Below are 67459 nucleotides of genomic sequence, written 5' to 3' on the forward strand. Positions count from 1 at the left end.
TTCAATCGTGTTAATGGCGGTACTGATTAGGATTACAAGACTACAGGTAGTTCATTGCTTGCTGCGCATTGGGCGCATTCCTTAAAGACATTATACTGGTGCAAAACAAAAACCTCTGAAAAAGCATTCAGAGGGCTCAAACACAACACCCTTCCATACCTTTTGCCCCAAAGCACATTTCTTTTCATCTCTCCACACTTCTCCATCCTTCTGTCTTCAGCGTTTTAAGAGATTCATATATTGTAAACAGTTTTTATTGCCTCTGCTTATTACGTTTTTAAATCCTATAGAAAAAAACATAAAATGCATAAAGGCCAAGATACAAAATTTTCAGCTATCCGAAAATTCAGCCTTCAGTGGTGCCCAGCCTATGGGAGTAAAATCTCATAGTTTTGGTAGCTTTTGTAATGTTTGCACCTTTCTGATTGATCTTGGTTGTCGGCTGCTGATTCCAAAGTTGCGGGTTCGTTGCAGGCGTTGACGGCTGCATTTCTGTGGAAGCGAGACACATAGCCACTGGTGTGCAGATCGAAGTCAGAGCACATTACAGAGCCCCCCCATGGTCCATAATAATCCGCAGCCCTTCATTCCAGTGCCCTCCATAGCCCACTGAACGGGTACGTACTTGCGCGAAGAAGACGAGCCATAACAAAGAAACACACACGACATGTACTGAGCGTAACTTCGAACTAGTTTATTTTTCGTAGAAGGCAGATGTATTTATACCCGCGCTGGGCAATCACAAGATTAGCAGGCAAAGACACGCACTGTCAGCATCCCGCCGCCAAGTTTTCCACCAAATAGCAATACGTGTAAAGTTGATATAGAACCCTTCAATTCCATTATCAAAGCGCGAAAATAAACTGACAAAGACAAAAGGAATGATGATGCATGAGGTGAACAATGAACATAGCTTTAAAACATAAGACATTAAAGCGGTCAATGCGTAAAGTTTACTCATTGTAGCAAAAGCAGTGTCTGTAAAGCAAGAAACATGACTAAAACCAAAAGGTAAGTAACAAGGTAAAACGGTGAAAAAAGGCAGATTTAAAGAAACACTAATGGTAAGCTAGGCCAACAGAAAACTTCCATGAAAACCAAGGTAAGGCAAAAAACAAAAGGGAATCACACGTGTCCATTTAAGAATGTTATCCCTTTTTCCAGAACTACAACAGAAGCAGTGCTATTGCATTTGTCCCCAGTGTTAGTAATATGAAAGTCTTCTATTATTTCTCTGATAAGTTTAGTTTTTGCATGTCCCAGGTTCGAGGTACTTTTTAGAAAGGCTTGCATTTATGAGTCGCAGCATGCTTTGGCAGGCGGCGTCTTTCATTGTTCCGTACTGCCATCTAAAGTTCGCGCAGTCTGTCGTTGACACACTTTCCCGTTTGTTCATTAGAGGATATAACAGAAGAGGGCAGTGCAAAACAATGAAAGACTCCGCATGCCAGACAGCACGTTGCGACTCATGCAAGCCTTTGTTCAAAAGTACCTCACTTTTGGCACATGCAATAACTAAATTTATGAGAGAAATAATAGAAGCCTTTGATATTACTAACACTGGTGACAAATGGATTAGCACTGCTTCTGTGGCACTGCTGGACAAAGGATAACAGTCTTAAATGGACACGTGTGATTTTCTTTTCTTCATTTACTTACCTCGGATTTAACGCGGAAGCGTTGAGGAGCTCGTGTCGCAGAAAAGCCGGTGTCGTCGGCCGTGAGAAAAAAACTCCTCCTCATCCTCCTCGCAATGTACGCCACTGCCCCAACAGATAGCGCGCAACGGCAGCGCAAGGAAAGGAAGGGACGTCTGTCGCAAATTTCGGTGGACAACCCTGACCGCGCCGCAAGAGAAGGAAAATGAAATGAAAATTGGTTTTAAGGAAAGGAAGTGAGGCCTGTCTCACATACCCCTGTGGACACACGAACCGCGCCGCAAGGAAAGTAAAATGAAATAAAGATTTATTTTTAGGAACGGAAGTGACGCGTCTGACATCTCTCTCGTTCGGGCCCAGTGGGGCCGCGCGGGCACGCAGGAATCACGCGGTGAGCGGCGAACACCGCAGCGTACATGCAAAGCGCGTTCTCCACGAAGCTTACCGCTTCCTGCCAGTTCGTTCGGCGCGGAAGCTATGCTGGCGTTGGTGGCATCGGGTTTGTCGAGAACGATGTGCCGACGAACTGCGACTGCAACTTGAGTCCCGTGCGTTTCGGCAAGGCGCCTGGCAGCGCTTCTACGTGGTTTGCCGCTCCGCGCGTCCGTTTCACCGTGCATAGCAGCGCGATTTGTCTAACGGGCAAGGCGTCGCGCAGAACGGGCGATGGCGTTCCGTGGATTCCCTGGTAGTGCTGCAACGCGCTGTCTCGTTCCACTCTTAAAGACGAAGCTTAAGCGTCCCCCAATTTTTTCGTGGCAGTTTTCTGTTGGCCAAGCCTTCATTCATGTTTTTTTTTCAAATCAGCCTTTTTCCACCGTTTTACCTTGTTACTGGTCTTTTGGTTTTAGTTATATTCGTTGTTTTCACACTGCTTTTGCTACGAGTAAATTTTACGCATTGACCGCTTTATTGTTTTTATTTACTTTGACACAGATTTTGCTAAGATGTTTTGAAGCTATGTTCATCGTTCACCTCATGCATCATCATTTCTTTTTTCTTTGTATTTTTTCGTTCTTTGATTATGATATTGAAGGGTTCGATATCATTTTTACACGTATTGCTATCTGGTGGCACACTTGCCCGCGGGACGCTGACAGGAACAGTGCGTGTGTATTCCTGTTAATCTTGTGATTGCCAACCGAGGGTATAAACGCGTCTGCCTTCTACGACAAATAAACTAGTTGGAAATTACGCTCTGTACATGCATGTGTGTTCCTTTGTGGTGTCCCGTCTTCTTCGTGCAAGTACGTACCCGTTCAAAGATGAACTAACTCTCCCGAACTAGAGTATTACTTCATAGCCCATGTTTCGCTACGGCACGAAAAATGGCAGGCCTTACTATTTAATTTGCAATTTTAATTTTCGGCGTCCTTTTTGAAGTAAACCACGCTCCTCCTCTCAAATATGACAAAAATCTCAGCCTGGGTTAATGATTAGTAAGCGTGTCACAAGCATAGAGCTACTAACAAATAACCACCGTTCTTTTCTTGCAGTCACCGCAGCTAAGCTATCCGTGCATCGATGCCCGGTCAACATCCACGGAGCCCAGCACGAATAACATGTCCGGCATCGAGGCCTGCCAAGAAAGGGCCTCCGAGCAGAGCTACCTTCGCGACGGCAGCGTCCGCGATTCTGGCGAAGGCACTGTGCAGAGCTGGTAAGAGAGACGACCGACTCAAGGCAGGAATTGCGACTATGCGCACATCATCGCTTTGATTTGGGAACGGGGCAGCTTGATCGGTTCTACACGGGCGGCATATAACAGGAAGCACCGAACGCAGGCTAATGTGCATGACAACAAAGGGTGAGTAGGAGGCACCTAGGCACAGTGGAGGAGTGCTTGCGCCAGAGGGATCTCTAATAGTATTGCACTGCAGTCTTGAAGGTAGTCTAGCGTCATGTTGTGGTAAAAAAAGAAGTGTCCATTACCGTGCAGTGATGCGCGAAGAGGACATCAGCGTGCTGAACGGACCCATTAGCGCTCTCGCGTGATGCCCTTTAACGGACCCTCAAATTATTTCCATGAGCATATTCTAGTGCAACAGATCTGTAGAGGTGTTCTATTCTCAGTATTCGAGTCAAACTTGAAAGCTCTGCTTGGACGCTGTAGTTTAGAAATTTTAAAAATCACTGATCGCCGTAGCTCGCAACCAATTAGGCCGACGCACCTCCCCGCATGTCCCCTACCTCGATGACGTCAGTGGCGAAGCGGGGCCAGCTTAAAGGCCGGCTTTTCTGCCCACTGACGTCACCGACGTGTCGCCCTATTCGGGTGCGACCTACTGCCAGCAGCGATGTTTAAAAATTGTTTCTAAATTATTGATTCCATGCAGAGCTTTCAAATTTTAATCGAATACCCACAAAGACCACTTCTACAGATCTGCTGCTCTAAAATACGCCCATTAAAAAAATTGCAGGGCCCTTAAAGGCGCAATAAGTGCCCCCTCTGGCGAGATGCTATTTACCGCGCTCTGTGCTTCACATATAATAAATTGCACATCTCCAACCAAAAACTGATTTTTTCTCACACAACACAGAACCTCTCCGAGTCTCTGAATAAAAGTATGTCGGTTTTCACACAGCTAATGATCTGCGTTTAGTACCGTTATATTACCCACAGTGCCTATAAAGTCGTGACAAAATTGCCTTTGAAGCGATATCTCGCAAACTTTTTAAAGCATGTTAAATATCTCGTTTTGCCTCTTCAAAAATATAGTAATAGAGGATCCATTTACTTCTGCCAGTATCAGCAAAATAAAAAGGGTGCTTAAGAAAGCCGTCATGTTTATCTTTACTCTGTATGGCATGAGGTACTTGGTATTCAGATGGTTTAAGGGCATTATTTGACAGATATGATTGCATGCCTGTGCCTTTTCTTTAAGGTTGCGAAAGGCAAATTAAAAAGCAACACTCATCAATATATAACCTTTTCTTCTGGTTATGCTGCGAGACGAACAAATCATTTAACATTGCTGCCTTTTCCAACAACAAAATAAAAAGGTTTCCAAGAATTTTTTTCATGCTCGGTAGTCATGTGGAACGGCCTTGACATGTGGGTTGAAGTGCATGACGTGGATAAATTTCAGGTGCTAATTGAAATTAGTATTTGGGGTCTGTGCTTGATCGTTTAATGCTTTTGAATGCCTGGTTCGTCCCTTCATATGATTTATATTTAATATATATTATTCTTTTCAAGAAGTTCTGGTTATTTTTGTCGTGAACTTTCTGGATGTCTACTGATGTATATCCCACCATGCCATGGCCTCTGCTTTGGGTTGCGCAGTATTGTAAAAAAATTTAAATTATTAGTTACGAATGCGAACTGAAATAAAGAACATTAGCTAAGTTGTTTTCTCCTATGCTTTTAACAAATTTGAAAAGCAAGGTGTACATCACGAAATGACGATTCATTCGTTCGTTCGTTCGTTCGGTACCACCCGCATCCCTATGCGACAACTGGTTCGCCCTCCACGATCTTCCGAATGTCACACCCATTACGGTTTCGGGGGCAAAAAGTCGTCGGTAAGAATCCCTCACACATCAGGCTTCAACTCGAATAACAACTTTTTGCGCCGCACTGTGCCGGTTCGTTTACCGCCACTGCGAATTCTCGGTGCGCCAAATGGCTTGGTCACAATTTTGTCACCAATGGCGACACTAAGTGGCTCCAGTCACAGCACACGCTCAGACGGTGCAGGTGCTATGTGTTGTGGTTTCATTATTGCTTTTCACAGCACAAACATGCGCCCAAATTGTCTCTGAAGAGTGTAGTCATCAGCTTCACGTCTCCTGTGGAACGACAGCATTCCCTATCCTTTGTCACATCATTTACCACTAATCTCCATGTTATTGTCATCTGCAGGCGGCTGCTACTGTGTCCAGCCAGGTTCACTATCCCTCGCTACACAAGGCACGCGTTTAATCACAACCAGCACAGATAAATGTGTTAGTATCGAAAATGGCTGGTTTCGCTCTGGTCCTTTCCAGAACCAACATTTGCCAATAGTACATTGTCAACAATAGGCCGATTACCTGTGGTGCTTGGGATAGTCCAAGAAATACCCGCGCCATTCCGTTTACAGAAACCACAATCCACGCACTAATTAGAGAACCACCGTCTTTATTATCTGCGCCTATAATGCGCCATTCGCATCAGTGTAATACACAATTCGCATGAAGCACTTGGCGCCTTGGATGTGGAACGTAAGCACAACCTGAGAGTTACAGTCGTCGCCTCGTCCGCTCTGACCTTCAGCAGCTGTCGCGCTTCCTCCGGTTGCCAGCGAATCGGTGAGATGACTTTTTATCAAGAGAAAATCTTCACTACGCTAGGTAAAGCAGTCGTCGCATTGGCCGGAGAATGAACTTGAACGACCTTCAGCCCAACCACGTTAGCCGCGTATGACCTGCAGTGGTACAGTTATGATGTCGAACCCTTGACTCCGGACCGTGGCCCATGACCTTTAGTTTTTTTTCAGAAACATGGAGTAATAGCTGACGCTCAGTATGGCTTTCAAGAAACAAAATCTACAGAACAGGCTCTTCTGCATATAAAAGATAAAATTATTAAAAACAGAAAAAAGCTCCTAACACTGGGTCTATTTATAGATATTAGGAAAGCATTTGATACTGTACAACACGATATATTATTAATGAAGCTAGTGATCTGTGGAATTAGGGGTGTAGCACTCAGACTACTTGAAACATATCTGAAGGGTAGGTCCCAGTGTGTAATTATAAACAACTGTATGTCTAGTGAAATGGAGTTACAGTACGGCGTCCCTCAAGAATCCATTCTGGGGCCTTTACTATTTCTTATATACGTGAACGATATAATTATGATACCAGGATCTCCTCAATTAATCATGTATGCAGATGATACTAATATATTCTTTACGGAAGCAACAAAAGCATGCTTAGAAAAATCTGTAAATGAATGCTTACTAAAAATATCTACGTGGCTGCAAGCCAATCGTATAAGCCTAAATAGAGCAAAACCTAAATACGTAATTTTCAAACCCACAAGCAAGCGAGATGACAATCCCATCAACATCAGGTATGACGGCAACCCGCTGGCGGAGGTCACGGAGCAAAAGTTCTTGGGGGTATGGTTCAGTGGTGATCTCTCATGGAACACCCACGTAGATAGCCTTAAGTCCGAATTATCACGGTTTACAGGCTACCTCTACCGAATTCAACACTTAATTCCATCTTGGTTGAAGCTGACATTATAGTATTCTCTGTTCTACTCTAGAATAAGCTATAGTATACTAGTTTGGGGCACAACAACTTACTCAAATTACAACAAATTAATTACTTTGCAGAAGGAAGTGCTACGCATATGCGAAACTTACTATGAGGATAAACGGAAACCAAGAACTCACCCACTTTTTAGTAAGTACAATATTCTGAGGCAGACCAGGTATACTACTTCAAGCTGCTACAATGGATACATAAGAACAGACTGCATAACGTACCTACGGAGAGTGTAAGCCCGTGCATCAGAGTTCCGAAAATAAGAATGCCAATAGTTAGAACAAACTATAGCCGGCAAACACTACCCTTTCAGGTTACCAAAATGCTCAATAGAAGAGACATTCCCGTTAATTACAATAAATCGTTCCCTGCCTTCAAAAAGGATTGTAAGAGAGCTCTTTTGTTCAGTGATGTCTACTCTTCTCACTGATATCTTTCAGTGGAAGTGTAGTGTATAGATGTTTTGTCTCTTTTGCAATTGATCATGTTCCCTTTGCCATCTCCCATTTTCTTACTTGCGATGCCTGTACTGATTCGTATATGTGCGGATTTTTTTTCATGGACAAATTTTCTTTCTGTGCTTGAAGGGGAAGAGGAAAGGGGAAAAATCTCTGATTTAGTGTATTATGTTGCATAGGTATCATAACACTTATCATTTTTATGTTTTACCCATTCTACATTTATAGGGCAGTTTTCTCGTTGAGTGCCCTTTCCTTTTACAGATATATATTTGTGTATCTTGTATGCAGTGTATGCGTTTGTGTTTTGACCAATGATATTGTTTTTGTGCCGCCCAGCCGCACTGTTATATGTATGTATATATGTATACATTTTTTGCCTCTGTCATGCCCAGGGGGCTGACGCCTCGTCAGGCGATACCAAGCCTTTATTCTCAGCCCTCTCTTAGGCAAATGTCTAAGAAAAAAACATAAAGAAACAAAGAAAGATCACTTTGACATTGGGTGACATTTGGATTGACCTTTGACCCTGAGACCATCCGATGGGGTGATGTGAAGCCACGTATGACTAAGCATCCGATGGGGTGGTCGTAAGACCATGTGATACCACGTCATAGCCACGTGATCATGTGGGTATATATAGAACGGCTGCCACGAGTGTGAAGTGGAACTACCACGGACAAGCCTCAGACGCTTAGCAAGCGTCTTTGCTTTTCGCTGAATTTCAGGGTTAGCCAAGTTAAGCCACAGCATATTTTCTAGTACAGCTGAACTTTCTTACAACCCGATGCAACACAGCGGATGAGATAGAAAGTAACTTTGCCTACACGAGACGTGCCCCCTGAAATTTGTTGGAAACGTGTTTGTATGCGTCTTTGAAACGAGTGTCGACAGGGCGGTGATTTTCGATAGCAGTAAGGCCTGCTACAAGGACCATTTAAAACGATTTTCATCCTGATGTTGCATTGGGTGAATGGCGAATGTCGAATGCAGATTGCCCGATATATTAGCGTTAGTTATCTTTGTAAGTAAGTGGGACATATTTCAATTCAGAGGTAACGAGCTGGACAGGTATTTATGTTTTCAAGGGCGGAAGAAAGGTTGGTGGAAAAATACTTGCGTTCAGCTGAAATACGTATTCGTGAAAACCGAATGCGTGGATTGCTCGATGTCCAAATGGGAGAAGACAGTGCCTTCTTTGATCAGCAGGACACTGAGACCAAGTATGAGTGGGACAATCTTTTTAAAATTAATATTACTTTTATCCATTTGGTACATATAGATAAACTAGACCTTGATAAATGTGAGGATAAGCGTTTCCTGTAAAATGTGCAAGAACAGTGTCTCCAATTTTTACTGAAATACGTAAAACTATTTCCCCTGCCCTCAATGTTTCTCTTCTGGCTGTTCAAGGCTTTGTGTTTGATTAATTTCTCTCAAAAATGCTTCCGCAAAGAAAAAACCGCTCCGTAATATTTGCCTGTGTCAATGGATTGAGCGCAATACTCTCAAGAAACTGAAACCGTGAGCGTGAAATGTTTGCAACAATCTTCGCGGGACTATGACACTTTCACTATAGCACAAGACATCCTAATGAGACACTTCTGCCATCGAGAGAACTATATTTGAGCGGCATGTCCTTAGCAAAAAATGTCTAATGCAAAACAGCACCAATCAGAAAAAAATTATTAGCCATGCAACGTTATCGGCTTAGAGAATTCGGTCATATATTGCCACTTCGCCTTTGAAGTCATGATTTCTTTCATGGTTTTCCTTAGTGGCTTCTTTAAAGGTTTGATGTGCATAATTTAAAGATTGTTTTATGGCTTCGTATGTGTAATTTAGAATTCGTGTAGTGTGATGTGGAGGAACAGATGTGGCGATCATGTGAAAAACACCAGCAGAGCACAAGAGTTTTGTATCCTTCCCCATATCATATGCCGTCCCTACTGGTGTAATTTCATTCTAGAGGCACGTTCTGGTGCGATGTAAGTGCCGTTAAACAACCCCAGGTGGTCGAAATTTCTGAAGCCCTTCACTACGGCTTCCCCCATAGCCTGAGTCGATTTCCGACGTTAAACCGCCATAAATGAAATCAATCAAATCATACGCACTGCTGATATTGAGCCTACAGTACATTGTTCATTACTGCTTGTATATAACCAGACAACAAACTTAGCTGGCGCGTTAACACAGAGATATCTCCTCCCTTTCAGCTACTCAGCTTAGAAAGGAGCGTATGTACTACTTTCACACTTAGCAAACCTTCCGCGCTGACTTCCCTTGACGCTGTGAGAAGGCCTTTATCTGATTAGAGCAAATGCCTTTAGAGAATCCCTACATCACCACGTTGGAAACAAATACATTGTGAGCTTGGAAATTCAATAAATGCCTCTTTTCATATTTGTGCGCTCTTGAATTCTGCATGATGCGCGTGATAGGCATGACAAGCCTCGCGAATGATTGGATAAGAGAGCCGTGTAATGCACCTTGGGCTCACTGTTGCAGGCAATTTTCGGTACTGATGTAGGATGCTGCTCAAGAACGACGCGGCCAACGCCCCTATGAGGACGCCCTCAAGCCAATGGCATCGATCAATTTTCATGACGCCGCATTTATATCCGACAAGCCGTGATTATTCTAAAGTCGTCTGTCGCAACAAGCGATTTAACGGTAGCTGGTTCATTGTTATCGCTCAATGGGGAGAACCGCCCACCACAATTGGCTCGAAGGCCTACTTTGAGGGGAGTTTAATGCCTCGTTCGTGAGTTCTACCAAACTATAGAGATATTTCCAGAATGCTCTGCAGAGTGTTGCGGTGATCAACACACCGAAATATCACAGCTCAAAGTGTTTTGAGGCCCGCTGAAGGTAGCGTTATCATACACAAATCCACTACGAAAGTGCTCCTGCTGAGAGTCGTGCTGTTCAGTGTTTTGAAGGGCGGCGTTAGTGAGGGCCATTACACGTCCCAGCGTGCCAATAGCGGGTGCATGGTGCAGGATATCTAGTCCCAAGCTGAATTGTTTAAGCGATACATGCTTCAGGAGAATTTCCGGCATTGCGGTTACTTGAGGTTAACAAAGCACAAAAACCCCTAACAAGGTATGGCGAGTGCACGTAATGGGCAATGACTTTTCAATGGCTATGATAATGAAAGAGGGGCATGCTTCTTATACCGTCGAGGGAACGCTAATCAAGGACAGGCACTATTATTCGTGAAAGCAGGAATACAAAAAACAGATTTAACCAACTCAGTCATTTTTGTTAGCTCCAAAGAACTAGCCAGGCAACCTGGCTATTTTGATAGCCTCAATTATTTCGCAGAACAAACAGCTCGCTGTGCATATCGAGCATTGTGCTTCATATTAATCTTGATGCGCAGTTCTTCAAGAGGCATTTCCTGCCCTGAAATCCCAGATGTGCAAAGAGCTTCGTGAAATTTATTAAGGCAATTCTGGTGTTTGATTGGAGCGTCGACCTGGCATACCAGCAAAAAAGGTGCTGGAAACTCTTCTAACGATTTACACCTGGAACAACTCCAGGCACTTCTGCGTGGTACATATTGCAATCCTTATACGTACCTTAGGCTTCTTGTATGCCTAAATTTTATATTGTAGTTTGTTACGTGCTCACTCAAACTGCCGTTACGAAAATTGCGATCGGGCTTAACTTTTATTCGTGATCATATTGATTGATGAGCGACAAATTGAGCACAGTCGTTTTCCTCTTGCAGTCATCGTTTCAACGCCATCGGTGCAACGATGCCCAGTCGATGCCCACGGAGCCCAGCACGAGTATCATGTCCAGCATCGGTGCCTGCCTCTACGATAGTGGCGAGGCAGCGGTGCGAGGTAATGAGAACAGAGGGGGCGACTCCAGGCAAAAAAATACGTTGGTGCTTCTGTTTTGGGCGAACAACTTGAACCATTCGACATAGCCAACGTACAGAGGGCAGCGCAGCACATTTTACGATGTCGCCGAAGTTCGCGTGACATGAATGGCCCAACTAGTTTGTTTTTCTGGGCATTTTTCGCTGACAGTCTGCGACGACTACAAAGCCATATCTAGTTCATAACGGGAGCGTGAACACTATCGCGGTAAAATCTGCTTTTCTTGTGCAAGTCTTTGTAATTGTCAATCATAACATGCACGATCAATGCGAAATCTAGTGGTGTGTTTTTCTGAGGGCATTTAAGTCATAAATGTAAATCACTATATCATCATCGGCCTTAATGTGCCCATTTCAAGATAAGAGCTCTCCCACGTCTACCTAACTAACCCTGTCCTGTGCCAGTTGCGGCCACCTTACCCATCAACCAACCCCCCCCCCCCCCCAATAAAAAAAAACTTATTAAAATCATCCGTGCACCTAACTTACTGCCGCCCCTTGCTATGCTTGCATTCTCATGGTGCTCAGTCCATTACCTTTAACGAATATCGGTTATCCTGACTAATTACATGCCCTTCACACGCCGATTTCTTTTTGATTTCGAATAGGATTCGCTAACCAGTGTTTGTTCCTCGAGACACTCTGCCCTCTTCCTCTCGCTTAACAATACGTCTATTTCTTTTTCCATGCCTGACAGGGTTGCACCTAACTTAAGCTGAACCCTTTTCGTTAGCCACCGCGTTTTGTACCACACAGCTAGTACCGGTAAGGTGCAGTTAATACTTTTCTCAAGCTGGATAACGCTGAACTGTCATTTATAGTATGGACGATCCTGCCAAATGCGCTCCACTACATTCTTATTCTTCTATATGATTCACTCGCGTGTTCCGGATCACCTGTCACTACCTGCCCTAAGAAGGTGTATATACCTTGCCACTTCCAGCACCTTGCTGCGTATTGTAAACTATTGTTCACTTCCAAAACTGCTGATTATTTTTGCATACGAATTTTTAGACCCACCGTTTTGCTCTGCCTCTCTGTGTCAGTGATCATGTTTGGAATTCATCACTTGAGTGTTGCTATTTTCATCAGTGAATCGGAGATTACTATAGTATTTTCCAAAACGTCTTGCATCCCAAACTGCTCCCAATCCAGGCTTCTGAATACCTCGTGTAAACATGCGGCGAATAGCATTGGCGATATTGTGTCCCTGCCTGACACCCTTCGTTATTGGGATCGTTTTGCTAACGCCATGAGAAGGCCTTTATCGCTGCAGTGCAATTGCTTTTAGAGAATCCCTACATCACCATGTTGCAAACAAATGCACAGTGAATCTGGAAATTCAATATCCGCCTCTTCTCGTATTTGTGCGCTTTTGCATTATGCATGATGCGTGTGATGCGCATGACAAGCTTGGCGAATGCATGGATAACAGAGCCGCCTAATGCACCTTAGGCTGACTGTACCAGGCAATTTTTGGTACAAATGTAGCATGCTGCTCAAGGACGACGCGGCCGACAGCCATAAGAGGAGACCCTCTAGCTTGTGGCGTCGACCAATTTTCATGACGCCGCATCAAATCAGATAAATTCTTGGTTTTTTTCAATGTTATCGGACCTCCCTAACGATTTAACTGTAGCAGCTAGGTTCGTAGGAATCGGTCAACGGGGATATTCGGCCAACACCATTGGCTGGAAGGCCTCCTTTCATGAGAGTTGCATCCAATTATAAACTCATTTTCAGAATGCTCTACTGAATATTGTGCTGATGAGCTCACCAAAATTTCAGAGATCAAAGCGTTGCGAAGCCTGCTGAAAGTAGAGGTATCATACACAAAGCCACCATAAAAGAGCTCCTACCGAGAGGCGTGCTGCTCGGTGTTTGGAAGGGCAAGGTTAGTGGGGGGCCATTACATATCCCAGCGTGCCAATCAGGAGTGCAAGATGCGGGAATTCAAGTGCTAAGCGGAATTGTTTAACTCATCCTTCTCTCTGAAGATTTTCGCCTTTCCTGTTATTTGAGGTTAACAAAGCACAGAAACTCCACAAGAGGTGTGGGGGTGTACATGCTATGAGCGATGAGTGCTGAATTGAAAGAGACACAGGCTTCTTTACGCCATCGCGGGAACGCAAATTGCGGACATCCGACAGGATTTGTGAAAGCAGGAATACAATAATAGATTTAACGGGCTGGATTCTTTCTTTGTTAGCGACAGCGAAAGAGCTATACTGAACTAGCCATGCAACCTGACAATTTTTATAGCCCCGATTATTGCGCTGAACAAGCAGCTCGTTGTGCATATAAAGCATTGCGCACCATATTAATCTCGATGCGCAGTTCTTTAACAGGTAATTCAGGCGCTGAGCCCATAGTTGTGTGAAGAGGTTTGTGAAACTTATTGAGGAAATTCTAGTGTTTCATTGCTGCGTCGACTTGGTTTGCCAGCAAAAGGGCTGCTGAAAACATTTCTAACGATTTATACATGTAACATCTCCAGGCACTTGTATGTGGTAAATATTTCAATCCTTATACATGAAGCTTCTTGTATACCCTTTTTTCTGCTGTAGTGTGCTATCTGGTCACTCAAATTGCTGTTAGGTAAATTGCGCTCGGGCTTAACTCATATTCGTAATCTTATTGGTCGGTGACCGACTGAGTGGGCACAATTGTTTTCCTCTTGCAGACATCGCTGCAATGCCATCGGTGCAAAGATGCCCTGTCGATGTCCACGGAGCCCAGCACGAGTGACATGTCCAGCATCTGTGCCGGCCTCTACGATTGTGGCGAGGCAACGGTACGAGGTAATGAGAAGAGAGAAGCGACTCCAGGCAAAAAATACGTTGGTGCTTCTGTTTTGGGCGAAAAACTTGAACCATTCGACAAAGCCGACGTACAGAGGGCAGCACAACACAATTTGCGATTTTGACAAATGTAACCTTACCTAAATGGCCCAGCTAGGTTGTTTTTCTGGAAATGTTTCGCTCACAATGGCCAACGACGACTACGGAGCTGTATTTTGTGCATGAGGGGAGCCTGAACACAGACGCGTTAAAACGTACTTTTTTACGCGCCTTCGTAATTGTCAATCATAACCCAAGCAGCACAGGTAATTGGCCCAACATTGGAACCGTACTGCAAAGGCCGGCCCTACAAAGGACCAGGATGGGACCATCCTGTCGCAATATTGGTCCGATTACCTGTGCTGCTTGGGAATGTGCACGAATAAACGCGAAATCGGGCAGTGTGTTTTTCTGGGGGCAGTTATTTAAGCCATAAACGATAAATTCCATATCATCAGCCTAAATAAGACCAGGCTCTCTTGCACTTATCTAATCAACCCTGTCCTGTGCCACCTGTGCCCACCTTCCCCCCCCCCCCTCCCAAAAAAAATAAATCTTATTAAACTCATCCGCCTACCTAGGTTTCTGCCGGCCCATGCTACGGTCACCTTCTCGTGGTACCCAATCCGTTACCTTTAACGAGCACCGGTTATCCTGCCTTCATTTACATGCCTGCCCAAGCTCATTTCTTCTTGATTTCGAATAAGATATCACTAACCAGCGTTTGTTCGCTGATTCATTCTGCCCTCTTCCTGTCTCTTAACTCTGCATCTATCATATCCTTTTCCACGCCTCACTGGGTTTTCGCCAATTTAAGCTGAACCCTCTTCGTTAGCCTCCGCGTTTTGTTGCTCACAGATAGTACCGGTAAGATTCAGCTGTTATATACTTTTCCCGTGCTGGATAATTTTTAATTCCCGTTCATGATATGATCTACCCTGCAAAATGCACTACACCCTATTCTTATCCTTCTACCTGTCCTATGTAGGTGTACACATTGCCATTTCCAGCACCTTGCTACCAATTATAAACTGCTGTTACCATCCGGAACTGCTGAACATTTTTGCATACGAATTTTTAGACCCACCGTTATTCTCTGCCTCTCAATGTCACTGATTACGCCCTGTAGTTTATCGCTTGAGTGAATTAGCAAGGCAACGTCATCAGGGAAACAGAGCTTACAATTATAACAAGGTGAAGTTTGTGTCACTGATCAAGCCACAAATGAAAATGACGTTTTGGGTCCCGTACGGGACCCTTCACAATAAAAATGTCAAGGAAGAAGGTGGGATTATACAGTCTTCAGGATTGTTCTTAATATTTTTGTGTAGATATGAGGAAGAGAGCCTTGAATCCTGGTCAAGGTGTCTTTCTTCATCTGGATGACTAATGATTCTAGATGCAGTCTTTTCAAATTATTCCTTTCTGTGGCTACAATCTCCATATCTACATATCTACATCAACATATCTACATATCTACATATATCTATATATCTACATATCTACGCAAAATGATTAGGAACAATCCTGAAGACTATATAATCCCGCCTTCTTTCTTGACAGCCTTATTGTTAACAAGGATCCCGTACGGGACCCAAAACATCATTTTCGTTTATTTGTGACTTGGTCAGGGACCGAAACTTCACCTTGTTATTATGCTTCATTCTGACCAGACGGTATTCCGTCGAACGTTAGACTAAAAGATTACTATGGTATTTTTTTTTCATAGCTTATCCTAAATTGTTCCCAATCTCGACATCGGAATACGTCGTGTAAGCTGGCGGAATAGCATTAGAGAGATCGTCTCCCTGGCTTGCACCCTTTCTTTTTTTAATTGTTTTGCTTACCTTCTGGAGGAACATAACATTACATGGTGACATTACACACTCAGTCTCATCCGAATCCTCGCTCTGTAATGTCTTCATGACTGCAGAGGTTTTGACTGAGTCAGATGCTTTCTACATATGCTTTCTAAAGTCTGTATATGGTAGTCGGTTGACCTGATTGACTGTGACCTGATTGACTGTGTGAATATAGTGTACTGTCCAGTAGCACTTACAAAAGCTTGCCTGATCGTTTGGTTGACTGAAGTCTTATGGTTGCCCTGATTCTAATAGCAATTACCTCATTAAGTAACTTATAGGTCAGTTTATAGATCTGTAACTTTTAAATTCCTTGACGTCCCTTTTCTTCTGGGCTAAGAACCTAACGTTCATCCAAGCTTTTGTATTCTCGAGGTCATAACGTTGCTTTGGTTTGTAGGGTTTAATGCCCCAAAGCGACCAGGCTATGAGGGACGCCGTAATAGAGGGCTCCAGAAATTTCCCTCTCTTTAGGTAAGAAAAATAACGGATAAAAATATAGAAACGATGAGACAAACAGGACAGAGGACCGCTTTCGCATTCCCACTCTTAAGCAGACTTAAGTGTAATCGTGTACTTTTTCTAGCATAATTTTTCTTCTCCCTAACAGATCTGCAATATAGCATCACGCAGGAATGACACAACAAGAAGGAACGATTTATTCAGGCAGCCCCTTTTATAGCCCGCCGGTGAGGTGACGTTGTGATCACGTGGTCAAGCCAAGGTTTGCCGACGACGCATCATCTCTCCCCCCTTAAAGAGGAAAGCGTACAGGTGGCCGTCGCTGTCTGGTTGATCTTCGCAAACCAGGCGGGCCAGTTTCCGTCCCGGATGCTTCTGGGCTATCTTGCGACGTGGTCGGAGCGTCGTCCGCAGGTTCCCGCTTGCCAACTTCTCCAGGGGCTCTGTCTTCTGATTCAGTCCGACGTCTCAGTTGGTCCAAGTGCCGCCGCTGAAGACCTTGTTCCGAGTCAACGGAGACCATCCTGGAGCCCTGTTGACCATGCACTACTCCTGGAATCCACCTGCGACCTGCTCCGAGACTGCGCATCCAGACCGGTTCTCCCACATCCAATTTAGTCGCACCTACTCTTCGCTGGCTTTCTGCCGACTTCTCACCGGGCATGATGCAATCCATCTTTGTTCTTATCTGGTAGCCGAATAAGTGTTCCGCGGGCGACTTGCCATGCTTAACAGGCGTTCGGCGATATCGGAACAAAAACCAAGCTATACGCATTTCCAGGTCTTTTCCAGGGTTTTTCTTTAGCCCTTCCTTGAGCGTGCGCACAGCTCTTTCGGCTAAACCATTCGATTGTGGGTGATAAGGGGCTGTTGTGAGTTGCTTTACGTTGTTTCGTGCCAGAAACTCGCGAAAAACGGCGCCCACAAATTGTGGACCGTTATCTGAAACGAAGGTTTTTGGAAGGCCGAAGCGTGCAAATATTGACCGTAGTGCGTCCACCGTTGTTTGCGATGTGGCAATTTTCATTGGAATTGCTTCTATCCATTTTGTTTCAGAGTCTACGACGACCAATACCTTATGTCCGTCCATTGGGCCTGCGAAATCTGCGTGTAGTCTGCTCCATCTTTCCCCGGTTGCTGGCCACGCCAAAGGTATCTGTGCCGGTGGCATCGCAGCGGCCTGTGCACAAATAGAGCATGATTTCACCAGTCGCTCTATGTCAGAATCCAGACCCGGGTACCAAAACAGCGTTCTCGCCGTGCTTTTCATGGACGTCATACCAGAGTGCGTCTCATGGAGCAGCCCCAACAAACGCTTTGCCGCCGCCATAGGTAGAACAATGCGATGTACCCAGTACACCAAATTGTGGCTAACGGTTAGCTCTGTTCTTCTGTTGAAGTACGCCCGGAGATGCTCAAGATCCTGCGGTAGATACGGAGGCCATCCGTCGGCAATCCACCTTTTGACCTGTTGAAGAGTGGCGTCTCGGTTTGTCATTTGTTCAACCTCCCGGGCGCCGACCGCCGTTTCCTCAAGACACTGGGCATACAAAACGTACTCGTCGGGAGCGACATCCCGCGGCTCCGTAACCGGCAATGGCAAGCGACTGAGGGCGTCTGCATTGGAATTCTCGCTGCCCTTGCGGTACTGCAATGTGTAGCTGTAGTTGCCAAGGAACAAGGCCCAGCGCTGGATTCTCGCAGCCGCCATCGGTGGTATTGGTTTGCCTGGATTGAATAAACCAGTAAGAGGCTTGTGGGCGGTTACTAACACGAACCGATGTCCATAAAAGTAGTCCTTGAACCGTGCGACGCCGAACACCAGTGCTAGTGCTTCTTTTTCTAACTGAGAGTAGTTACGCTCTGCCTTTGTGAGTGTCCTGGACCGGAATGCGATGGGGTAGTCAACACCGTTCACACGGTGGGACAAAACGGCCCCAATGCCTACTGATGACGCATCGCACTCAAGCCGCAGTGGCTTATCCGGGTCGTAATGAGCAAGGAACTTGGAAGCCACAATTGCCTGCTTAACTTTCTGAACAGCTTTTTCTTGTTCCTTGTTCCACTCCCACTTGGCCCCTTTAGCTAGGAGGGCGTACAGCGGAGCCAGCACAGTGGCCAGATTGGGCAAGAACTTGCCGTAATAATTTACAAGTCCGAGAAAAGCTATCAGCTCACTCACTGAAGTAGGTTCTGGGGCTTCGATAACAGCCTTGATGTTATCGTCCTTTGGTCGCAGACCCTTAGCGTCGATCCGATGGCCGAGAAAAGTGACTTCGTCTTGCCGGAATTTGCACTTATCCTTGTGCAGTCGGAGACAGTACTCCCGCAGGCGTTGCAGCACCCTCTTCAGCCTTGATACATCGTCCTTTTTTTCAGCGATGATAATATCATCCAGGTACACCTGAACTCCTAGAATATCGCCCAGCAGCGCGTCCATCCGCCTCTGGAATATAGCTGGAGCAGAACTTATGCCAAAAGGTAATCGGTTGAAACAGAAGAGGCCTTTCTAAGTGTTCAGCACTGCTATCTTTTTGGCATCCGCGTCTAAAGGTAGCTGGTTGTAGGCTTGGCGTAAGTCCAACGTCGTAAATACTTCTCCGCCATTCAGCTTAGCAAAAATGTCGTCCACTCGAGGCAACGGGTACTGTTCCATCACTGTGGCTGCATTCACTGTCATACGAAAGTCTCCGCACACTCGGAGAGACCCATCGCCCTTTAAAACGGGTACCACTGGTGTTGCCCATTCGGCGGTTTTCACAGGCGCCAGGACATCTTGCGCAACCAGTTGGTCCAGCGCTTCAGACATCTTGTCCCTCAAAGCGTAGGGAACCGTACGGGCCTTAAAAAACTTTGGACACGCATTCTCTTTCAGCTGCAATGTGACCCGTGGTCCCTTGCATACGCCGAGTCCTGGAGCAAACACGTCAGCATATTCGTTGAGCAGCTCTTGCAGTTCCGTGCTGTCAGCTTTTATCTCGACTGGTTGCACACTCGCGACCACACGCGACAGCATTGCCACCCCAGCCTCGTTGAATGCCTTGATTGTGTCTCTGCCGCACAAAGATGGTCCGACGCTGTCGACCACTACGACCGTACCCGGAATGCCTTTCCCGTCGCATGTAGCCGTCATACTGAGCTGTCCGACAACTGGAAGTTCGCCCAAGAGGCAGGATAGCTTAAGCTGTGATTTGCGCAACGGCGGCCACAGAGCCTCGTACTTCCGGAACGTCACTACGGAGATGACACTCACGGGTGATCCTGTGTCCACCAGCATATTAAGAGGGACGTTATTCCAATTAATGTCCTTGTAAATTGGCCGAACCTTGCGGATGCTGGCTTCTTGGTGGAGAACCGCTGCAATAGTGTACAGGGCTTCGCTGTCGTCCGAGCTCGTGTCCCCTGCTGCTGCCATTGCGTAGGAACCCTGGCGTCGTTGGCCTCCCGGGTGCGATGCGTGCCGAAGGAAACTTGTGCTGGACTGGCACATTCGGCGCAGATGTCCTCGTTTGCCGCACCGGTAGCACACCGCGTGAAGGTGTTTGCATTCCGCCTCGGTGTGCGACTCGCCACCACACCTGCCACATGTATCGCACTTCTCCAGCCTTGGGCGCGGCTTCGATGAACGACTCTTTTGACGGGCAAAATGTACCTCTCCTGGCTCTTAAGAGTGCATGCTTTTGGCGTTCTGGGAGGCTTTCTGTGCCGAGACCACAAAGTCTTCCGCCTCTTCTATATAGTGTAAGCTTCCGTTGAGTCAGTAAGTGTCGCCGGACGTCTTCATCTTGCACACCGCACACAATTCTGTCCCGTAACATGCGCTCCAATGACGTTCCGAAGTTGCACTTCTCCGCTAGCCGCCTAATTTCCGCAATGAAGTCCTGGGCAGACTCCCCGTCTTTTTGCGAGCGCCTGAAGAAAGCATAACTTGCAGCGATCTCGTTAACTTGCGGAGCATAGTGGTCTTCCAAATGCTGGACGACTTCTTGGTAACTCAGCTCATTCACTTGTTTTGGATGACACCGCCCCTGCACCACTCGCACCGCACTGTCTGTGAGCGAAGCTATGAGCAGCGCTCGCTTCTTCGTTGGTTCCGCGATGCTATGGGCTTCGAAGTAAGCCTCCAGCCGAACACGATACGTAGGCCACGTACCTTCTGCATCCGTGAATTCCGGTGGCCGCCCGGCACTCATTCTTGCGCACGTAAGTTCGCCTAGCGCCGGCGCGCTATCTCGTCGCCACTGCAATATAGCATCACGCAGGAATGACACAACAAGAAGGAACGATTTATTCAGGCAGCCCCTTTTATAGCCCGCCGGTGAGGTGACGTTGTGATCACGTGGTCAAGCCAAGGTTTGCCGACGACGCATCAAGATCTACCCTTACCTGACCCTCACCTGCCGCTTTCTCTGTTTGTGTTGCTTGTAAGGCTTTATTTACTGCCTCTTTTGTTACTGGCTCCACGCTACTGCCTTTCTCATTAACGTCCTGATTGCATTGGCTGCAGTATTGTATTGTGTGCAACTCTTTTTCGGCAAGCTTATCCTATCCATATTCTATCCATATTAACTATCCGATGCATATTGCAGCCTCCAGCTTCGGTTGTGCCTTCGTCATGTGGGTGCCACCACGACGTCAACAACCAGTCTCCGCGCCTTCGACATACCGCTGTGAGAGGTCGCGAGAGGGAGGTTTAACAGGTGAGGGGGATTTCCTTATGACTTGTGGTTGCGTTGCTATGCTCATTTTCGTATTTCTTTTTGTGGTGACCCGAGATGCTTTCCAGGACATATGCAGCCAAAGGCTTAATAACAGTCATGGCGTGCGCTATATCGATGCACAACACAAGGACAAATGACAATGTTCTGCTGGATCCCGGAGTCAAAAATGAATAAGGCTCCATGAAGTTTGCTGTTGTGCTCCTCACAAGCTTTCCGAGGCACACTTATGGAAGAACGCATGCGCTAAATGAATTCGTAATATTAGTACATAGAAAATTGAAATATAAACCACAGGCTACACGAGATAAGAAGTACACAACAAATTAAACCTCGTGAAAAGCACTTTAAGGTGACGGCAGTCATGGTGATATCAACCTTTATCGAAACAATTTTGTTCAGCTTTCACATTAGACAATCACGGCTTCATAGCCATAACACAAGAGAAATCCCAGTGGAACATAAGGTGATGAGCCAGGATCTTTCCTTTTCGAGCACAGAAGTTGAGAAACCAAAACAAAAACACATATTTAACTTATTTTTGCGCTGTGTGCCCGTTCTTTCATTCTAGTTCTGAGACAGGAAAGGAATTTTTCTTGAAAGCTGAGCTCTAAAGGCAGTGTGTAGACATTGTATAAAAATCCTTGCTAGAGATTTCGTTTAGTCATCTAGAGCAATAACACCGCTGCTTGAGCTTCGGTAGGAGGCGTTCGTAATTAGATCTGTCGTTATTGAACAGTCAGATGACCACTCTTTCCATGGGACATCCAGTAAAAGGCCCGAGTCTTGCAGAAGGCTAGCAGAGAGTGGCAACGTTAGCCTTGACCTGGCATCTTCATGGTGCATCACCCTTAATTTGTTAAAAGAACTTTCTTCATTGCCCTGCTCCTTGTACTTTTTGTACCAGCGGATAGCACGGCCGCGCACTTGCGTACTCTTCTGCACTCTTAGCACCACCCGTGGTCATCTTACTCCTCCTCTCGCGTGCTGTTGCTTTCCGAAATGGCCAGATACAGCAATGAGGGATGCGTTGCCTTGAGAGGAGAGTTCATGGGCTTTTGCGCAATCTGGTGGGTGAAGCCGCCGTGTTTGCTCCCGACATCTGAACCAATGTAGGTATACTACGGATGCGCAGCTGAAACCTTGAGCATATGGAAAAAATACATAAGATCAGTACAACTTACAAGATCACGACCATTCTGATGAGCTTAGCACAAAGAAAAATGACATTTTAGCTACTCATTCGGGGCACAAATGCCTTAGCTGTTTACGCGCCACTTTAAAATTCAGGTTCACCATGATGCGAAATTGCGTCCACAGAGCCACTGTGCTGTATGGGAAGGGGCAGCTGCACGTGAGCAGTTGGCGCCTCAGAGGGGCAACGCTGCGGCTTGACGTTTGCTACACTTCTTACAACACAAGGTCATTGAACTCGTTAGCTGGTTAGATTGGTTATAAACTGTTCTCTCCAAGCTCGTTACAGCCCTCTCCAGCACTGAAGCATCCGCGATATCCGCCCAATTTTGTGGCTGACGCAGGATAGGCTTGTGCTGGCTCTTTGTAGCCGCCGCGGTTGGTACGGTCTTAGTTTGTGAGACTGCTTAGCCTGTGTAGTAGTAATATAAACCTAATTGCCCAAATGAGCATGCAGGAGTCCAAGACGGGCGGTGTCCTTACTTCAAGGCGCCATGGGCGTTGGCCATTCGCTGCGCCCTGTCCACCAACCTTAGTGGACATCCGGGTCGGGGCTGGTCAGCCGGGTCTCCCACTCCTCTTTGGAAAGTTGTTGCGCAGGTGGTACCCTGGTGCTGTCGAACTCCCACATCATTTGGCGCAGGGCGACAGGCTTTTTGTTTGGCAATTTGCAGTTCTTTCAGCAGAAGTCTAAGCTTATGAAGTACATCCTGTTGGTTGTGAGCCTATGTCTCGCACAAGTGTCATTCCTTTAAGCAATTAGCTCTTTCCTGGTGCAATGCTGATTGGTGCTTTTGAAACATATTCTAATGCAGATTCTTACGCTTTCTATAAGCTTACAGAGAACTACTACTCTTTTTAAAAAGAAACATTGCGCTTAACAGACGAGGATAGAGGGAGAACATACACGACACACGGGGCCAAGAACAAACTAGCTAGGAATACGCCACAGAAGAGTTTCTGTCTCGGTGATGAGTGCTGTATTGAACAAATCCTGGTGTTGTAAGCTGCTAGCTGTAAAACCATGGAGGAATAAGTAGCCTGCGTCACATGTTTGGTTCTATTACCGCCCTCACATTTCTTTTCATACGAGGTCAGCATAACTTGCGAAAAGAAGTGACGCAAAGAAATGTACATGAAAAGCAAACAGGACAGATTGCATAACTTAATTTCAATAAGGAACGCAAGTATTACGTTTCCTTTGTCGTCTGCATCACTAATCTTCATGTCATTGTTCAATGCAGCTAGCCCTGTGCTGTGTCCTGCCAGCCTCACCATTTTTCAGGCCAAAAGATACGCACATGACAGTCTTTGAAATCAACCCTTTCGACCTTGGTTTATGGTTTATGGTTTATGGGGGTTTAACGCAACTAAGGCTATCAGAGACGCCGTTGTGAAGGGCTCCAGAAATTTCCTCACCCTGGCTTTCTTTAACGTGCACTGACATCACACATTACAGGACCCTCTATAATTCGCCTCATCGAAATTCGACTGCCGCGGCCAGGATCGAGCTCCCGTCTTGCCGGTCAGCAGCAGCTAGAGCTGGTTTATTAAAATATAAATTAAGTCCTGCTTCAAAATAGTAACCAGTATTTTCCTGGTCTCTAAGCAGGGTGTGGTCGCGACGTAATGATGCTCTGTGGTGAAAACTATGCTGCCATTGATGTGTTTTTGAATTCGTCTGTATATTAAAGGTGCTCTAAAGAGCTTTGTAGAAAATTTGCTTTAACTTTCTTTTTGTTTTTTTGAGGGGGTTACTGGGAATTAAGTTTTAGTCGCAGACAACGCGGCCGCAAATTAAGTCCATGAAAAATAAAAGGCACGCGGACTGTTTTCTTTCATGAGACTGAACCTCGTCACTCGGCAATGGGCAATGAAAATTCTGTAATCCACAAAAATTCTGAGCATAACCTTATTACTGCGTTAAGACACGACTAAAGTAATAGGTTAATAAAACCGTTACCTATTTTCGGTTCAGAGAACATATCACACGCGCAAAACACGCGGGTTATGTTCTCAACTCTCGTGCTGCCGCAGGGGTGATGCACTCGCGTGTCTGCTCCGGCAACTATAGTCCGACCAAAAACCGGCAAATTTTCGATGATAAGTCCGCGTGTTACTCCGCGAACGACAGAGTGGCAAGGCGTCACATGATTGGCTGAAGCGCACTCCTATTCCTACTCTGAGCGGCGAGTTCAAGAAAAAAGGAAGAGGAGTGGCGGTTAACCCAATTGTATAGAAAAATCGATCACACAGGGTATTAAAGTTTCTGCTAAAGCTCGGATTGTGTATATTTAGTTCCCACGATAAAGATAATTATGCCGCCATAGTCTGGAATACTGAACTAACGAGCGTAGCGATTTGGGAGCGCAATCTATCTTCCATGCGAAGTATTACAACGTGATCAGGCTACTTTTCCATACCTCACGGCAAAAGGGAGCCTACCGCCTTGTGAGCTGCCAACTTCTGACGTCATGGCCGCCTTGTTAAGCCTAACCATAACTAAATATATACCTAATTAGGCGGTATTGGCGTCTAATATGCTCTACTCATCGAGTCTGTTAGGAATATTCCATTAGTTAGGTATTGACATGATCTGTTAACTGTACGTTATATTAAGCCATTCTAAAATTATTATTAACATCAGTAGCTAATATTGGTGTGTAAAGCGTTCTACTCATCTAGGGGGCTCCAAAAATCTAGCTCGTTTATGATGAACTCATTATTACTGAGTTATAAGTGATTAAACGTAGTCGCGTGGATACTTAATTATGAGGTCACAAAGCCTGTGACCTCAACAATCAGTCACCAGGTAGATATGCTAATTTAGTCACCATTAAATTACCAGTTGGGTTGCTATATCGACTTACTATGGGGGCCGCCATCTTGAATTTCTCGGACATGGAAAGTTTCACGCCGAAGGGAGGTGGTAGCAGACCTGAAGAAATCCAGAAACGAGAAGAATAAGAGCTGACGCTCGACATCCGCTTTAATGCACCTTCAGGTCCTACGCGGTACCTGCGATTTTCGCCAGGGGCAAGCTCTCGGGTTTTCGTAGAAGGAGTGTTATCTTCGCAGTGTGGAGCGGGTTTTGTCGTAGGCGGATTACACGTTTTCTCTTTATTTTAACGCAGCATAATTTTGCAGCCGGCGCGGTACATTTGTCACGTGGGTGCGACTTCCTCCGATGGTGGCCGTGACTCCCAGCACAGGAAGCGTCGAAGGTGAGACAGAGAGCCGGCAGCGTTGTGAGGGAACGTGATGGTCGCGTTTCCGGAGGCATCAGCGACAAAAATGTAGGATGTAGTGGCGTTTTAAGGCGCCATCACTACACCTTCATTGTTATCTAAACGGGCTTGGCGAGCTCAGATTGGTATTATGATATGCTTGCACGGAAAAAGTTATTGCGAACGAATGGCTTAATTCTACAACAAGGGCTGCATTGACTGTTTTAGGGAGTCTACTTTTATCTTTACTTCTCAACTCGCTGGTTTTATAAGGGTTCTATAATCCTGCCTGCCCTCATAGTCTCTGCTGAAACTAAGGAGACCTTGATAGATCACTGTGTGCACAGCGCTGTTCCTTGAGTTTGGGTCCTATAGAAGGCTAAAGCGGCCGAAAGGAGTAAGATCTACTGAGAGAGAGAGAGAAACTAATTTAATGAAATGAAAGGTGCACATGGAAAGGTGACCGACGGTATGCATCCTGTGGAGTTGCGATCCGACACTATGGACGTCTGCATGTCTCTTTTGTAATGCTGAGATATAGGTCCAAAAATAGATTCTTATTCCGGTGTAGAATATTAACACTGATTCACTTGTAGCCGAGCACTATGCAATTTGTTCTGCAAATACGCTTTGCTTGACTTAAAGCTTTTAGAACGCTCAAAAAATTGCCGCCATAATCTTGAAGAAACCCAATTTGTGCGGAAATAATTATTTTTTTCATCATCGGCAACTCTCTCCCAAACAAAACTAAAACAATGCCAGTGTCATTTACTTTGGCCTTCCTCAGCATTAGAGACACAAGATGTTCCAGCGTCGTTCAGTGGTTCCCAAGCACACAGTAGGAATTCGCGTAGGATGTCATTAACCCGCGTTATTTCTCTCACTCACTCTGCCCTCGCTTCATAACTGTCGTGTTCTTTTCCGGAGCTTGCTGCGTTGTCCTGCAGTCATTTCACCTACCAATCTGTGGCTACTTCTTCTCAGACCCCCAATCCTACACAGCTTATATATGCGAAGCAATGATTGTATTCTTTGCATTGACAGCACAGAGGAAACTCGACGCGCCTTCATTCTTTAAGACTAGTAATAGTCGTGAGCTACGTTGTTCACGCACTAACCACTGTTCCCAATATAAAGCGTTCTTTACACCCATCTCTGCGGAATTTTGCTCGGCCACACTCAGTGTGCAAGCGACATTAGGCTTGGCTTGCTTCTTTTCGCTCTGAGGATTGTTCTTTTCACACATACCCAACCATTCTGATTAAAAGGAATTTTGAACAGGAAAGTGTTTATCAACACATTATATATATATATATATATATATATATATATATATATATATATATATATATATATATATATATATATATATATATATATATATATATATATATATATATATATATATCACTATAACAATCAATATATCTGCAGATGTCCCATCGGCAGGCTGGAATTGTTTGCTATTAACGTTGCTATCGTCAAAAGCTTTCACCATTGGTTTTCTATGGCAGTCTTAAAATCTCGATGCAAACGGTCCATAAAATTTAAAGGATTTTCCTTAACATCGGAAGAATGGACCATTACCTTCAATATTTCTATAAAAATAACTAACAATTTTTCAGGATTCAAAATTTTTGTCCTAGAATGTTGACATGGTTGCTCGAACGAAGGCTGCTCTTCTTACCAGGCACTATGAACGCGCTAGGCACATTTTTCTTCAAAGTTAACGGCACTTTTTACTTGACATCTGCATATGTGGTTTCCGAGTAAAGAAGGCGATCGACGCCAAGCGGCGCTAAATTTTGAACGTGCAGTGCCACATCGCGTCTGAGTCCAGATATGGTTTAGCTATGTATTCGCTCGCTTATGTGCACAAGAACGTGACCAGAGTAGCACGTAAGACGTTACGAACAATTTATTACTTGCAAGCAATTACATTTTCTTGTGATTAAGCAACTTATCGACAACTTTTGAAAACGGTAATGTTTCGGCTAATGCATTCACGTTTTTCTGTAACTGATTCCTAGAAACCAGTTACTTGCCTTCTAAAGAAAACATGTGACCAAAGACACAGCTATGAGAACCTTAAACTGTAGATAAACATTGGGCATAGCAGAGTCTTTCGTGAACGATCGAAATCTGACATTCTTGTCCGGGCCGCAAAAACGGTTCAAGCCTAGATATGGCTTTAGCTGTGTTGGTGCTGGCTTACGTGTAAAAGAATGCGACCAGAGTTGCACGTAGCACGTTATGAATAAGTGATTGATTGTAATCAATTACATTTTCGTTTGGTTTAGCAACTAGTCGATTACTCTTGAAAATGACAACGTTTCGGCTAATGCACTTGCGTTTTTCTGCAACAGATTTCTGGAAATCAGTTTCTCGTTTTCTAAAAAAAAATTTGACCAACGATGCAGACACGAGAACCTCAACCTGGGGGTAAACACTGGGACTAGCGGGGATATTTCTTTCGAGACCGAGTGGTAGCTAACATTCTTGTCCGGACTACAAAAACGCTTCAACCTCTTCTTCTAGGTATAAGTTCTCATCCCGAGAAATATCATGTGCCTGAAATGTAGGTACCCCACATCGCCTCTCAATGAAGGCGCAACTTTCCTCCCACTGCGCCCAACTTGGCGGCTTCCAATCAAAGCGCAGAGCAACAATGGAGCGTTGCGCTTCAGAGATGAGGTGGATGCTAGCAACGAAGTGTTTCGCAACCATAAGATGTTGCGGAAAGTGTTCATAAGTTATAGTACTACCCCTCCTACCATTATGCATACATTGAGACAGAGATTAGTGTAGCTGCTGGTCTCTTTTGAGGAAACGTGGGAAAATTAGCGGCGAGGAAATTAAAAAATAAACGTATCCTCTTGAAAAGCAATAGCATAGAACAAAATATCAAGCAAGCCGCGAAAGTTCATTGTAGTCTGAGTAAATATGTGTAATATTAGTAAAGTTGGCAGAAAGAATTCAAAAGAGCAACCGATTGGATTTCAATCATACATGGTTCAGTTACTTCGCTGGGGCTCTAATTGTCCAATGTAATTAATTACGTTTCAAGCGGAGTAATTGTAATCGGCTCTACCATTTCTGAACAGGCCAGCACATCTAATAACGAGCGTCTTTGTTGCTTTGTGTAGAAGTGACACTCCGACTGCTTGAATGCAGTTGATGAGAGTATCGATTGGAAAGCCTAAAAGAATTGAAATTAATCGCGTTTAATAATATTCTACTGCATTTTAAACTAAAATGCAGGAATAACCCAAAAGCGGCAAGAAAGGGTTTCGGCATCGCTTAATGCGATATGCACTTGACTGTACGCACCTGTTGTGTTCGCAGGCAGCAGTCGGCGCTTTGGAGGTGCTATGTACGCAGCGTTGGCAGCCTACGTCGCCTTGTCTGACCTGAACTGCGCGAGCTGACTGGCACCACCTCCTCGCAGCGGTGCCGTAAGTAAAAATGGTCGCATTCTTAGCTTTAGTCAAACACTGCCCCTGGGTGCATTGCCACCCACTCCCACACACACCACCCCCACACACGCATGCGTATGACACCACCCGCAGCGCTGTACGACGAACGGTTGTGTCACAATTCTGGACACCTCAACTGCGCCTTAAAGAAAGACATAGAGAGTCTGCGAAAGCAAAACAATCAAAAGTGTATATGTCATCGGTTCGAATCCCTGTCGCAAGCTCGCTTTCAAATTTACTGCCACCTACATGCTATATGCAACGAGAAATCGTATGACACAACCTGGAATGCTGTACGACAAACGGTTGAGTCACAATTTTGAAACTGGCGCCACATTGAGGTCAGCCAGTGCAGAGTATTCGATTGAAGTGGCTGTGCTTGTTTTGCTGTATGCGTCATACGGTCGCTTGATGAGGTCATCCTATTTTCTGCCATCGTTTGGCTTTGCTGTACTAGTAAAACACTCACGCCGCTGGCTTTTCTGGTAATGGGACCATAATATTTTCGCATTATAAAAAGGCAAACAATTATGGGAGGAACTCCATGAATACAAGCGCTTATCGGAATAGCTTGCCTGCTGGATACCATAGAAACGAGTATACAGAGTCTGTAAACTCCTGCCCCCTGGACTAACCGTTACAGTGGGTTTATCGAGTAACAGCTCGATTTCAGCCTCTAATCACTGAAGTCTTTTTACCGCAGATTCCTTCCAGCTTAGCAAATGAATTGGCGTTTGTTTTTACTGTTGCGTTTTTCTTAAAATCAGTAAACCATTCCAGCTCAGTATGCTCTAAATAAACAATATTATAAGGTAATGGCACTGTGTTGTTAGAAAAGTGCTCGATGAGATAATTAGAACGACTTACGAAGATTATGCGAAAGTGTCCGGTCGTTTTGAATGCTACATTCGGCTTGTAGCGTGGTGGTTTGCGAACGAATTTAAGATGGCTGGCGTGCAGTGGAACAAGACACTGCTGTAAGAATTTGACGAGAACGGCATGTGAATGAACAAAAAATGAGTCGCTGCACTTTGACGCGCTGCCATACCGAACGTGTGGTCTCTTAAGCGAGTGACGAAAAATTGTAAAATAAACAACGTGCACTGGAATAGTCATATTGTACTGAGGTCCTAATCATGGCTGCGATGTTGATTTTACCTTCCCGATCCTAACTGAGATAGCGTGCAGGCAACACGTCCCAAGGTCTTCAAAATAGTACCAAATGCTTAGAACATTCGAACGAAGAAAGAAAGTAGGGTGCTTACTTAGTACGTGTTGCTTTTTGTGCCTGTATCCTTCTCTTACTCAGTTTCCTTCTGTCCTTGCAGAGCTGCATTGTCACCTTGCTTGGAAACACTCGACGCCTTCTGCGGCGAGGCTCCTGGTCTCTACAGATGCAGCAGCGACGTATACTAGGCGCTTAAGATGAGGCCTAAATGGCCGGCGTTTGTTCTCTACCATAGACACTGAATATCGTCGACATTGCCTACCTCACCTTCACCACAACCACCCGTGGGACATCCTATGGGCACAGGGTGCCAGGAACAGTGTTTTAATGCCCCAAGACACTGCCACTGTGCAGAAACACTGTTATGTTCCTGCACAATAAAGGAGCAATGTCCAGGTCGGGAGTCAGTGCCCATCGAAATCTCTAGTGTGTTTGCGATTTGCATGGAGGACACCTGCGAAGGAAAAACACAACTATGATCACAAACCCTGGTGGTATAATTAAGATAATATGCCTGTTAAAAATGTTGGCATTGAATAGGATGTGCCACTATTATTTGGTGTTTGTGGACCTCAGTATAATTTTGATGGAGGCAAAATTCTAGAGGCCTGTGTACTGCGCGATGTCAGTACACGTTACAGAACCACCGGTGGTCGAAATTTCCGGAGCCCTTCACTGTGGCGTCCCTCATAGTCTGAGCCGCTTTGGGAGAATAAACCCCCATAAACCAAACTTCCACTCAGGCGATCGTGCGGCTTCGACTCCAGATATGTTAAGCATGGTAAGGGTATGGACCAAAAAATACCCCTATGGTTACACAGAAACGAGCGAGTGTCCTTGCAACTGAACACAATAGGTGCACTCTCATTCCTCGAAAAATTTTTGAGTCTTAAAATCATGTCATTCGCCGGCGCGCGCGACAACGCTTCAGCAACCAAGTTTGTGGCGCCTTATTGATAGCACACTCCGAAATCGAAGCGTTGTAGCATCAGAGCCCAACGCTAAGCCTTCCGCTCGGCTCATGAAGGCGCGTTAGTCAGGTAGTGCCATGTGGTCTGTTTCAAACGTGAACCTGGTTCTTTCTAAGTAGATGTCGAATTTTCGTAGTGCGTAGATGATTGCCAAGCACTCTTTCTCCGTCACTGAGTAGTTGTGTTCGGCTGGTGTCAGCGCACGGCTCGCAAATGCCACGGGTCGCAGTTGTTCGCCGTCCATCTGGTATAACACCGCGCCAACTCTGAAATCGCAGGCATCTGTCTGGATCACGAATGGTCTGTTTAGGTCTGGCGTTTTCAGTGACGCGGTGTCAGCGATAGCCTGAGGCAGCTGACGAAAACGCTTCCTCTCCCCATTCCCACGCGGTTGCTTTCCTTAGCAAATTTGTCAGCGGGGCTTGCAGACATATGCAGTTGTGAATGAACTGGTGGCTGCAGTGCCCGATCATCCTGAGAAAACGGCGCATGGCCTTCACATCGTTCGGCACTGGATATTCCAGGATCGAGCGAAGCTTCTCCGGATTTAGGGACACCTGTCCTCGCCGCACGCGGCATCCGAGTAGGCTGACTTCCGCTCTGCACAGCTGAGCTTTGGCGGGGTTGAGTGTGAGGCTTGCTGCTCTGAGCTTTCTCAATACATCCCCGAGATGACCGAGGTATTCCTCGAAGGTACGGTAGTAGATGACAATGTCGTCCAGGTAGGCGAGGGAGTGATGCCGTTTGGCGTCGCCGAGCACACGGTCAATCAACCGCTTAAAGGTGTTTGGGCTTCCGGACAAACCGACGGGCATCCTAACGAACTCGTAGCGACCCCTGTGGCATGTGATGCCGTTTTGCAGTCGGTGAATGGTCGCATCTCCACTCCGGCAAGCTTTGTGACGATATCGTCAATGCTTGGGAAGGGGTACGCATCCTTCAGATGCAGCGATGGCGTAGAGATGCAGCGATGGCGTAGAGGTAGAACATCCGCCTCGCGTGCAAGAGGGCCGGGGTTCAATTCCTGGTGCCGCGCAATTCTCCACCGGGTTTAACAAAAAAATCCGCGTGTCGATGGAATTGCATAACCAGGCCTGGAGTGCGGCCTTATCTCGGCGACCAGAAGCGACAACGCACTCTCTCACCAGAGCAGGATTTGGCCACCCTAGTGTAATACTTGGCCACAACCTTCTATGATCAAACCAATTAACCCTCGGCCCTCAGTCCCCAGCGGCTGCAGAGCAACTGACCACGGCGGCGGTCAGACCTGTGACGCAGCGGAGGGTGATAAGAATCTCTGGCTCCGGACAGGCCGCCATTGGAATCTGAACCTGGCAACGTTTAACGCTAGAACTTTAGCTAGTGAGGCTAGCCTAGCAGTGCTGTTCGAGGAACTAGTGGGAATTAAATGGGATGTGATAGGGCTTAGCGAAGTTAGGAGGACAGGTGAGGCGTATACAGTACTAAAGGACGGACACATACTGTGCTATCGCGGGTTAGAGGATAGACGAGAACTAGGTGTGGGTTTCCTCATTAATAAAGATATAGCTGGCAACGTAGAGGAGCTCTACAGTATTAACGAGAGGGTAGCAGCTATAGTAATTAGGCTGAATAGGAGGTACAAGCTGAAAGTGGTGCAGACCTACGCACCCACATACAGCCATGATGACCAGACCGTTGAAAGCTTCTATGAGGACGTAGAATCAGCAATGAATAGAGTAAAATCGCAGTACACTGTATTGATGGGCGACTTCAATGCGAAGGTGGGCAAGAAAGAGGCTGACGACCACGCGGTAGGTGACTATGGAATAGGCTCTAGAAATAGCAGGGGAGAGTTATTAGTCGAATTCGCGGATAGAAATAATTTACGGATCATGAATACCTTCTTCCGCAAACGAGAAAACAGGAAGTAGACCTGGAAGAGCCCCAAGGGTGAGATTAAAAATGAAATCGACTTCATACTATGCGCTAAACCTGGCATCATTCAGGATGTGGCCGTCCTCGGAAGGGCGCGTTGCAGCGACCATAGAATGGTAAGGTCTAGAATTAGCTTAGACTTGAAGAGGTAACGGAAGAAGCTAGCGAAGAAGAAGACCATTAACGAGTAAGCATTGACGAAGAAAGGACGCTGACGGCCGTGCCTGACGTGTTCTTGCTGACGTGTTCTTGCTGGTGCTTGGCTTCGAGCTCAACTGTGGTTCCCTGGTGGTGCCTACGTGGTCATCTCTGGTGAGGCCGTTCTCTGTGGGGGATTTGGCCAGGTCTCAGGTTAGGTCTGTAGGCCAGGTTAATGTGCATTTGAGGGTGCGTTTGGCTTAGGTATGTCGCTGACCTCCCCGGGTGGAGGGACGGCAACCTGGTTTGCCAGCTTGCCCACCCAAAGCTTGCCGCTAGAAAATTTTCGTAAAAATGGAATTGACATCATCCCTGTGGCTTTCGTGCCGATCGGTGAGGGAACGATCAAGATGAAAAGCCCCAAGGTCCTTCAGCAGGAGCTAAGATCTCTCACTACCCACTACCTCCAGATCTCTGAGGTGCGACCGTTCGGCCGGAGAGGCATTGTTTGCAGGTCCGCTGACATTGATTGTGTCACAGACCTGCTCCAGTGCAAAATATTTCAGTCCTTAGCGGTTAAAGCCTTCATCCCGGAACAGCTCGCATGTTCCAAAGGTATTGTTCGTGGCGTGGACCCAGCATCTTCCCCGCAGGATATACTGAAGGAGTTTCAGGATGCAGGTGTGGGGGTTCTTTCTGTCTACCGGTGCAGTAGAGAATTCAATGGTGTGCGTGTTGCGACAGAGTCAGTTATCACTACGTTTGCTGGTTCCTCCTGTCCTTCTGAACTCAAGGTTTGGCCGATAGTGTATCGTGTGGACCCTCTGCAGCCCCGTCCTCTTCAGTGCAACAACTGTTGGCGTTTCGGTCACAGTGGTAAAGCGTGTAAGTCGGCGACCCGCTGCCGGGTTTGTGGAGAAGGGCATTCAGATGACAGCTGCGCCTCTGATCAGCCCCAGTGTTGCCTATGCAAGGGCAACCACTCAGCTGATGATGTCAACTGCTCGAAACGAGCCGACGAACAAAGCCTGCTCGATATCATTCAAGCGAAACGATGTTCGAGAGCAGATGCTTATGCACTTCTGGATCGGAGGGGTAATACATATGCCAGCCGTGCGCGAAGCTCTGTTGCTGATATACCGTCAAGTTTGACTACTTCAATAGTGTCCTCAGTAGAACAGGCTCTTTCTGTGGTGGTCGAGCGAATGCTGGGCAGTTTCACCGAGGCTCTATCTCAACTTGTTGCTGGCCAATCTCTGCCTACTGAATCACATGTTTCGGCGGCTACGCCGGCATCACTCCCGAGTGCTGCTAGTAAGAATCATTCCATGTCGCCTCCTACCGTGCCCCAAGTACCGCCTGCCAACAGCGCTCCTGACAGTGTCGCTCACGTAGATCCTTGTAGTATGGACGTTGAAATGCTCACCACTTCCCAGAAGCGTCGAGCTTCTTCCTCACCCTCGAAGTCAGCTGTTCCGCAAGTCAAAGCAAAGAAAGGACCCCCCAAATTAATTCCCCAGACTGATGTGCTGAAGGAGGCTGTTGATGCCTCTTTAACCAGTCGATAATCATGGCGGGTCTAAAAGTTATGCAGTGGAATTGTCGCTCCGTACTTTCTTCTTTACCGGATCTTGAATTACTTCTTCATAAACATAATCCAGATATTGTGATTTTACAAGAAACGTGGCTCTCACCACTTAAATCATTCACATTTAAAAAATTTCGTGTTTTCAGGGTAGATCGCGTTAATGGCAGGGGTGGTGGGTTAATAACTATGATCTCTACGAAAATATGTCACCGGGCATCAATCTCGCAGACAGTTATGCGCCCTGACTGTGAGTTGTTGGCGGTTGAAATCTCCCTTCCACAGTGCGCCAAAGTCACTATTGCTAACGTCTACTTCCCAATCGGTGTTCACAGGACAGACTGTTTGGACACCTTACTGAGCGGCGCAAACAGCACAGTCATCGCAGGAGATTTTAATTCGCACCACAGTGCCTGGGATAGTCGCTCTGACTCCTGCGGCCAGCTTCTGTGGTCCTGGATGTCAATGAATGCAGTGCGCTGCTGTAATTCCGGAGCAGTAACCTTTATGCGTGGAGGATCCCGTTCAATCATAGATTTAACATTAGCATCTCGTGGGGTTGGCGTATCTGCATGGTCAACTGAAGAATCAGGTACATCTAGTGACCACTTTCCAATAACCTTTTCTATTATATCCTCGCCTATCAGAAAAGGTGGTGCAACCATGAAATTTCTAAACCACATTATGTACAAAAAATTGATATCTGTCTCACTCCCCTCCATAGTTAGCTCAGGTCGAGCACAAAGAGCTCAGCGGACAATTACCTTTCTGCAAGATGCTGCTGAGAGTTCTGTATTCTCGGTGTGCACTACTGCTCCTGCCAGACAGCCGTCTCCTTGGTGGACGGAGGAGTGCGAGAAAGCTTATCGTCGTAGAAAAGCAGCCTGGAAAAGCCTTTCCTATAATCAGAGCCCAGCTAATTGGATAAATTATAAGTTCTTCTCTGCATGTTTCAAACGAACTGTTAAAAAGGCAAAGGAGGATTATAATCAAAATTTAAACACGTATCTCTCAAAACCCCAGAATAAGAAGGCTCTCTATAGATTCATGGCGCAGAATAACAGCTCTCCGGCCTCCAATCGCATAAGGTCAATGGTAATGTCTCCGCAGGAGGCTAAGCAAAACCTTGAACGCATCGCGCAGGGGCTGGCCTTACGTTTCCAGGTACAGAAAGCAGAACCTTTGCACACTCTCACCCCCAGCTCGGACTATCCTGAGGTCGACGTGTCGGAGCTCCTGCAAATTGTTTCCTCGATGCACTCTGCTGCTCCGGGATCTGACGGGATTACTGTGGGCATGTTAAAGATTTTAGCGCACGACTTTCCAACTCACCTTCTAGATATTGTAAATGCGTCATTGGAAACCTCTTGGATTCCTCACAGTTGGAAAATTGCGAAAATAATTTTACTTTTAAAAAATGCAGACAATGGATTTCAATTAGACAATATTCGGCCGATTGCTTTAACCTCAAATTTAGTAAAGCTAATAGAAAGAGTAGTACACAGTCGCCTCACAAAGCATGTTCATCATATTAACGGCCTCAGCCCCGCACAGATTGGCTTTCGTCGCGGTTGTTCCATATGGTCCGCGCATGTGGATCTCGAGAGCCGAATACGACTCTCAATGCGCCAGAGAGAAGTTTCGGCCTTGGTGACGCTTGACGTTGCGAAGGCCTATGACAGCGTGGAGCACACAGTCCTCATTAACAAGCTTGCTCAACTACAACCACCGCATTACCTCTACGCCTGGATTTGTGAATTTCTAAAAGATAGATTTTTCTTCTGTACAGACGGATCTTTTTGTTCTAATACCTATGGTCAATCAAGAGGTGTGCCGCAAGGCTCTGTTCTTTCTCCGCTGCTTTTCAACATATTAGTTCGGGACATCCCCATTCATCCTAACGTTACAGTTTATGTATACGCAGATGATATAGCTTTTTTCGCATCAGCAAATGATATTCATGTGCTCTACGGGTATTTGCAGGCATATCTGAATGCTCTTGAAGTCTGGTTGGACCAAATCAATTTATCACTTAATGTCAGCAAATGCGGCGTGCTGGTATTTCCACCCGACGCTCCTATGTACATCTCGCTAGCCTACCGCTCCACTCCAATTCCGCAGGTGGAGTCGGTTAAATACCTAGGTGTTACTTATGACCAAAATTTGGACTGGCGACACCATATTAAGAATAATGTTATTAAAGGGGAACGTGCACTGGGCCGTTTGACCCGAGTTGGCAATAAAAAGTTTGGCATGCGTCGTGACACGCTACTGTTGCTCTATAAGGCTTATATGAGACCGATTCTGGAATTTGGTTGCCCCTTGTTCTCTGGTAGCGCGAACTACAAGCTGCAGCCATTAGCCTTACTGGAAAGACGTGCCCTACGGCTATGCCTCGGGCTCCCAAAATCAGCTTCCAACGCTGTCCTTTATCTAGAAGCGCGTATCCCCAACCTCTATTCCCGCTTCCAACTTCTAACAGTGCGTACTTTCCTCAAGTCTTTTGACCCGGCCCCAGGCGTTAGTGTTCCAATTTTTGTATCCCAACCACACCTTTTTTTGACTAATCACTGGCCACGTTATCAGCTTCCGCAAGTTAGGTTCACGCAGAATCTGTTAGCTCCGCTTCAGGTTGATCTGATCTCCTTGCAACGAGTTGCTGACACGCAGGCTGATCCCGTCTTCTATTACGACTTTATTTTCCCGTCCTATGCGAAGCATATGCCCGCACATACCCTAAATGGTCTTCTTTCTGAACACCTACAGAATTTTCCACATCATACTGTTCTCTCCACTGATGCCTCCGGCAGCTGTGAGAAGGCGGCGATTGGCATATATTCGCAGGATCTAGATTGGAGCTACTCCGTTCGTATCCCTGATTATACTCCTATATTCTTCGCAGAGTTTTTGGCCATTGGTTTGGCTCTTCTCAAAATTCCCACACATGTCGCACGGGTTCTTATTCTCACAGACTGCCTTTCAGTTATTGTCTCTCTCCAAAATTCGGAAAAATCTTTCTTGACTCGTTCACTTAGGTTTTTTGTTCCGAGCACAGTGCGCGAGATCCGTTTGGTCTGGGTACCTGGGCATTCAGGCGTCTATTTTAACGAGGTGGCTGATTTATTGGCAAGGTCAGCTCTCAGCGCACCTGTAATATATCCCGTCCCTCACCTCATTCTGTTAGCAGCTTCACGTTTCCAGCGGTTCCAACATATTTCAGCCACTTTGAGTGATCCGTTGCTGAATACCGTGGACTTTCAACACCTAAAGTACCCATGGAATATCCGGTGGTGTAAGTCAAGGCTTTGTGAAGTGTCCATGACGCTCCTGCGATGTAGAATCCCTCACTTAAACTTGTACTTATGCAGGTGCGGGTTCGCTGCGACAAACCTTTGTGTATCATGTGGGCAAGTTGAATCAATCGATCATTTTCTCCTCTCTTGCCGGCGGTTCGCGGTTCAGAGAAAGCAATATCTGGAGGTTCCTCTTTCGAGACTAGGACTGCCTCTGTCTCTTACAGTTCTTCTATCGTTCGGTGCGAGTGCCAAGGGATTCCCGTTAGGCATTGTATGCGGCTACCTTCACGATTACATAAGTGCAACTAATCGATTATCCTGTTAGCTATACACAAAATTCTTTCGCATGTCCAAAAAGGCTAGATTGATTCTATTCCGGATGACTCATACCTCTTGAATTCATTTCATTTTTCCCAATTTTTTTTTTATCTTGATTCAGTCTTCTGACGTTTCCTTCCCCGCGCAAATGCTTCATTGGCATTCTACCCTATACCTTGGCCAATCCCCCCACGTGGGTATGTGCCATATTACTTGAGGAGAAGAAGAAGAAGAAGAAGCAAGCATTAACGAGAAGAAGCAGAAGAAGGTTGGACGGTGCTGACGTGTTCTTGCTGGTGCTTGGCTTCGAGCTCAACTGTGGTGTCCTGGTGGTGCCTACGTGGTCTTCTCTGGTGAGGCCGTTCTGTGTGGGGGATTTGGCCAGGTCTCAGGTTAAAGGGAGACTGAAGCACTTTTTGCAAAAATCGGGCTTGCGGCGGCACCTTACAGTTTTTGATGCTGCGAACTCGAATAGAGAACTGAAATTTGGTAAAAACAAGCGCTAGTTGTCGTTTTTAGCAGAAATACGCAGCCGGCGCCTCGGGGCACATCGCGGGTCGCGCCGCCGCCTCTGATTGGCCAAGAAGACGTGACGACACTTCGAGGACCGGCGAAGCGGCCGATATGGCTGCAGTGCTGCGTAGGCTGCGTTGCGTGCCGATTGCAGCTCTTCGCGGTGTTGTATAAGCGATTACAAGACACTTTTGGCTCTCACGTGAACATCGGGGTTATCCTTATGGAAGGCTTTCATTCCACAGTTCAGCTCGGTACTTCTCCTTACCTTTTTGAGCCTGACGCATCCCCGCAAGGGAGTTCTACTGCGCCCCCGTCGAGCGACAGTTCGTCGTTGGCCGCCAGCGAAAGCGACGAGGCATTTTTACGCGTGGGAAATGTGAACTGGTAAGTATCTCGATTGCTAATCGGTTCCCGCGCATATAGATGCTGTTTGTTGATGCGGCGTTGCTGCTGACGAGGCCCTACAGCGCGAGTGGCTCAGTGCGGCATTTCTTTATTGCATTTGGTCGCGAGGAATACGCAGGTGTAGTGTAGGTATAGAACACGGTCAGTGTTTGAGCGCGCTGGCAGAACACATTATCCCGGTTGTAAATGCAATTTATCGACAAATAAATTCAAGGAACTGGCTGCTACCGCAGTATTTGCGCGTGCTGTACGATAGCCTGATCGGCGTGCGACAGTCCGTTTTTAACATGCATTCTTCCAGTATACGCAAATTATTCAGCATGTGCACGTTTGTTTTTCATATCTTCAGAGTAATGCTGTAGGTTTCGGCACGCTGGCGCATCTTTTTGGCACATCTGTTGCGAACACTCCGCGACGGGGCAGTGACCTATGCTGCGCGTCCTGTTTTATTTTGCTTTGCTGCACGTCGTTAGAAGGGGAGGACCAGTTTGAGCTTCCATGCACTTAGGTCTATCTCCCCGTTCGCGCTTGCGGCTTCCCTCGCCACCCCAGACGGCGGGGCTCTCTGCCGGCCTCGACCTTGGGCCCGTCCCCTGGGCGAGGGACGGTGCAGCCGCCTGGGGAGGAATTCTGGTATAAGGGAAAGACGTTGACATCAGTTTTGAGCTTTCCGACTCGTTCAAACTGACGAGCTGCAGTTAGCAATTTATTTTTACGCGTGAAAAGGGGCGCGGACATCTTGAGGGTGGACCGGCGAAGGGGGCTGCGCTCGTGGCAGGTTGTCTCTAGCTACTCCTAGCAGGCAGGCGCTCGGTCTGGCCGAGCGCGGAGGCAGCGACCGCTTGAGAGCTGGTGCAAGGCGCGCCAGTTCGACAGTTGGGACGCGGTGTCCCTCGCCTCTGTGCAGGCGATAGACTAAGTCGGCCGCGGGCAGTTGTGGCCGTATACTGACTCTTGTACCCATTTGTAAATAGCCTGTATAAAAGTTCTTCTTTTCTCACTAAATCGCTTCGCCTGCAAGTCGCATTCATCGAGGTGCTTTCAAGCGGTGCATTCAGTTTTGAAAACCACCGGCAAACTTTACTAATGCATAGTACGATTTTAGACTTCTTGCCTACAGGCTTGGCACTGAAGCATTACCGAAGCGTTTTACCTTCCTCTTCAGGTGTTCCTGCAAACACTGCGCAGTAATGACTGAAAAAGAAGACTGCCTATGTTGTCAAGAGGTCCCCGAAATTACTGGAAAGCAGAAGCGGGCGCGGTGCATCACAACAAAAAAATTCAAAGATGTATGCCTCAACAAAGCAGTCCTTGAAGTTGCACTGGCACGGCAGGAATCCAGGGCATCAAGAAACGACAGGGGCTCTGTGAACAAGTGAGGAGCACATGTGGTAGCTGGGTCAGTTTTATTGACATGCATTCTTTATTTTAGGAGGATGAGGTATGCTGCATATCGACAATTTGTCTACCTTGTGTGGAAAAGACTGGGCAGGCACAAGAGAGAAATCCTGCCGAGCTGCGTGCTCAGTGCTGTAAGAAAAAAATATCTTTCTGCTGATGGCAGTTATACAGGATTCAAGCACCCTTATACTTGCTGAGGTAAGTACACATTATAAAGCCTAAATAGCTAAGCACACAAGTCATTCCTCTAATTTGCAGTTATTTTTACCTCCTTCCAGAGTTTGTGCAAATGCCTAGAACATTCATGAAATAAAATTTCATTCATGGTTGGCAAAACCAGAGATAAAAACACACAGATGCTTTCAAAAAAGTAATTTATTTGCGAAGCTTCTGCAAGTCAGCATACATCTCGCCAGTAAGAATGTGAATCAAGTGGGCGGTAGAGACCATGCTACAGAATGAGGAGCATGGGAATGAAATTACAATTTCACTCCATTTGAAATAGTAATAAAAGAAAAGAAGAATGGAGAATATCTGGTGGTGGACTGGACGGCAGTATTATATGCGTAGGCGACGAAAGGAAGGACAAGGTCCCAGTTGGAATGGTCAGGACTGATATACATGGTGAGCATGTCAACAAATGTCCGGTTAAACCGTTCGGTGAGACCGTTGGACTTCAAGTCTTTTTATGCTAACCTACAAATTGTCGAGAAATGCAGAAGGATAAAGCTTTTAGGATCATGCAGATACTGTCTTATAGTTTATGGTGTGTTCACCACAGTCTGTCGCTACTAATATTTTTAGGAAGACAGCAATGGCTGCTAAATATGTGGCAGTAGTGCATTGGTTCCTCTTTCATAATGGCAGATATGAACTACAGCAGATTGAAATCTTAAAAAAATAAAGTGAAGAGAGAGCCTCAGTCCAGCGACCAGCGTTCCAACAAGAGGACTTGTCTTTGTCAGGTCAAGTGCGGTCATCATTGGCAGGGGTTATATAGGCCCTTCACTCTAAGGAGGATGGACTGGGGTTACGGTGGGGTGTGGAGCGAAGAGGGTGGGAAGGTGGCGCGCTTAGTCTTCAAACAGCTCTTGTCTAGCCATGAGGCTATCACCTACAGGTAGGAGAGAAGCGGGTTAGTAACCATACTGAGTTGAAAAGAATGCAAGAACAGACCCCCCTTTTTCCAAAAAAAATGCAACAGAATCTAAGTGAACAACGGCAATAAAACAATAAAAGGAAAACAGCTAATGGAGCAAAAAAATGCCACGAAGGAAAGAATAGAGGCCTTAAAGTGGTTGTCAAGGTTGCATTCTTTTTCCTTGTAATCTATGCAATCCCCAGCATATAGTGCAAAGTGGTATACGTACTTTTTAGTGGCTGCATGATTTCGCCTACTCTGCCTTCTTGTGTTTAGTGATATCTGTTTTTCATTTTTTTTACAAACTAAACATTTTAGTAACTAGTACTCCCTAATTAAACTACACGGTGCATGTCATCACATCCTTTGCTGTACATTTTTACCTGTCACAATGGCTATCAAGGGCTTTGGCTGCTCAACCCACGTTCAGATTTGGGACATGTGGTAAACCCCCATACTACTTACCAGCATTTTCTCTGCAGATCATGAGAGGCTGATCATTGCCTATTGAATCTTGACTTTCTTTTCTCGACCAGCTTCTCCTTTGGGACCTTTGGAAAACTGCTGCTGAGTGGTGGGCGAGATTCTGGGGCAGTTTTCCTCTCCTGGGGCTGCGTGCTCTCAGCCATGGCCACAACCTTGTCGAGGAGGCATTTGACGTAGCCTGTGTGAGCATTTCATCTTGTAGATTGTGCAATATTCACTTTCTTCATGACCAAATAAACTAGGTGGTGCAAGCTTACCATGAGTGGGTGGCTCCTTTAATGGACAAGCTGTTGGGTCACCACCTGCTGCCTTTGGGTAACGCACGCACCATCGAAGTGTGCCATCCTTTGTGCGTGCCTGACCACGTCCACTGTTCTCATTGTAGTGAAGTGCAGCAAGTTGGGTCCTGAAAAAGTTGCACAAGACCGTGTGAAAACGTGTAAACGTGTAACATATATAAAAAGTCCAACCGTAAAGATCATGCAACAAAAGAAGGTCACTGATGGATGTTAAGCACAGCACCATGTTAGCAATTAGTGCTTAAAAGCACCATGAGCACGCATGATGAAAATACTGAAGAAGCAAAGAACTACTTTTGAAGAGCGAACAGAACAATGCATCGCCTCAGTTGCTGGGCAAATTGAAAATGAAAATGCAGTTCTTGTATGGTAAACACAGCCAAAACTAAATGCTCACAAAGTGTCGGCACGTAAAATCCCTTCCGATTCGCTCGACTCTGTTTTTAATTTCTGTTTAGACGACGTAAGAAATGATGCAGCTATTGACAATTTCAGTAAGTGTAATTTAAGATGGGCACCTTTTCATATAGTTCTGGCACGTGCCTACATGCCTTTCACTTTTCTATAGATGCGTTTAACATTTGTTTTGTTTAACACAATTGTTTTGTGATATCGATGGTTTCTCACTGTGAAAATAGAGTATAGAAGACAACAGCTTACCTGGCCCTCATTCCTGAATACGAATAATGGTAGGTCTTCGGTGTAAAATGGACTAGAAGGCTATGAAAAGCCTCTAATCTATATGTTTGATGTCTGGTGGATAGCCGTGGCATGTCTTGCAGAAGGGCCTTAGACTTTGCAATGTCTTCTAGCTTCTGGAAAGCTTCTGATTCTAAAAGGAAACGGCTATTATCATCTCTTTGTATAGCTCTAAGCGTGTGGTTTGCTGTATGCTCCTGCATCAACCAGTTAAAAAATATTTCAGTGCACCTGTAAATAAACTTCTGTTCAGTAATGAGCCACTTATAAGTTTCGATAGTTTTAATAAACATTGGCATTTGAGGTGCACTGTAATAAATGGTATGGAAGAAATTTAAACAGCCATTATTTAACTAGCTCATGAAGCTTTTCATGTAAATCCTGCTGCACCGCACAGGTTGCTCAAAATTTTGGAATCCCGTCTATTACACTCAACAACGATAGGTTGTCCAGCCCTCCATTCCATTCCCTGCCATTTCCTTTTGATTTCTGCTAGGATGTCATTAACTCGTTCATATCGTAACGTTGCACTTTTCACTTTCCACAGCTTGCAGCATTGTACTCAATCTAAGTTCAACCTTTTTTGCTAATTTTGTTTCTGCACCATAATAGTGAGTACTGGTAAGATACAGCTTTTGTACAATTTGCTCTTGAGGGATACTGGTAAATTACCATTCATGATTTCAGCATACCTGCCAAATGCACTGCTCCTTATTCTTATTATCCTATTTCTTTCACTCTCATGGTCTGGATGTGCGGTCATTACGCACTAATAAGATCTCTTCCCTTCACGCTTTCAAAGTTTCACTGCCTATCACAAACCACTGCTCGCTTCAGAGACTTGGACATTGCTTAAGTTCTCTGCATAAAGTTTTTAGACCCACTGTTCTGCTTTGCCCGTCGAGATCATCGATCATGCTTTGCAGTTTGTTCAGAAATCATTTTTCGAAAGCGCTAAAACAAAACGGACAAAGAAGGAACAGACATGGACAAGCACTCATCCCCGTCTGTTCCTTTTTGTCCATGTTGTTTTAGCACTTTCGAAAAATGACAAACGTGCACCAGCTAGCCCGATCCACCACTCTTCTGGAGTTTCGAGTTCTTTAGCAAGGCAACGTCATCACCAAATTGCATTAACTCTTATCGCCAGTTCTTCTCGTTTGAGGTCAGTGATTACCTTCTGTAAACATACAGTGAATAGTACTCTAGAGATTGTGTCTCCCTACCTGAAACCCTCTCTTATTGGAAATTATTACTTTATATATCATAGTTAGATGTGCCTTATTATGCTTTGCTAGGGCCTTTCACATATTTTCATTACAAAATGTAATAATATACCTTCTCTGAGCCACTGCTTTGGTTCGATGTCACCATGCAAGCACGTGGGGAACAATGCCTGGTCGTGTGTGTGGATGTCCCTTATGTGGTTGAGAAGTGACAACCATTTAGGCACAATGAGTTGTGCTTTGCCTTCGCTGGATGCTGCCGCCCAATACAGGTGGTTGCACACAGACTTGATCCAGGGTGCAAGTTCCTTGCAGCTATTTTGTTTTGCAGCTGTGTGCAGCTTCTTGGTGATACCTAAAATGCATATTAGAAAAAATAGAACTAATGTAATATATTCCATAAATACGCTAAAAATAACATTTTATCAGCCACTGTAAAGCAGCAGCTGCTAGATACCTTTTGCCATGTGCCACACGTCAAACTCGTGGGTGATTGCAGCTTTGTTGTTGCGGAGAAAGCACTTGATCTGTGTATGACGGTCAGTCACCAGCACTGCTACTTTGATGTTCGCACTCTCCAGAAAAGCAAGGCCTTGTTTCAGGCCTTCCAACTCCATGCGACAGCTGCTGCCAGCATCATTGGACTGTGGAATGATAATGGCAAAGGATATTGAGTTTGATGCGCTGCGTGTCTATCAGTTAAAAAAAAAGACTGCATGTGTTGAGGTCTCTCCTTCCCAGGTGTTTAAGTATTTTTACGAGAATACATCTTTGTATTTCTAACAATGGTAGTGCTATGCTGATGGGGATTCAAGGATAAACCCATGGCAATGCATGTGCTGTAGAAAGAAGTCACCATATTTAAGTGTTGCGTTAGTTCATTTGGCAGCATTAGTGAGCTATAAACATTTACAGAATGTTGCTGTAGCACAGTGGAAACGCACCTGCACGACTTCAAAATGCAAGACTTTGTGGCGTTCAACGTCCATCAGAGTATACGTGCCATATTTGGCACTAAATCCTGGCGAATCAGATCGTCCATCTCCAGCAAGGTTGACTTGTTGGCCTTGCAGCTCTTGGAGCAGACTTTTCTGCTCTTCTTTCCAAACCTGAAAAAAAAAATCAGTGTGCATTGAACCTTGATCATGCAAAAAAAGCTGGAAACTTCTTCATGACTCCTTACCCTGTCAATTGCAGGCCACAGATATGAACGCTGGATTGTAAAAAACGTCCTGTTGCTCACAACTGGTACACCAATTGAAGCCAGCATTCTCAGTGTAGCTGTTGGATTGCTTCCAGAGAAGAGAACTGCTGCGCAAAGCTGCACGTTGAGCATCGGCTGCTGTTTTTTGATGTCCTGATTACACCAGTACAACAAGTGGCCCGATGCGCACTCCCCATAGACTTTTAGAAGTGTGCCTTCACACTTGAATCTGACTGCCCGAGGAGCGAGGCATTCTGTGTACAGCTGGAAAAGTTTCCAAAGGTACTTCTCCTGTACCAAAAAAATTTTGTTGCCGGAGTCATCTGTGGAGTTTCCAACACATCCCTGCCTGGAAGAGAATGGGCAAATTTTCAATTGCACTGGACGGCCTAAACACGCTACCTCGCATGAAAAAAATTAGGAGTGAATGTTTATGGCACCAGAGTAAAAGAAGGGTAAACAGGTGTTTATCATGCTATTTACAAATCACATACTTCTCTTCAAATTCTTCACATGGGCTGTAGTCCTCATCATCGTAGTTCTCATCTCCACCTTCGTCTTCTGTGGTGTTCTCATTTTCAATCGCCTCTCTCTGGATTGGCATGGTCGTTTGAGTAGCTGCGTCTATCATGGGACTACCAACCTGAATGCCTAAAGGTCATGCGACATGTGCACCTGCATTTAGTAGTTGTTACCACTGGATTCAATGTAGAATATGCGGAAATTTTTGTACAATTGAAAACCTCTATAGCGCTTTGCCCCCTTCCCCATCAATATTATACAAATGCATGAATCGAAAATGTATGCTGGTTGTGGAGGCACATACCAATAGATACAGTATGCGGTTTTGTCTGAGAGTGGCGTGATGCTGTGCTTCTTTTCACACATGCCTGTACAGCTTTGCTTTGTGTTGATGGCCACACTGTTGCTTGGACAGACTTGTGTCTTCCCCCCTCACAAGACTCTGTCAGTTTGACCTCCGGCGGCACATCCTGTGCTGCATCTGAAATAATGAGCAGGTTATCATGTAATGCCTTGTATTACTCTGCTTGGTCAAGATTGGTCATTACCAGTAAGAGCGAGGATACTTAGTTGCATTGCACAGTTTTCTTGTGGCATTGCACAGAGATCTGCTGCAGCTTCTGTTGTGACATCTGCAACAGAGGCTGAGACATGATTTGATGCACACGAGATCCATGCATAACTAAAACTTCAGACTGAATGTAGCGTCATTACCTGTTGAGGTACCAGAGGAACTACCCAATTTTGGATCAAGTGTTTGCACGCTTGATCCTTCTCCAAGCAGTCCTGCAAGGACCTGAAAGGATAAAAAGTGTACTGGACCACTGAATTGCTCTTCACTGAAAATTTTTCTATGAAAGCAAGAAAGCCGCGTATGTGATGTCGTTCTCGGCTGTTAGGTGATCATCGAAATGGATGTTTACCTCGTAAGAATAGCATGACGCCTGCCGACTTATCGCATTTGCATAACCACATCGGAATTGGACAGATTTAAAAAAGTGTGAAGCTAGCGGTTAGGGTCATAGGGGAATAGCGAGGCGCCAGTGCGCATTCGCAGAGCAGTTACCAGAGTGGTGCTATTGTCCTGCGCCTGCGCTGTGGCTCCTCGCTATTCCCCTGTGACCCTAATCGGCAGCTTCACCCTATTCTAAATGTCTCTATTAACTTCTAGTCCGTTCTGCGTCCCGCCGCTGCCAGAATAAGTCCGACGCCGCGCACCTGTGTTTCAAAGCCAAGCTTCAACTCGCCCAGGCTCTGTCGAGTATTTCCGTTTCAGATTGCGTAGCTAATGATTCAAGGCGAGGCAGCAACGGGTGGGAAATCACGACGCCGCATGTGAACAGCTTCGACATTTGTTTGCTTCGACGCGTCGGACCAAACCTCGCTCAGCGCGCCCCAAGACCTGGCCAACCTGGCAGCGCCACTGCTCCGCAGGGGCTTCCCGAGCATGTCAGGCACAGCAGTGGGCTTTCTTCAATTGCCTGTCCCGTCTGCACGCGAAGAATCACCAGCGGTGTTTCGTTGATTAATTAAGTAACGTTTAGCACAGGGGTCTCTATAGCATATCCCCTTGCGCGAGAAAAGGAAACTCGCCAGTACAGCCGCGCGCGGCGCATGCAGCTGTGCCCTACCATCGCGGGATCGCTCTCCACGTGGGCGAATCACAGTCAACGCTTCATGCCACGCTCCACACAAAAATGAGACCTGAATTTCCGCGAAGTAATGAATTTAAAATCGGAAGTAGAAGCACTCACCTCATGTTTCCTTCTTTTAGCAAATGCACTTCTTGGCGGTGGCGACATGCTTTTTTTGTGCGAAAATACTGAAGGAACCGCGTCATGGTTCAGCCTTGCCCCTCTGACAGAAATCCCTAGCGATCGCATTAGGGACAAGCTCTGCGCGTAGTCGCTGTCACGAAAGTGCTTCGAGCAAAGTACGCTTGCTTTGGTCGGCTTGAAATTCTTCCTCTTCACAGCCACGACCCACTGCGCTGCGAGCTTTTGATCTTTCGGGAAAGTGTGGAAGACGACATCGTCGCGGCCGTAGGTGCTCGTACACCCGAATGCACAGCAGTACCTCATGTTCGATCGCCTGCACGGGGTCGGGTGCTCAAAACTTGGCTGGAACACTTTGTGAGTACGTCCACAGCGCAGCCAACACGAGGAACAACGCGCACTGAAAGCACAGTCCGGCGACTAGGGAGAGTCTCCGACTCCTCATAATGACGTCACACGGGCCGACAAGGAGGCGGTTCTCCTCTCCGCTGTTTCCCTCTCCTGCGCTCTCTAGGGACGCGGGAGATTTGAACGGCGTGATTTCAATCTGTGATTGCGCCGGTGCTTTTGCAACAATTGAAAAAATAACTTCACAGACATGGTCAACAATGAGTATACTTCAAAAGCCTAGTAGGTTAGCAGATTTGAAAACCGCCTCAGTCTCCCTTTAAGTCTGTAGGCCAGGTTAATGTGCATTTGAGGGTGCGTTTGGCTCAAGTATGTCGCTGACCTCCCCGGGGGGAGGGTCGGCAACCTGGTTTGCCAGCTTGCCCACCCAAAGCTTGCCGCTAGAAAATTTTCGTAAAAATGGAATTGACATCATCCCTGTGGCTCTCGTGCCGATCGGTGAGGGAACGATCAAGATGAAAAGCCCCAAGGTCCTTCAGCAGGAGCTAAGATCTCTCACTACCCACTCCCTCCAGATCTCTGAGGTGCGACCGTTCGGCCGGAGAGGCATTGTTTGCAGGTCCGCTGACATTGATCGTTTCACATACCTGCTCCAGTGCAAAATTTTTCAGTCATTAGCGGTTAAAGCCTTCATCTCGGAACAGCTCGCATGTTCCAAAGGTATTGTTCGTGGCGTAGACCCAGCATCTTCCCCGCAGGATATACTGAAGGAGTTTCAGGATGCAGGTGTGGGGGTTCTTTCTGTCTACCGGTGCAGTAGAGAATTCAATGGTGTGCGTGTTGCGACAGAGTCAGTTATCACTACGTTTGATGGTTCCTCCTGTCCTTCTGAACTCAAGGTTTGGCCGATAGTGTATCGTGTGGACCCTCTGCAGCACCGTCCTCTTCAGTGCAACAACTGTTGGCGTTTCGGTCACAGTGGTAAAGCGTGTAAGTCGGCGACCCGCTGCCGGTTTTGTGGAGAAGGGCATTCAGATGACAGCTGCGCGTCTGATCAGCCCCAGTGTTGCCTATGCAAGGACAACCACTCAGCTGATGATGTCAACTGCTCGAAACGAGCCGACGAACAAAGCCTGCTCGATATCATTCAAGCGAAACGATGTTCGAGAGCAGATGCTTATGCACTTCTGTATCGGAGGGATAATACATATGCCAGCCGTGCGCGAAGCTCTGTTGCTGATACACCGTCAAGACACTACTTCAATAGTGTCCTCAGTAGAACAGGCTCTTCCTGTGGTGGTCGAGCGAATGCTGGGCAGTTTCACCGAGGCTCTATCTCAACTTGTTGCTGGCCAATCTCTGCCTACTGAATCACATGTTTCGGCGGCTACGCCGGCATCACTCCCAAGTGCTGCTAGTAAGAGTCATTCCATGTCGCCTCCTACCGTGCCCCGAGTAGCGCCTGCCAACAGCGCTCCTGACAGTGTCGCTCACGTCGATACTTGTAGCATGGACGTTGAAATGCTCACCACTTCCCAGAAGCGTCGAGCTTCTTCCTCACCCTCGAAGTCAGCTGTTCCGCAAGTCAAAGCAAAGAAAGGACCCCCCAAATTAATTCCCCTGACTGATGTGCTGAAGGAGGCTGTTGATGCCTCTTTAACCAGTCGATAATCATGGCGGGACTAAAAGTTATGCAGTGGAATTGTCGCTCCGTACTTTCTTCTTTACCGGATCTTGAATTCCTTCTTCATAAACATAATCCAGATATTGTGATTTTACAAGAAACGTGGCTCTCTCCACTTAAATCATTCACATTTAAAAAATTTCGTGTTTTCAGGGTAGATCGCGTTAATGGCAGGGGCGGTGGGTTAATAACTGTGATCTCTACGAAAATATGTCACCGGGTATCAATCTCGCAGACAGTTATGCGCCCTGACTGTGAGTTGTTGGCGGCTGAAATCTCCCTTCCACAGTGCGCCAAAGTCACTATTGCTAACGTCTACTTCCCAATCGGTGTTCACAGGACAGACTGTTCGAATACCTTACTGAGCGGCGCAAACAGCACAGTCATCGCAGGAGACTTTAATTCGCACCACAGTGTCTGGGATAGTCGCTCGGACTCCTGCGGCCAGCTTCTGTGGTCCTGGATGTCAATGAATGCAGTGCGCTGCTGTAATTCTGGAGCAGTAACCTTTATGCGAGGAGGATCCCGTTCAATCATAGATTTAACATTAGCATCTCGTGGGGTTGGCGTATCTGCATGGTGAACTGGAGACTCAGGTACATCTAGTGACCACTTTCCAATAACCTTTTCTATTATATCCTCGCCTATCAGAAAAGGTGATGCAACCATGAAATTTTTAAACCACATTATGTACAAAAAATTGATATCTGCCTCACTCCCCTCCATATTTAGCTCAGGTCGAGCACAAAGAGCTCAGCGGACAATTACCTTTCTGCAAGATGCTGCTGAGAGCTCTGTATTCTTGGTGTGCACTGCTGCTCCTGCCAGACAGCTGTCTCCTTGGTGGACGGAGGAGTGTGAGAAAGCTTATCGTCGTAGAAAAGCAGCCTGGAAAAGCCTTTCCTATAATCAGAGCCCAGCTAATTGGATAAATTATAAGTTCTTCTCTGCATGTTTCAAAAGAACTGTTAAAAAGGCAAAGGAGGATTATAATCAAAATTTAAACACGTATCTCTCAAAACCCCAGAATAAGAAGGCTCTCTATAGATTCATGGCGCAGAATAACAGCTCTCCGGCCTCCAATCGCATAAGGTCAATGGTAATGTCTCCGCAGGAGGCTAAGCAAAACCTTGAACGCATCGCGCAGGGGCTGGCCTTATGTTTCCAGGTACAGAAAGCAGAACCTTTGCTTACTCTCACCCCCAGCTCGGACTATCCTGAGGTCGACGTGTCGGAGCTCCTGCAAATTGTTTCCTCGATGCACTCTGCTGCTCCGGGATCTGACGGGATTACTGTGGGCATGTTAAAGATTTTAGCGCACGACTTTCCAACTCACCTTCTTGATATTGTAATTGCGTCATTGGAAACCTCTTGGATTCCTCACAGTTGAAAAATTGCGAAAATAATTTTACTTTTAAAAAATGCATACAATGGATTTCAATTAGACAATATTTGGCCGATTGCTTTAACCTCAAATTTAGTAAAGCTAATAGAAAGAGTAGTACACAGTCGCCTCACAAAGCATGTTCATCATATTAACGGCCTCAACCCCGCACAGATTGGCTTTCGTCGCGGTTGTTCCATATGGTCCGCGCATGTGGATCTCGAGAGCCGAATACGACTCTCAATGCGCCAGAGAGAAGTTTCGGCCTTGGTGACGCTTGACGTTGCGAAGGCCTATGACAGCGTGGAGCACAGTCTTCATTAACAAGCTTGCTCAACTACAACCACCGCATTACCTCTACGCCTGGATTTGTGAATTTCTAAAAGATAGATTTTTCTTCTGTACAGACGGATCTTTTTGTTCTAATAACTATGGTCAATCCAGAGGTGTGCCCCAAGGCTCTGTTCTTTCTCCGCAGCTTTTCAACATATTAGTTCGAGACATCCCCATTCATCCTAACGTTACAGTTTACTTATACGCAGATGATATAGCTTTTTCGCATCAGCAAAGGATATTTATGTGCTCTACGTGTATTTGCAGGCATATCTGAATGCTCTTGAAGTCTGGTTGGACCAAATCAATTTATCACCTAATGTCAGCAAATGTGGCGTGCTGGTATTTCCACCCGACGCTCCTATGTACATCTCGCTAGCCTACCGCTCCACTCCAATTCCGCAGGTGGAGTCGGTTAAATACCTAGGTGTTACTTATCACCAAAATTTAGACTGGCGACACCATATTAAGAATAATGTTATTAAAGGGGAACGTGCACTGGGCCGTTTGACCCGAGATGGCAATGAAAAGTCTGGCATGCGTCGTGACACGCTACTGTTGCTCTATAAGGCTTATATGAGACCGATTCTGGAATTTGGTTGCCCCTTGTTCTCTGGTAGCGCGAACTACAAGCTGCAGCCATTGGCCTTACTGGAAAGGCGTGCCCTACGGCTATGCCTCGGGCTCCCAAAATCAGCTTCCAACGCTGTCCTTTATCTCGAAGCCCGTATCCCCAACCTCTATTCCCGCTTCCAACTTCTAACAGTGCGTACTTTCCTCAAGTCTTTTGACCCGGCCCCAGGCGTTAGTATTCCAATTTTTGTATCCCAACCACACCTTTTTTTGACTAATCACTGGCCACGTTATCAGCTTCCGCAAGTTAGGTTCACGCATAATCTGTTAGCTCCGCTTCAGGTTGATCTGATCTCCTTGCAACGAGTTGCTGACACGAAGGCTGATCCCGTCTTCTATTACGACTTTATTTTCCCGTCCCATGCGAAGCCTATGCCCGCACATACCCTAAATGGTCTTCTTTCTGAACACCTACAGAATTTTCCACATCATACTGTTCACTCCACTGATGCCTCCGGCAGCTGTGAGAAGGCGGCAATTGGCATATATTCGCAGATCTAGCTTGGAGCTACTCCGTTCGTATCCCTGATTATACTCCTATATTCTTCGCAGAGTTTTTGGCCATTGGTTTGGCTCTTCTCAAAATTCCCAGACATGTCGCACGGGTTCTTATTCTTACAGACTGCCTTTCAGTTATTGTCTCTCTCCAAAATTCGGAAAAATCTTTCTTGACTCGTTCACTTAGGTTTTTTGTTCCGAGCACAGTGCGCGAGATCCGTTTGGTCTGGGTACCTGGGCATTCAGGCGTCTATTTTAACGAGGTGGCTGATTTATTGGCAAGGTCAGCTCTCAGCGCACCGATAATATATCCCGTCCCTCACCTCATTCTGTTAGCAGCTTCACGTTTCCAGCGGTTCCAACATATTTCAGCCACACTGAGTGATCCGTTGCTCAATACCGTGGACTTTCAACACCTAAAGTACCCATGGAATATCCGGTGGTGTAAGTCAAGGCTTTGTGAAGTGTCCATGACGCTCCTGAGATGTAGAATCCCTCACTTAAACTTGTACTTATGCAGGTGCGGGTTCGCTGCAACAAACCTTTGTGTATCATGTGGGCAAGTTGAATCAATCGATCATTTTCTCCTCTCTTGCCGGCGGTTCGCGGTTCAGAGAAAGCAATATCTGGAGGTTCCTCTTTCGAGACTAGGACTGCCTCTGTATCTTACAGTTCTTCTATCCTTCGGTGCGAGCGCCAAGGGATTCCCGTTAAGCAGTGTATGCGGCTACCTTCACGATTACATAAGTGCAACTAATCGATTATCTTGTTAGCTATATACAAAATTCTTTCGCATGTCCAAAAAAGACTAGATTGATTCTATTCCGGATGACTCATACCTCTTGAATTCATTTTATTTTTCCAATTTTTTTATCTTGATTCAGTCTTCTGACGTTTCCTTTCCCGCGCAAATGATTCATTGGCATTCTACTTTATACCTTGGCCAATCCCCCCCACGTGGGTATGTGCCATATTACTTGAGGAGAAGAAGAAGAAGAAGAAGAAGTTAGCCGTAAGAGGGAAAGCACAGGAGTTTAGGATAGCGCTGCCAAACAGATACTCGGCTTTAACTGAGGAAGATGATCTTGATGTTCATTCAATGCATGATAACCTGACATCAATAATTACGGAGTGTGCAGTAGAAGTAGGCGGTAGGACAGTTCGAAAAGATACCGGGAAGCTATCTCAGGTGACGAAAGATCTGATTAAGAAGCGCCAAAACATGAAGGCATCTAACACGACCGATAGAATAGAACTAACGGAGCTATCAAAGTTAATAAATAAGCGCAAGGTAGCCGACATAAGGAAGTTTTGTATGGAGAGAATCGAGCATGCTATAAAGAACGGAGGTAGCCTAAAAACAGTGAAGAGGAAACTTGGCATAGGTAAAAACCAGATGTATGCATTAAGAGACAAGCAGGGCAATGTCATTAGCAATATGGATAATATAGTTAACGTAGCCGAAGAGTTCTACACAGACCTGTACAGTAGCCAATGTAATCAGAGCGCTAATGAGAAAGACAGCAGTGCACAGCAATGCGTCATCCCGCCAGTAACTAAAGATGAAGAAAGCCTTAGAAGCAATGAAAAGGGGAAAAGCAGCTGGGGAGGATCAAGTAACAGCAGATCTGTTGAAGGATGGAGGGGACATCGTGCTAGAAAAACTAGCCACCCTGTATACGCAATGCCTTATGACCTCGACTGTACCAGAAGCTTGGAAGAATGCAAACATTATCTTAATTCATAAGAAGGGAGACGATAAGGACTTGAAAAATTACAGGCCGATCAGCTTACTATCCGTTGCCTACAAAGTATTTACTAAGGTAATCTCTAATAGAGTCAGGGCAACGTTAGACTTTAATCAACCAAATTATCAGGCAGGCTTTCGTAAAGGATATTCCACAATAGATCATATTCACACTATCAATCAGGTGATAGTGAAATGCGCAGAATATAGCCAACCTCCATATATAGCTTTCATTGATTACGAGAAAGCATTCGACTCAGTGGAAACCTCAGCAGTCATACAGGCATTGCGTAATCAGGGGGTAGAAGAGCCTTATGTCAAAATACTGGAAGATATATATAGCAACTGCACAGCTACTATAGTCCTCCATAAAGTCAGCAATAAAATTCTAATAAGGAAGGGCGTCAGGCAAGGAGACACGATCTCGCCAATTTTGTTCACCGCATGTTTGCAGGAGGTATTTCGAGGTCTGAATTGGGAACAGTTGGGAATAAGAATAAATGGAGAATACCTTAATAATCTGAGATTTGCTGATGACATTGCCTTGCTGAGTCACTCAGGAGGTGAACTGCAAATCGTGATCAAAGAGTTAGACAGGCAGAGCAGATCGATGGGTCTAAAAATTAACATGCAGAAAACCAAGGTAATGTTCAACAGCCTAGCAAGGGAACAACAGTTCACAATTGGCATCGAGAGCCTAGAAATTGTGCCGGAATACGTCTACTTAGGGCAGGTAGTGACAGCTGATCCGGATCATGAGAGGGAGATAACTAGAAGGATAAGAATGGGGTGGAGCGCATATGGCAAATTCTCGCAGATCATGAGTGGCAGTTTACCAATTTCCCTCAAGAGGAAAGTGTACAACAGCATAATCGTACCGGTACTCACCTACGGGGCAGAAACGTGGAGGCTAACGAAAAGAGTTCAGCTTAAGTTAAGGACAACGCAGCGAGCCATGGAAATAAAACTGATAGGTGTAACGTTAAGAGATCGGAAGCGGGCAGAGTGGGTGAGCGAACAAACACGGGTTAATGACATCCTAGTCGAAATCAAGAGAAAGAAATGAACTTGGGCAGGGCATGTATTGCGAAGTCAAGATAACCGCTGGTCTTTAAGGTTAACGGAGTGGGTTCCAAGAGAAAGTAAGCGTAGCAGGGGGCGGCAGAAGGTTAGATGGGCGGAGGAGATTAAGAAGTTTGAAGGCAAAGGGTGGATGCAGCTGGCAAAGGATAGGGTTAATTGGAGAGACATGGGAGAGGCCTTTGCCCTGCAGTGGGTGTAGTAAGGCTGATGATGATGATGATGACGCATCCTTTTGTGTGACAGCATTCAATCGCCTGTAGTCCACGCACAAACGCAAGGTACCATCCATTTTGGGGACGAGTACTACAGGGAATCGCCAAGGACTCGTTGAGCTGCGAACAATGCCCGCATCGAGAAGCTCTTGCAACGCCGCGTCATTCGCCTGACGTTAGCCAGGGCTGACCGGTCTGAGATTGGATTTCCAAGACTGCGTCCCCTGTTTCCATGCGATTTTGCACCAGTTTTGTGCAGCTGGAGCGGTTCGTAAATATATCCTCGAAATCGCTTAACAAGAAGGAAATGCAGCCGCGCTCACGCTCCGTCAAGTCACTCGCGGTTGCGAGGAGACAGTGTAATTTCGCGTCCTTGTCCGCGCAAAGGCGCGGGGACGGAGGCAGCAATAAGCAACTGACTCCATGTCCTGGTGGAGTGTTGTTCTCTCGAAAGGCATTCAACCTCTGCATTTCTGCTTTTGACATTCTAGCAATCGCGGCGGGTGCGGTAGCGAGCGCTTTAGTGGCGTGAACGTGCTTTCCCGGTAGCCGCCGTGGCCGATGTCAAATACGATTCCCAATTTTCCCAAGAAATCTCGTTAGAAAATGACGAAGACCGTGAGTCAAGGCCGGTAAATACAGTGATGTCGTCGTCTACGCTGATTCCTGCGCACGACAAGGCACGCATCACCGCCAGAGCGCGCCTCTCAGCGCGCGAGCTGGAGGGAAATGTTGCGCTTTCGCAGCTAAATGCCGTTCCGTTCCAGATGAGAGACGACTTCGTCTCTGATGAGCGACGTGCTCGCGCCAGTGTCAAGTAGTGCTTTGAACGTAAATCCTGCGATTGCAAGTTCAATCAACGAAGCACTCACACTGCTCGGCATTCGGACCCTGAACAGCGAAGGGGCTGCGATTGCGGCTGCATCGCCCGGTTCCGCCATGGCCGTCGGAGCCACTACCGGCGGCCTCCGCGTTTTCTGGCCCGGTGGGGCACGCACGTGCAATGTGACCCGCTTGGCCACAGTTGAAGTGGCGCACAGATTTCCGTGCATGGGACAGGGACGGACTGGGCTGCTCTCGCGCACGGCCATCCGTGAGCGCGTTGCGAACCGGCATTTCCACCCGGTGACGCTGTCCGTCTGGAGGCGTAATCCCTTCGCGATCATTTGACCGACCTTGGGAATCTCTGTCGGGCGATTGGCGAGAGGCTGACCAGACTCCCGGCCGTGTGATCTCTGTTTCCCTGAGCCCGTATGAGTAGGGATCCAAGGCGCGATCCGAGTCTTTGAAAAGCGCGCCTTGAGCCGGTGCCCGAGCGGATTCGTTTCGTGGGCGGGTGCTGCCGTTCTAGGCGCATCTGGGCTCCAGTGATTCTGATGGAGGTGGTTGGGGCCGATGCGCGCCGAGCATTCGGCTTGTACCCGGCGCAGTTCCGCAGCTAGCTCGTTCAGTTCTCCGCAGCGATTTCCGCGCAGATGGAGAGCAAACGTGGGGTGGCTCTGTCGGACTACTCTTTCCACTCGCTCCGAGTTCGAAGCTCCGGTATCGGCGTAGTCGTATAGCTCCTGCATCGCCCTGACGTACTCTACCAGAGATTTGTCAGCGGCTTGCGTGTGCAGTTCCAACTCCGGCTGCATTCGCAGCTGGTAGTCGTAAGGCAGGAACTCCTCCCTGAACATCCTGCGCAAATCGGCCATCGTGCTCGCGGTGCGGCCGACCAACCGGTGCCACCGAGCAGCCTGATCGACGACCGCAACGGGGATGACTCTCTAAAGCATATACCTCTCAATCGTGCCGGTTGTCTGACCGCACTGGTCGAGTCCCAGCAAAAAGTGGTTGGCGCTCGTTTTGTCGCTGTAGCCACTTTACTTGAGAATCGGAGTTCCGATCCGCGGGCTGGGTTGTGCGGATTGCGGCGCTTGCTGTAATGCGCTGGCCACAACTTCAGCGAGATTTGTCACATTTGCGGGCATCTCGCTAGTATATACGTCAGGAGCCGTCATGAGCGGTGAACTCGTCGCATGTGGCGGGGTGTCGGTTGTGCCGTTTGGCAGCTGTGAAAAGGCCGATGTGCCCGCCAGTGCATAGGCGGCACACGCCGTTGGTGAATGAAAGCCAACGCTTGGCGTGCTGGTACCGTGGTATCTGGCGTAGTTTTCCGGCGTGCACGATGCTGACCGCGTCGCGCCTGCGGTGGTGGATCGCCCCATCCGTTGTGCTGAGCCCGCTGCTGGAGTGCGTGGGGCAGGGTATTCCCTAGACCCCTGGCCGAGCTCTGTGAGTCACATCAGATCAGGCAGTGTACACTGCGGATCCGCCATGTTCTCCGGGAGCCATTGAGCCTCCTTTGCGGTCTAGGCCGTGAACTTCGAGCTCTCGGTATCGCACAACACGCGCGGCCGTTCTCAAGGCGTCGCAGCGGAAATGAGCAATAAGAACAACACGGAACAGTACACTTTGCCCGGGGCCAAACGTTTATTGGTTTCTCCCAAATCGCTGGCTTCTGGATGCTTTATCTGCAACCCTTGCCGTCTGGCTTGAGGGATGATGGGAGGTAATTACCTCACCTCCTCTCGCTGTCACGGCTTGCTGTCGATTCCCCGGGCCACGTACCCACCGATCTCGGCGCACTTGCCCGTTCCCACTTTCGGCCATTCAGAGACCGCTCCGGCGGCGCCTGGCGGTGCGCGCTTGCGATCTATTTGAGGAAGGTGACGCAGCGCTCTCGAGCTGATCTTCTGGCTACTCGCCCGTGGGGAAGGAGGAATGCGTCCGATTTCTTGTCTCCACGGCGTGCCTCGCCTGCCAGGGTAGGATAGGGCACTCCGAAACTCCCACAAAGTGCGGTGAGGAGAAAGCCTTTAGCGCGGTGTTGCTGCTTGTGTCACTGATGGATGGTTAAGATGCTATGTGCAAAATTGCTTGAGAATCTTAAATGCTGGATACACTGAAGGCGTTTGGGAGGCATCCATCTGATTGTACGTGTTTCCACAAACTCTTTCCAAGGTTCTAAGCAAGGAGAACTCCATATGCGTTGGAAAAAAAACGAGAAATAGCGTCGTCGTAAGCACGCTCGGCTGCGGAACTGAAGGATGGTTGTTCGAATGCAATCGTACACAAGGTTTTTTTTTCTTCTCGAGTTGAAGAGCGTAACTAACGGACAGGCGAACGGACGGACGGTATGACCTCACTTCCGTTGTAGTGACTTTCGATTGGAGATGTAACGGCTGGACAGTATCTCGGCCGGGAGTATAAGCCTCTAGAGGCTTCCGCCTTTATATGCAGATATATTTCCTGCTTAGTCCTCTAGATGGCAACAAAACAGCGATTTTTGTGCCACTTCTTGAAAACGTTGTCAGTCTTAGCCCGCGAATATCCCAGAGACACCATTGAACAGATTTTTATTTCTCGCTGAAGTGGTTGTTCTACCAGGGTAACATCGTAGAAGCACACGCATTTTTTCTTATGCCATACGATTGACCTGCGGGTTGGCTCCGTGATCGGGATGGAACAGGCGTGGTGGGCGCTGAAATACGGCAACCGCTGCAGCCGTCTTGTTCGCCGCACATTCTAGAGCACACGTCATCAGCCGCGGTCCACCGTATGTGCGTTCCAGATCTACTGTTGGAGAAACCATCCTTCTGCATGTAAAAGCAAAACGGGGGTTGAAAAGTTCGTGCATGGGGGTTCAAACAGTCTTCCGAAGGCGTTCATGTGTACAGCACAGAATTTACAAATGTCAAGCACACTAAACGCACGCTCTTCTCTCTCCGGGGCGGGTAACTGCTAAAATTAGCCAAACGAATTCAAATTGCAAGCTTCTCCGGAAAGTTGGCAAGTCAGACATTCTTTAAGAGATTTGCCTCGGAAGCAGAGTATGTGCTATAGCCAAGGAGGCTGAGCTCTCATTACAGCCTCTGAGCTGAGCAACTATCCAAGGAGCACAGGTAATCAGCCCAGTATTGGCAAGGATAGTTTCGAACTGGTCCTCTGTAGGACCAGCGTTTCCCAATACATTTAATATTTTGGTGCGATTTCCTGTTCCTGTTGGCTAGATCGGCACTTCCTGCAGAAAAACTATATTCTGCGAACAGCGGGTCCAGCGTGAAGGAGGAAGCTTGGTTTATGGCGGTTCAACGTCTTAAAGCGACTCAGGCTATGAGGGCGCCGTAGTCAAGGACCACCCGTTGTTCTTTAACGTTTTTCGCACAGTATAACTGCATTCATCGAGTAGTAATATCTGTTTCCATGCACCCAAAACAGCGCACGCCAAGCCAATATCGTCACAAAGGGGTGATGCAATCCCGGGATCAGAACTACAGTGAAAATGGCATCTGAAGAAAAATCTATTCGGGCTGACTTGCGCCCACAATGGACTGAATCATTCGGCGACGGCGTAGCAGAAAGTGTGCTCGGCGGTCGTCGAACAGAATGTCTGCCGCCGTCGGCAGTGCTCAATTTAAAGCTGATAAAGAACTTTCGAGATAAAGCGTGCAAATGTACTAGAACATTCTGAAACAACGTAGAATCAGCTCAGCCTGGATGCGATCAATAAAGCTGAATCTGGTCGCGTCGTGCATCGCAAACAAAGCGATAAAGCGGCTTGCCGGCAGTTTTAAAGAAACAACAAATAAACCCCGCAAAGATTCCCGGCATTACTCCCCGCTCAAAGAAGCATCAACGAAACAAATAAGGCGACTCGCTACAAATATAACGAATCATGCGAAAATAAACACAGTGTGGAAACACAGCGTCCTTCACCGCGCATAATATGGCTTTAGACGGACGACATGAAAAACTTCTGGTCGTACGCGGCGTCGCTGGGATAGAGTCATTGCGTCAGGAATGACTGCATAATCCAGTTTACCTAGCCGACGAAGAACCTTGTGCGGACCTAAATAGCGGCGCAAAAGCTTTTCACTCAATCCACGGCGGCGAGTCGGCGTCCAAATCCAGACATGGTCTCCTGGCTTGTATTCCGCGTTTCATCTTCGTAGGTTGTAGCAACTGGTGTCAGTCCGCTGCCGATTTTTGATCCGTAATCGGGCCTGACTTCGAGCTGCTTGTGCGCGTTGAAGGTAGGTGGCGACGTCGATGTTCTCTTCTTCGTAACGTTGGGCAGCCAGACGTCTAGCGTGGTGGTGAACTCTCTCACATGGACGAGCCTACAAGGCGTCATCTGGGTGATCACTGCACTGCGGTGTTGTGGGCGAAGGCGACGTAAGGCAGGATGACGTCCCAGGTCTTGTGTTTGGCATCGACATACATGGCGAACATATCGGCGATGGTTTTGTTCAGGCGCAGGGTCAGTGCGTTGGTCTGCGGATGGTATGCAGTTGTCCTCCGGTGGTGGTTTGCTTGTAACGCCGGATGGCCTGCGTTAATTCCGCCGTGAATGCTGGTCCTTTGCCCGTAATGACCACATCGGGGGCGCCGTGTCGCAGAAGAATGCACTCCACGAAAAATGTGGGGACTTCTGCTGCTGTTCCGTTCGGCAGGGCTTTTACCTCGGCGTAGCGGGTCAGGTAATCGGTCGCTATGATGATCTACTTATTTCCAGACGTTGACTTTGGGAAAAGCGCCAAGGAAATCCATGCCAATCTGCTGAAAGGGCCTTGAAGCGGGTTGAATGGGGTTCAAAAATCCTGCTCGTCGGGTGGGAGGGGTCTTTCATCGCTGACATTCTCGCAGGTTTTCACATAATGTGCGACATCGGCAGACAGTTGCGGCTAGTAATACTTACCTTGAATGCGGCGGAGGATCCGAGTAAACCCGAGATGTCTAGCTGTCGGCTCGTCGTGTGAAGCCTGTAGAAATTCGTCGCGGAGACAAGCAGGTACAACAAGAATGTAGGCCGTTTTGTTCTCTGCGAAGTTTTTCTTCATGAGGACATAATTCTGTACACAGAAGGAAGACAGACCTCGCTTGAATGAGGCGGGTGTGAAGAATTTATTCTTTCCAGGTACTCGATGAGGTGTTTCAGGTCGGGGTCCGAGCGTTGCAGCTGTGCAAAAGAGCTGGGGCTGATGAGTCCAAGCAAGGTGTCCTACTAGTCGTCCTGTGGCGCTGCATCTACAGGGGCTCGTGAGAGGCAATAGGCGTCAGAGTGCTTGCGTCTGGACTTTTAAACGACGATGACGTGAAACTCCTGGAGGCGCAGACTCCATTGAGCGAGGCGGCCAGAGGGGTCCTTCAAATCGGCAAGCCATCACTGCGCGTGGTGATCGCTGACCACCTTGAACGGTCGCCTGTACAGGTAGGGGCGGAATTTCGACGTAGCCAAGATGATGGCAACGCACTCCTTTTCAGTTGTCAAATAGTTAGCTTCGGCTTTGGAAAGGGAACGGCTAGCGTATACGATGACGTTTTCCAGCCCGTCGCCTTTTGCGCCGGACTTGCGTCGGTATGAACTCTAGTATCGGCGTTTTCATCAAAATCCGCGAGGATAGGTGGGGACTGTAAACGACGCTGAAGTTCTTTGAAGGCTTCTGCTTGCAGCGCTTCCCATTTAAATGGCACTACTGCCTTCGTCCTTTGGGACAGGGTCTCGGCGATGCGCGAAAAGGTTTTCACAAATCGTTGGTAATATGCGCACAATCCGAGGAATCTGCGGAGTGATTTCTCATCGACCGGCGGTGGAAGCTGTTCAATAGCACTTCTTTTCTGTGGGTCTGGGCGTACTCCTTCCTTGCTAACGATGTGGCCTAGGAAAAGCAGTTCTTTATAGGCACAGTTGCACTTCTCTGCTTTCAAAGTTAGGCCGGATGACTTGATGGCCTAAGACATTTGAGTCTTGGTGAAAAAACAGCGCACAAGCAGACACAGACAGAAAGAAGGGGACAAGCGCTGAACTAGCAACTGCCAGCACTGTATCGATTACTCGCTTAAACGTCTCTAGTGCAGAACACAGGCCAAATGGCATCACGTTGAACTCGAAGAGGTCATCCGGAGTGAAGGATGCGGTTTTCTCGCGATCTCATTCATCGACCTCAATTTGCCAATAGCCGCTCTTGAGAACCATCGATGAGAAATGCTTGGCGTTGCAAAGGCGGTCCACAGTTGGTTGTCTTTGCGGGGGAGGGCGTAGACGTCCTTCTTTGTTATGCTGTTAAAGCGGCGGTAATCAACGCAGAATCAAAGTGCGCCGTCTTTCTTTGTCACTAGAGCAACCGGTGCCGCCCATGCGCTGTTTGAAGGCTGAATAACATCGTCATGAAGCATTTCTTCTAGTTGGTCTCGGACGGCTTGTCGTTGTAGCAGTGACACATGGTGGAGGCATTGAAGGGGAGGTCGGGCGTGCTGGTCGGTTTTAATGCGATGCTTTGCAATTGGCGTTTGTCGGACCTTCAGCGATGACCGAAAACACTCGCTTTCGCTCGGAATCAGATTGCGGATCTGGTCTTGTCTGTTCCGGGGCAGAGCTGGGTTGATGTCGAAAGTGGGCGTGTTCTCTTGGTCAGGCAAATCTTTTGCGGATGGGCCAGAGAGGGGGAAGGAATCTCGTACGTCGAATATTTCGTCGAAGAAAGCAATCGTCGTTCCTCTGGTAATGTACCGATATTCTTCGCTGAAGTCAGTCAGCAGTACCTCGGCCTGGCCATTGCCGAAATGTGCAATACCTCTTGCGGTACTGATTCCTCGGTCTAAAAGCAACTCCATGTTCCCCTCGAGGATGGCTTCAGCGTTAATGGCTTTCGTGGCGCCTACAGTCATGTTAACGCTTGAATGGGTTGGGACGCTCACTTCTTCCTCCAGGACACTCACGGCAACGTGGTTTTCCAAACTTCTCATCGAATGGATGGCCTCGTCCGTCGAAAGTGTGATCAGCTTGTATCGCAAGTCGATGATCACCTGAGGGATCATTAGGAAATCCATGCACAGGTTCACTTCGCGGAAACATTGCCCTAGCACAACGAAGTACGCAGGATAGGCATGTCCTTTGACAGTCTCGGGCTGTGCATCGTCTTGATAGCGCAATGAGGTGGCCCCTGCGTGCGAATTTGTGTGCCGTCCCAAGTGGGTGAAGACTTTCCGCAACTGCGCAGCATTGTTCCATTCACCACCGAGTGATCGGCTCCTGCGCCGGCTAGTGCGGTAACTTTGCGGCCGTAGATAATTAGTTCTAAGTCCTCGCTCTTGCGTTGCTCGTTATCCAGGGCGTAGGGAGACGGCTTCGTCGGTTAAGGAAATCATGTGGGTAGAACGTGTCGTCGAAGCTTTTCTCGGTAGCGGCTTCGTTTTGAAGGCGCTTCACGTCGGGTCGAGATTTCATTGTATATGGCGTCGGCGTTTCGGGGGCGGCGTCTTCGTGCGGCAAGATCTTTGGAGTATATTCGGTGTTTCGCTCGGGAGCAACCTCGCCTCCAGAGGTTGCTGTCTTTAGTTTCCCTTACGTGGACTGGGACACCTTCCACGTACTGTGGCTGCGTAGCTGCGGCGTGGCGACGCAAAGCGCGAGGCTGACGGTGATGGTGAGCGCAAATGGCGGTTCGGCGAGTGCTCCTCTCGACGTAGGTACTCGTCGATTTCTTGCGGACATTGGCCAAAGCGTAGTCATGGGGCGTCAACGGCAAATCCTTGAGAACCGATACGTCGGTACGGGCAGTGGCTAAGAATATGGCCGGCCTAACCGCAATGGAAGCACAACGGCCGGTTGTCGGAAGTCCTCCAGGCGTCGCATTTCCTGGGGCTTGAGTGTCGCTCGTAGGCTGGGCCGGCGGGGTCAGGAAGGCTGCGTACGGGAACAGTTGTTCATATCGGCGAGGACGTAGGCGTTGTCGTTGGGGCTGAGGAGTGGTACTGCAGCGGCCTAGGTCATGGCCTGGGGTTCTGTGGCCGTCGGGGTGCCAAGTGCCTGTTGCACTTCTTCCCGTACCACGTCATCAGAGTCGCTGCCTGTGGCTGTGGGGAGGATGGCAGTAATCGGCGTAGCTCCTCGCAGACGATTTCGCGGAGTTGTCGCCGGTGGTGGTCGTGTCCTTACTGATCGCACAGACAGAGGGAGGGCGGTTTTACCTGCCGACCCCGGAAGTCGAAGGTCCTTACCTATCGTGCAGGATTCTTGCATGAATTCATCGACTGTTTTTGCGGCTGGCGGACGAGGCCGCCAAAGAATTGTTCATTTACGCCGTGCATCAAGACTGAACTTTATACTCCTCGGCCATCTCGGGCTCGGAGCGGCGAAAGCGGCGCTTCATCTCTTCGACCTAACCGCCGACGGGCTCGTTCGGAAGCTGGATCCTGGACACAGAGTCGCTCAGATCTTCCTTTCCTGACGACACTAGTGGATACCTTCAAAAGTTCCATCTTGAATAGCTCCAACGTTGTTAGGGGACGACTCGTGGTTTTCATACCACGTACGTGCTGAGCCTTCCAGTGAGAAAATACCGTGTGCAATTTTTAGCCGCATCACCCCAATTGTTGAATAACGCCCCGCGCTCATGTTGGTCGAACTATTTCTCGGGATCTTCGCCTAGTGACGCATTGTGAACGTTGGCGGCCCCCGTGGCTACAGCAGTATGATCGGTGTTGACATCTTTGGCGAGGTTGCGGTGCTCGTAGCAGCGTCTTTTCACTGTCTGGTACGGTCCGGCAGGGTCTCGAACTCAGGCTGCTCTCCCTGGAGACGTCAGCTGCTCGGTGAGCTGCTGGCTCCTCCTCGGATGCGAAGCTCAGACGGCTGGCGTCACGACTTGTATGGGGTGTCCGGTACATGGAAGGCTACCCAGCACCTCCACCAGATGTCACGAAGTGATGACTACAATCCAGGGAGCAGAAAGACAGCGAAAATGGCGTCTAAAGAAAGCTCTTTATTTGGGCTGACGCGCCCACAGTGGACTGAATCACTCGGTGGCGGCGTAGCAACCAGCATGATCGGCGGTTGTCAAACATAATGCCCGTTGCTGTCGGTCGCGCTGATAGCCCGCCGCTGTCGGTCGTGCTGATTTAAAGCTGATCGCGATCTTTCAAGATCAAGCGCGCAGAGTTACTACTACATTCTAGAATATAGAATCAGCTCAGCCTGGATGCGATCAATCGAGATAAACCTTGTCGCGCCTTGCATCGCAAACAAAACGATAAAGCGGCGTGCCGGCAGCTTTGAAGAATTAACATTGCAAAAATTCGCGGCAATATTTCTGATATTAGGCCTGTCTTCTACTGCATACACTTTTTGCAGTGAGTATTCAGGGCAGTTAGGGCAGGTGCCTGCTGACAGCGGTTATATGGGCGGACTGACCACGAGTGCGCACGGTCTTTTCTCGTATGTGGTTTAAAGGACAACTTCGACATATTTTTATTTTCGTTAGAATGCCTGCTATTGTTATTTGTACGTTACAAAACTATAATCGTTGACAGATTCGAGCACGTGAGAAAACCAGTAGCTCTTTTACGAACGTTCAAACAGCACTGAGGCAGGCACCTGGTGGCGTGCCATGCCTTAATGCAGCCTGTCGGGTGTGACGAATCAGAAATAACACGACGGCTCTTCCCAACTGGGGCACCTTTGCTGCGAATGAATTACGGGCGAGGTGAAGCAAATGACTAAAGGTAATATGCAACTTGGCAGTCCTAAATGCACCGCGCCAAAATAATGCGTTGCCTTCGCGTGCACGAACACGCACGCAGCATACTAAGTAACGTGTTAAGCCTTTTCGAAGTGGAGCAAGCAGCGAACGATGTACGGCATATGGCGATGTACTTTCTTTGCAATTGCATTGTGGTGGGGTTCATGCCTGATTTGGACGAAATGGGTGAAATTTCTATTGTTGGCAGCGATTCCTGCCAAAAAATAAGCTCTTCGCAGAAGCTGTGATAGCAGCGTCATTGTTCATCGGCGAGAGGACAAGAGCAGACGACGCGCAGCAAAAAGGGCTTAGGGCCCATGGGCAGTCCTCCACACTGCACTGAATTCGCGTCGCTGGCACACGCGACTGGCACGTCACACGTCTCCAAAAAGCGCCTGCTATGCTCCAGCTTTCATGCAACATCGAACCGCTGCGGACGGAGTGCTGAAATTTCAAGTGTTGTCCTCAATGCGAAAATTCTGGAGGGAGCTATATGTCAATGCCTAAATTAATCCCAACCGCAGTCATAAGCCTAAACTTAAGCTCACCCAAGACATCCCATTTGGTGGCTGAAACTATTTTGGGCACGAAACAGAAAAAAAAAATTAGTTTAGATATTTTGCGTTTTATAGCCTTATTTCTGCGTTTGGTAATTGAAGTTATAAACGTTTACTAACAAGAGGACCACAGGAATGTTAACCAATGAAACCTTTTCATGCAGGAACCCGTGGACACTACATTCTTTCTGATGTATGAAATCAGACTTGCTGTAGTAATAATAATCTATGTTCGGCCCCCA

General features: G+C 47.2%; 1 protein-coding gene and 1 long non-coding RNA gene across 2 annotated transcripts; one reads left to right on the forward strand and one right to left on the reverse strand.

Annotated features, from left to right (window-relative positions):
• Positions 1–38903: 38903 nt before the first annotated feature.
• Positions 38904–42690, forward strand: LOC144119279 (uncharacterized). Its single transcript, XR_013312317.1, has 4 exons — positions 38904–39399; positions 40586–40795; positions 40853–41019; positions 42499–42690. It is a non-coding gene; the product is annotated as an uncharacterized LOC144119279 (long non-coding RNA).
• Positions 42691–43403: 713 nt separating this feature from the next.
• LOC144120238 (uncharacterized) lies at positions 43404–47048 on the reverse strand. Its single transcript, XM_077652639.1, has 8 exons — positions 46947–47048; positions 46703–46879; positions 46371–46527; positions 46046–46225; positions 45676–45781; positions 45130–45316; positions 44785–45027; positions 43404–43579 (listed from the first exon to the last, which is right to left on the reverse strand). The coding sequence occupies exons 1-8, from the start codon at positions 46993–46995 to the stop codon at positions 43404–43406; spliced, it is 1275 nt and encodes a 424-aa protein (XP_077508765.1). The 5' UTR covers positions 46996–47048.
• Between the last annotated feature and the right edge of the window lie 20411 nt (positions 47049–67459).

The sequence above is a fragment of the Amblyomma americanum genome, chromosome 2 (assembly GCF_052857255.1).
Source record: "Amblyomma americanum isolate KBUSLIRL-KWMA chromosome 2, ASM5285725v1, whole genome shotgun sequence".
NCBI classification, from domain to species: domain Eukaryota; kingdom Metazoa; phylum Arthropoda; class Arachnida; order Ixodida; family Ixodidae; genus Amblyomma; species Amblyomma americanum.

Coding starts and splice junctions, on each gene's coding strand:
- LOC144120238 (XM_077652639.1), bottom strand. CDS start 46,995: ATGCCACAAGAAAACTGTGCAATGCAACTAAGTATCCTCGCTCTTACT. Junction 46,880..46,946: donor AAGTATCCTCGCTCTTACTG/GTAATGACCAAT, acceptor TCATTATTTCAG/ATGCAGCACAGGATGTGCCG. Junction 45,782..46,045: donor TGCGCATCGGGCCACTTGTT/GTACTGGTGTAA, acceptor TTTTTTTTTCAG/GTTTGGAAAGAAGAGCAGAA.